The sequence below is a fragment of the Triticum aestivum genome, chromosome 3B, assembly GCF_018294505.1.
Source record: "Triticum aestivum cultivar Chinese Spring chromosome 3B, IWGSC CS RefSeq v2.1, whole genome shotgun sequence".
Lineage (NCBI taxonomy): Eukaryota > Viridiplantae > Streptophyta > Magnoliopsida > Poales > Poaceae > Triticum > Triticum aestivum.
The window spans coordinates 203,953,209-204,025,297 of NC_057801.1; the positions used below are offsets into that span (position 1 = coordinate 203,953,209).

General features: G+C 47.3%; 1 long non-coding RNA gene across 2 annotated transcripts; it reads left to right on the forward strand.

Annotated features, from left to right (window-relative positions):
• The first annotated feature begins 35,086 nt into the window (after positions 1-35,086).
• Positions 35,087-38,207, forward strand: LOC123069369 (uncharacterized). Of its 2 annotated transcripts, XR_006432496.1 has the most exons (3): positions 35,087-35,190; positions 35,290-35,477; positions 35,579-38,207. It is a non-coding gene; the product is annotated as an uncharacterized lncRNA (long non-coding RNA). The 2 variants fall into 2 exon arrangements; XR_006432495.1 differs by having other exon boundaries at positions 35,290-38,207.
• The last annotated feature ends 33,882 nt before the right edge of the window (positions 38,208-72,089 follow it).

The window sequence follows — 72,089 nt, forward strand, 5'->3', positions numbered from 1 at the left end:
GCCTCTCAATCCTTCATCATCCGCTTCTCCCCATTCTTGCTCCCTCTTTCCTTCTGCCATGGCAAGGGGGCGTGGCGACGCTTCATCGATGGCGGCGAGGGTCTCGGCTAGACAATGCATCGCTCCTCCCCAAGAGCTCGTGGCGGCTGAGCCGGCCGTTAGAGGGAGGGGGAGTTGGCGAGGTCGAGGCCGTCATGGCGCTCGAGGGAGAGGAGGACGGGGCGGCAGATCGCCCTCGCCTCCGCCAGCGGCCCCTCCCCCGGTGGAGGGCCACATCGGGGATAACCCTTATGAGTTCTTCATCAGGCTGCACCAGCCGCCGCGCCGTCGTCCTCGCCTCCGGACCCCATTTGCGCGGAAGATGGAGCTGGATCCACCGCAGGTGCTGCGGCTGCATATGAGGGGTTGTGGGAACAGCGGCATATATGGGCCGACGTCGAGTTCCCCGCCCCTCATGTCATGTATCTTCTCCGAGGGCGGAAGACTTTTGCCCGTGTCCATAGCCTAACGGAGGGGATCACTCTCCATTTTAAATTAATGGAGAGTGGTCTCCTCTCCGTCAAGGTCTTTGGGCACTTCGGGACTCGCATAAGGTGCTGCATGGAGAGCTCCTCTGACGATCAAGATTCCCCCTCGAGCGAGAGTGGGGACAGCGGCAACGACGACGAGGGTAGCGGGCAGCAGGATGACGGGTCCGACTAAGCGTCGGGCGCTGCTCCGGGCGACACCGGCGACCCCATCATCCGTTTCGCCGGCTCCTTGAACTTCTCGGGGTCGCCTCCCTGGGCAGCTGGCGTTGGGAGGCTGCCGAAGAGGAAGAGGGCGGGCGGAAAGGCGGTCAAGTCGGAGTAGGCGGGCACCGATGCCTTCGTCGCGTATTGACATCCTACCGCCTCGTCTTCGAGCTCTTCCCCCGGCACCGTCATCACCAGCCAGATTTCGGACGGCCACCGAGATGTTCTCTTGGTGCTTTCTGCCACTCATAGCTCGCCTAGGCGCCCCTTTTGCCCTTTTTCGCTTCCTTGACCTGCCTCCTGATGAGAGGGACAAGAAAGGGATTACGGGCATCTTATCTTTTTTTTAGTCTGTAAGCCTTCGGGTCTTCGTTAAATTTGAAACTTGTAATACCTTGCTCATGTTTTTCATTCCGTATGAACTGTACCCATACGGGATGTTTTTAATGAAAAAGGGATGTTTGCCGGGTTTTTAGTTCGTGGGTGAAACCCTCAACAAGGAGTGAATCCTCGTTACTATTTAAGATAAACATTTTTCGCCTGGGAACAGGCCTTGTCATCCCCCCACTTTGCTCGACCTTTCTCACACCCTTGGCGGAGGTAGGGATTAAGTGGGCTTAGGCTCCTCGTTCCATTTCCTTGCTGCCGCGTCTACAACCAAATTCGGACCCACAAGATAATCCTTGGGTACGGAAAAAGGGGAGCACGGTAGCCTAGAAATAAAACATGATTTCACATATCCCAGTCCATAGAGAAATGCATGATAGAGGATAAAAGACTTATCTGGATCTACAGCCCCTGGCAACCTTGGCTTGCCGTGGGTGGATCCTTGCACTTGCAGCCCCCGGCAACTTTGGTTTGCCGGGGTCGGGACGCCGGTCTGTTCCCGTTCTTCCAAACAGCTCGAGAAAAGTGCTTATGTGCCCTGCGAACCAAAGAGGACAGAAAAGAACAGAGAGACGCGCACTCGACCTCTAAGCTAGGGGTTAACCGGCGCCAAGCACTATCAACCCTAACCAAGGAAGAGACTCGACCTAGCATGCATGTTATAACTTAGGTGCCTTTGTTTATTTATGCTCAGGGTCTGCGCGTGGCTTTGTACAAAGGGTTACATGCCTTGCCGGCAAGGCTTGTACAAAAGGTGGCTTGCCGGGTGGCCCGGCAGCTGCGCCTTATGGGTAAAACTTGCAAAGATTCTCGATGTTCTAGGAGTTACTTACTGGAATGGCATCTTCGGTCTCCAGGCGGACTACGTCGGGCGTGGTGACTCATGTTACCCAATAAGGGCCTTCCCACTTTGGTGGCAACCTGTTGGAATTCTTGGCCAACTGAACATGCTGAAGAACAAGGTCGCCTTCCTCAAAGCTCCGGGCATTAACCTTGCGGCTATCGTAGCGGCGCCAGGCTTGCTGGTACCGTGCTGCTCTCACAGCCGCCCAGAGACGATCTTCCTAAGGAGCGTTGCATCATATTGCCGCAATCGCTCTTGCTCATGCTCATCATAAGAGAGCACTCGAGGTGACCCGTATATGAGTTCCGTGGGGAGAACTGCTTCTGCCCCGTAGATGAGGGCAAAGGTTGTCTGGCTAGTGGCTCGATTTGGCGTTGTTCTGATCGACCAAAGAACCGCCGACAACTCGTCAATCCAGCGCCTTCCATTCTTGCGCAGCCTGTCAAATGTCTTCGTTCTTAAGCCTCGCAGAACTTCAGCATTTGCTCTCTCCGTTTGGCGTTGCTCCATGGGTGTGCCACAGAAGCAAAACAGACCTTGCTGCCGAGATCCTCAATGTATTGCATGAAGGCATGGCTTGTGAACTGTGTGCCGTTGTCGGTGATGATCCTGTTGGGTACCCAAAAAAAGCAAACTAGTCCCTTGAAGAACTTGATGGCTGACTGCGCTATCACCTTCCTCACTGCTTTCACCTCTGGCCACTTTGTGAACTTGTCGATTGCAACGTACAAGTACTCAAAGCCCCTGACGACACGAGGGAAAGGGCCCAATATGTCGAGCCCCCAGGCCGAGAAGGGCCAGGAGAGAGGGATGGTTTGAAGGTCTTGAGCTGGTTGATGAAGCTTCTTTCAATGGAACTGGCACACTTCACACTTGGTTACTAGTGCCGTCACATCCTGGAGGGCGGTGGGCCAGAAGAAACCTTGCCGGAAAGCCTTGCCGGCAAGGGCCCTCGACCCTAGTGGGAGCCACATATGCCTCCATGTATCTCTGCCAACAACTCTAGTCCTTCCTCCCGGGAGATGCACTTCAATTTCACCCCATTCGGTCTTTTTCTGTACAAGACGTTGTCAACGAATTGGTACAAAGCAGACCGACGGGCTACTCTCTCTGCTTCTTCCTGCTCCTCAGGAAGCTCTCCTTTTTGGAGGAATCGGACAGTGTGTTATGCCCATGTCGGAGCCCGTGGCTCAACGACAAGGACCAAAGGCAACTCTTCTGCCACGGGAGCGGACGTCTCCACGGCTATGGCCTAAGGACCTGCCAAAGTCGGTTGCCCTGCGGCAGGATTGGCATCCACGGCAACATCTTCGCTAGTGGCTCCGGGGATCTCGGTAGGGAAGTACTTGCCGGGTTCTAGCTTCCTCCGCTTGTTCTGCCCGGTTGATGGCTCGATGGATGGTTGAGTTAACCGACGCACAAAAGTACCTGGTTCCACAGGTAGCTTGAGGGCAACGCGCTTTGATAGGTAGTCGGCGATGTCGTTTTCCGTCCAAGGGACGTGCTCCGCTCGTATACCGTCAAAGCACTCCTCCAGTTGCTCACTTCATCCACATAGGCTTCCATCAACGGGCTTTGCTAATCTTTGTTGATCTGCCTGACAACAAGTTCGAATCACCCCTGACGATGAGCTTTTTGACTCCGAGGTCCACGGCGATCCTGAGACCCGCAAGCAAACCCTTGTACTCAGCGGTGTTGTTAGTTGACATCTCCCGTGGAAAGTGCATTTGGATGACATACTTGAGGTGCTCTCCGGTGGGTGCGACAAGCAGCACACCAGCACCGGCACCTTGCAGCGAAAAAGCCCCATCAAAGTACATGATCCAGCTGCGGCTCATTTCCTTGTCGGGGAGAGTGGTCTCCTATACCTCTTCGTCGGGTGTCGAGGTCCATTCTGCAACAAACTCTGCCAAGACTCTGCTCTGAATCGTCAAGGTGCTTTCGAACTTTAAACCAAAACTCGACAGCTCCAGGGCCCATTCCACGATCCTTCCCGTTGCATCTGGGTTATGCAGTATCCGCTGCAATAGGAGGCGGGTGACTACGGTGATCTCGTGCGCTTGGAAGTAATGACGCAGCTTCCTCGAGGCCATAAGAAGGCTGAAGAGAAATTTTTGCACACCTGAGTACCTCGACCTAGCCCCCTGCAAGAGGGAGTTGACGAAGTAAACTGGGTGCTGCACCATTTTCTTCTTCTGCGCCAATTCACCCGGTCGCGCGGGCCCTGTCACACTGGCGTCAGCCTCTGCCGGGGACACAGTCTTGCCGGGACCGAGCCCTGCCAGGGAGGGTTCCGGCTCGCCATCCGTTGACTCTGCTGCTACCGCTGCCTCTTCGTCGACCTCTCTCTGTGCCACTAGTGCGGAGCTAGCCACCTGATTTGTTGCCGCTAGGTACAGCAGCAACGGTTCTTGTGGTTTGGGCGCAACCAGCACTGGGGTAGAGGAGAGGTACTTCTTCAAATCCTGCAGCGCTGCCTCGGCCTCCGGGGTCCACTCCATTGGGCCCATCTTTTTCAAGATCTTGAAAAAAGGAAGGGCACGCTCCACGGACTTGGAGATGAATCTGCTCATGGCGGCAACGCAGCTAGTGAGCCGACGCACGCCTTTGATCCGTATAGGCACCTCAATCTGCTCGATGGCCTTGATCTTGTCTGGATTTGCCTCAAATCCCGCGCTGCGACACAAAGAACCCGAGAAGCTTGCCGGACGGGACACCGAAGACACACTTCTCAGGGTTCAACTTGAGGTTGATCTTGCGCAGGTTCGCAAATGTTTCCTCCAGATCTAGCACAAGTGTTCCTTTGTCCTTGGTTTTGACCACTATGTCATCCATATAAGCTTCCATATTTCTTTATAGCTGGGGCTCAAAACCAATTTGGACTGCTCTTGCAAAGGTTGACCCAGCACTCTTCAACCCGAAAGGCATCCGTAAAAAGCAATAAGTACCACATGGGGTGATGAATGATGTCTTCTCCTCATCCTCTTTTGTCATGAAGATCTGGTGGTATCTTGAGTAGGCGTCGAGGTATGATAATAGGTCACACCCAGCCATGGAGTCAACAATCTGGTCGGTTCTCGGTAATGGGAAGGGATCCTTTGGACAAGCTTTATTGATGTCTGTGTAATCAATACACAGCCTCCACTTCCCATTTGCCTTGCGCACCACTACCGGGTTGGCCAACCATGTCGGATGGAGCACTCCCCTTACCAAACCCGCCGCCTCTAGTTTTCTGAGCTCCTCCGTGATGAACTTCTGCCTCTCAAGATCTTGCTTCCTGACCTTCTGCTTGACGGGCCGTGCATGAGGACAGACAACAAGATGGTGCTCAATCACTTCCCTGGGAACACCGGGGATGTCAGAGGCTTGCCATGCAAACACATCGACATTTGCCCACAGGAAAGTGACGAGCTCGCTTTCCTATTTGCTATAGAGGGTGGAGCTTATGGTAAAAGCTCCCCCAGTTTTGTCCTCCTTGACGGGCACCTTCTTGGTCTCTTGTGGTGCAGCTCTGGACTTCTTGCTCTTGCCGGTGGAGCTCTCTGGCACGTCCTCAACGGGAGCGCAATACCCCGAAGAGGTGCGCTTGCCAGAGTGGGTGCGAGGGGTCTCGCACATCTTTTTCCCTCCCGGGCTCCATCGGCAGGAGCAGGTGCCTTGGCGGCAGCTGCTGCAACTGCTTCCTGATAGAGTTGATCGGTGCAAATCAATGCGTATTTCTTGTCGGAGGGGGACGGTGATGATGTTCATCGGCCCCGGCATCTTCAGCATGTTGTAGGCGTAATGTGAAGCCTCCATGAACTTGGCTAGTGCCGGGCGGCCGAGGATCCCGTTGTAGGGCAAGGGGATCTCGGCTATATCAAAGACAATCCTCTCCGTCCTATAGTTCAGCTCGCCTCCAAACGTCACAGGCAGCATGACCTTTCCCTTCGGCTGGCTCCTCCCCGGATTGACCCCTTGGAACGTGCCCATCTCCTCGAGGTCTCCATCAGGGATCTGCAGCCTCTTGATCACAACAGGCGAGATCAAGTTCAGACCAGCCCCGTCGTCAACCAGCATGTGTAACACCCCAAAAAAAATTAACCATGTTTTGAATTATTAAAACTTTGCCAGGAGTTTAAAAATTTTGCTCTCTCGATTTCTTTTGATTTCAGAACCCCTTTTCTTTAATATTGTGGAGTTTTTACCCCAAGTGGAAACTTTCCAAAAATATTATTGGACTTCTATACTCTTTCAGTAAAACAATTCTTAATCAGTGGTTTTATTTGCATAATTGTTTTTCCTGAGCTTTATTCTTTTAAAATGATTTTTCATAAGTTTTGGAGCCGCTTTTGCACTACAATCATTTGATAAATGCATATAAAATTTTCACCAAAATTTGGGGATGACATATGATGTCCCTAAATCACTTTTATGCAAAAATATTCCTTAGTCATTTGGAGATTTTGAGTTTTTCCACAAGTTTTTAAATGTGGTCCAGTTGCACCTTTGCACTACAACCTATTTAAATACTTCTTTAAAACTTCCACCAAAATTAGGGGATGTCAGTAGGAGTATATTATTCATCTTTATGCAAAAACTCATTGGTGTTCTTTGAAAAAATTTGAGTGAATCAACCTCATTTTCATTCTGGTCCAACTTGATGATTTCTACTGCAACCATATTTTAACTTGCTCCTGTACCCATGATTCTTTTTCCTACTTGTAGTCCTTCCTACAAAACCCTTAAGTCCAGGAGCATGAACCATTGGAATATTTTTGGTCCTTGAAATGACAGCCTTTAGTTTCTGCCCAAAATTGGTTTTCTCATATAATTGCACTAACAAGTTTCTTTATTCGACAAACTAACCTGGCCACCATCACCTACACCTAAAGAGACACCGATCTGGAGATTTTGGCCACTCCAAGAACTGCCTGGATGCCTCTAGCATTTTGTCAAACACCTTGTGTGCATGGCCAGTTGTGGCATGATTTTTAGTTAGCATTGCAAGCTTCGTTCCCTGACCTAACCCCCATCCTTTAACCTTCTTGCTAACCCTAACCTAGTACTGTTAATTGCCAGCCTCGCTCAAGCACTCTAGGCCACCCTGGCATTCTGTCGAACACATAGCGTGCGTGCTCTGGGCGTGCCCAGAGCGCATGTTTTGCACGCGCACGCAACAGAGCCGCCGCGTTCGCTCGCCCGCGCCCCTGGCCTTTGCTCGCCTACAAAGCCACCCCCGGCCTCAGCCGCTCACCAGAACAGGCCAGCCGTCCCTGGGCCGCACAGCGCCGCCGTCAGGTCAGCCACGTCGGCTAGCGGCCAGCCACAGTGGGCTTCTGCCCTGGACGGCGCCGCCCGAGCCACCCCAGCGCGCCAGCTGCCCTCTGCGACAGCGCGATCCTATTCGCAAGCCCGTCCTCTAGCTCGCGTCGCCGCCACATCGCCCTGTAGCACAGAATGGCGGTTCGCCGTCGTTCTTATCTCTGGTTGCCTCGGGACCGACCTAACCGTGCTATAAAAGGGACCCCCGAGCACGTTCAAACCTCAAGCAGCCTCATGCCATCCCCTCGAAGCCCCCACAGCCAGCAGAAGGCGACAGGAGGCCGTCTTCCTCGTCTCCGGCCGGATCGGCCGCCGCTGCCTTCCGGTCCGCTTCGTCGCAACCAGGCCTTTCCCCATCCATCCAGCACCGCAAAACCCCTCCCCTTGACCATTCGGATCCGCCCAGCCGCTCAAACACGATCGGAGGCCACCATAGCTCAAACCCCCCAATTCATCCCGAAGCTACCTCTGCCGCGGAGCTCGCCGCCGGTGACTCCCTCTGTCCCCACCTGCCTAGCGACCACCGGGAGGACCGTCCTGGACCCACGGATCCATCCCTGCCCTCCGGAGCCCGCGGGGAGCCGCCAATCGAGGGGACGATCGCCGGAGTTCCGCCCCCGTTGGACAGAGGAAGAGGAGGGAGAAGGAACTGGTCAAACCTGACCAGTGGGCCCCCCTGGACCCACTGTCAGTGACCCACGCACCGTCCCTGCTGGAGTAAGTGAAGACATAAACTCGAAATACGCCTTCGACATGGTTAGTTTCGAAACGTTTTTCTTTTTTCTGTTTTATTTTAAAAACAGAATTTGACCAAAACTTTGACTGGCTATAACTTTTTAGATATAACTCCAAATGAATTGATTATTTTTCCTACCTCTCTCAAACATTGTCTAGTTTATTTTCAAATTTATTTAAAAATTTCTTAGACAACTTTTTTGTACTGTTTTTGAAAATATGTATTAATTCAAAAAATTTAAATAGGTTATTTGGAGGGGAGATTTTTAACTTTCAAAAGTTTGGAGTGCACCTCACCCCTCCACAACTTGAAGGCAAGCATTCTGAACCCTGGCATAATATTGTCATGTGTTGTTTGATACGATTGCAACACCTCGCGTCTCGGAGTTTTTCCTTATATTTTTGTGATTATATGTTCAAACTCATGAGTGCATATTGATGAGTCCTGCTGTTGGAGTTTGATATGCTTGGGATAGTAGTCACCATCACATGACTCTCATGCATACCGGAAGGAAACCGGGAAAGCCTCTGTCTTGGGTAGACACGAGCTTGTCTCCGGTCATTGAGACGATTGTGTCCAGCACAGCATAGTGAGACATGATGAGTGGTGGTTATGTCTGTTGGTTGAAAACATATTTGTTATGCTAATCGTGCAGGTAACACCTAAACCTCCTGAGTCGACCGTAGATCGAGTCTTGTTCCAGTAACCCCCATACTTGTTTCGTACTACCACTTGTCCCTGCCGTAGGTAGGGTACGGTTCAGTAAGTTGTCAACCCCTTTCTAGCACACACCGTACAGAGAGGCCATGGTGGAAGATACCGGCTGCATCCGGTAGGCATGCCACCTGGTCCGGGGGCATGGGTGTTTCGGTTGTAGCCGAAGGGGGTAGCTCCCCAAGTTTGCGCGCAGTATAAATTTTGTGATCCCATGATAATCGAGGTTGTAGCCTCCCCACTTAGAGTTTTTCTTAACGAGTGTCGTGGGTGATTCCAGACACCGATGAGTCAAGCTGGTGTGTGCGGTTGGGTGTGTTTTCAACTAAAAGACCATAAGCGGAATTAGTCCGGATGGACTAACGGAATCCGTTACTCGTGGGTAAAGAGTACACCCTCTGCATAGCTTATATCTATTCGAGTAGCCGTGTCCATGGTTAAGGACTACAGTCTGGGTTGGGCCAAGTGTTGGTCTTAGTGTTAGTCTTCGGAGGAAAAACAACTAAGTCAGAACATTGATTATGACCGGTGACATATGATGATTATGATTATTATTATTGTGGACTAACTATTTTCATTACTTGATTTATTGAGTATCCCTGGGACGGTTCTACCTCCTGGATGTTCACTGTGATTATTCTGTTATAAGCCCTTTATGTGGTGTCGCATAGACGCCCGACTGTGGCATGCTTGTTATTTATTTACCATATAAGCCCTTTCTGTGGTGTCGCACAGACGCCCGACTGTGGCATGTTTGTTATTTGTTTACCATGTAAGCCCTTTATGTGGTGTCGCTGAGACGCCCGAATGTGGCATGCTTGTTATGTATTTACTTTATAAGCCCTTTATGTGGCGTCGCACAGATGCCCGACTACGGCACGTTTGTTCCTTATTTCACTTATGAGCCCTTTCTGTGGTGTCGCTCAGACGCCGAACTGAGGCATTCTATTTCTACTCTCTAATTGCATTATTCATGTGTTACGTGAATAACTTATTTGCGTGCACCATGGATTTCATTTCTGTGACTGACGTTGCGATCATAGAATATTTCAGAGCATGATTATCGTTTGTTATATTATACCTGTGTTCAAAATGTTTGCGATTACATTCAAAGTACTCACTGGCTTGTCCCTGGGTATTGTCTTGGCGAGATTTCTTTCTTGGAGAGGAGCATTGCGATGACAGCCCCGGAACCTAATCAATGGTGATAGCAGCCTCGCGAAGATAGGAGTTATCCAGGTCAGTTGTTCCTGTGGGAAACGGAGTTCCACAGACGCTGATGACCACAAACCGCTTCCGCCATCAACCACTAGAAACCATTTGTTGTACTCACAGGCTAGAATGGTCTTGTACTACATATTTTGTATTCTGCTTGGAATTTCTATATCAAGTTGGTGCCTCATCAGCTAACAGTAATCCTGGGGCTGGTGAGCACAAGGGCCATTTTCTGGAAATTAATATCCCGAAAATCCGGTCCTGGCAGACTTGGTATCAGAGCCAGGCTGACCATTGGCTAATCCTATCTTAGCCAGGTCGAAAAACCTAGGTTAACCAAACCACCAGACCATAACCTAACCCCGGCCAAGCTTCTCGCGTAAGATTGCCCCACAGTGACCCGACACCTTTTGGCAATCGGTGCCCAACCTAACAGCCTAGCCTGTCGATCACGCGCCAGTGACCGACACCTAAATTGTCTCATTCGCAAGCGTGCGAAGGAAGACTCCGCCCTCTGTTTCTATAAAAAGGGCACGCTAACCTCAACACAGCACAACACAGCCCCTTCCCCAAACCGAGCCATAATGCACGGCCCCGTCGTGCACAATGAAACCACAGCAAACAACCTTGGAGGGTTTTTGACTGTGCTAGCAAACCTCACCCACCGTGCCTTTGCATTAGAGGAGCCCCCAGAATATGTTGTGTACCAAGGACCCATGAGCGGAGAGAGCCGTCAATTCTGGGCCACTTTACACATCTATGGTAGGGGTCTATCGCCAGAATGCCCCTACAGGTTCACCGGAAGGACAACTTCCTTTGAGACCCAAGCCATCCAACTAGCTGCTCGAGAGGCTATAGTTCAACTCCGGCACTTGTCGCCCACAGTTAACTGTCGCTCATTCTACTACTACCCCAGCCGTGACGGGTATGGTAGGCCACCCCAGGTTGTCAACGGAGATCACGAGACGGATCCTGCATTGTTGCATCTGGTGTGCTATGTAGGTGCACTAGAGGAACTGTTCGATCAAATCACCCTTGATCTGATCGCAGCTCGTGGAGAACTAGTTCGCTGAGCCCCTGCAAGAGGAGAAGATGAGCCCGATGCTGACAACCCAGTCGTGTTGTTCAGACACCCGATCGAGTCCTTGAGGACTGCTCCGGCCATCGACCAAAATACTTTGGTGTCCCAGAAGTGCTTCATCGCCTTTTGGGAACACGCTCCAGCGGGATTGTGGCCAACAATCCCCGGGAAGGTCATCATCGCTACCCCGACCCGGCAGCCCCTCAACCCCCTCCCGCTAACCCCGACGGTGAAACCCATGGAGAAGCCTCGACGTCCACAAGGCAAGCTCATTTAGATATAAACGAGGTAGACTAAGTCACTCGAGTAGTATCGAGTCTCAGTATGCCCACGCCCTGTAATTATGTAACCTTGCATCAACTTGAATAATCGCAGCCTGCTTGTGTGCCTTTGTTTTAAATAGTAGCCTTGCATTAGATATGTGAGCATGCGGTTGCATTTTTTTCGGGCACAGCTACCAAAACCACACCGACGACTCCCACAGTAATACGTCACTTTTACGAGATATGTGTAGTTGTGGCATTGACCCCGACCCCATGGAGCAGACTCGATAGACTAGTTACCTTTCACCATGGTAAATAACCTAGCCCCAATGCTATATAAAAGGCCACCCTGTGATCTTACCAGGTACCCCTCACCTTGAGCGCCACTCGCACAACCATTTCCATTGCCATGCCGAGCCCTAGTATCTATCTAAGGACTCTAGATGCAACTCCAGGTAGCTTTGTTAAAATCTTGTGGGACCTTACTTGCAGTACCATGAGTGCTATCCATCCACCCTAGTACGAGTTGCTCAAATCGAGGATCACCCCATCCACCTCGAAGTATTGGCCGGTGGTGCACGTCCCTCCCGCAAACCCAAACCAGGACCCCACGGAAGCTTCCTTCGTGGGGAAATCTATGCCGACTCCTCATATGGCCATAGAAGCTGCTGCGTATGAGGCGCTTACACGCCTTCGATTCGCGGTACCCTATGCCAGCGAACGGGGGTATTATTATTTCCCGAGTCATGCAGCACCCGGAGAAGTAGCATCTTTTCTCGGTGGACGAATCGAGAGAGACCCAGTACTGGCCAATCTTGCCCAGTATGTCATCGCGCAAGAGCGTTTGACCCAGCGAGTAATGGGCTATCTCCAGAGCCTCGCTGATTTGAATCCTCAGATCACCATCGGCAGACCACTGAGGCCCAACTAGGAAAGGCACATTCATCAACTGGTCAATCCACTCCCCCCGATAGAAGAAGAGTGTGCCCCGATTCCAGAGACTTTTTCTCAGGATCCTGTCCAATTACCATTATCATTGTAGATGTCATTGTGGTGTTTATTGTCCCTACAGTTATTTTGTGTTGCAACTTGTGTGGTATCCTAAATTTGTGCGATGAATTAAATCTTTAGTTTCAACCAATGTGAGTGATTTTTTTGGTAAAATTTTATTAACTGTTTTCATTCTCAGTAAATCCTGAAGTGAGATTTTTCTCGGAGATGTCGCAGCATGCCTTCTTCTTCACGACATAGATTTTTATTTCATGCAGCACCATAGCAGCAGACTCACGACCCCAACCATGCTACCAAGTGCAAATTCATGTGCACATTTTTGCACCAAGCTAATCACCTCCCTAACACCCCACAGTCTCAGAGGGAGAGATTTGTGAGTAATTACTCGGGTACAAGTTACCTCCGGCACCCTGACAGTAGTTAGCACCTAACACCGCACCTAATCATCGTGATCACCGCCACTGCAGGGAGCTAACACTTGAGCGGCCGCATCACGACGATCATCGAGGATCATCACACACAGGAGCACGGAGAACCCCAGCAATGCCGCCAACCCCCCGCACATCAGGATCACGTACCAGTCCGGCATCACCTCCGCCATTAGAGCCTCGTCTCGAGCTCCTGCAAACAGAAATGAAGAAGAAGGGAGGAAGCGTAGAGCGAGGTCAGATGGAGGAAGAAGAAGGAGCACCGCGGTCGTTTTATAGCTCGAGATCGGTGTATGGTGGGCGAAGTCCACCAGCGCCGCTCGTCGCTCGATCGCCAGTGTTCGGAGGCGAATCCGCGAGCAGTGCCGACAGCGCACTGGCTCGCGAGGTGAGTGCACACTGCGCCGGCAGCTAGCATGCCGCGCACTACCGCAGTACGGCCTAGATGCCCTACGAGCTAGACGTCGCCAGTGGAGAAAGCGCGGGAAAGCGCGCGGGAGGGAGGAAGAAGAGAGAACCAGAGGTAGAGGAAGAGACCGACAGTGGGCCCCGGGTCTACCTTTCAGCCACAGAGAGCCCTATGCTCTCGGGTACGACCAGTGTATTTTCAGTAATTTAGAAGTTTATTCTAAATTTACTGTAACCAATCGTAGAAAGTGCCCGTAAATTTTTCCACGCATCGCCAGTATGCCACACTGTAGTTTTGCACCAATTATTGCCCACTCACTGTAGCTACGTTTTAATTTCAGGAGTAGGATGGTTGTTTTTGTGATAGTAGGAGTAAACTTTTTTCAAAACAACCCCTTTTCTTAAGGGGGGGGGGGTAGTGTTGTAACACCCCAAAAAAATTAACCATGTTTTGAATTATTAAAACTTTGCCAGGAGTTTAAAAATTTTGCTTTCTGGATTTTCTTTTGATTTCAGAACCCCTTTTCTTTAATATTGTGGAGTTTTTATCCCAAGTGGAAACTGTCCAAAAATATTATTGGACTTCTATACTGTGTCAATAAAACAATTCTTAATCAGTGGTTTTATTTGCATAATTGTTTTTCCTGAGCTTTATTCTTTTAAAATGATTTTTCATAAGTTTTGGAGCCTCTTTTGCACTGCAACCATTTGATAAATTCATCTAAAATTTTCACCAAAAATTGGGGATGACATATGATGTCCCTAAATCACTTTTATGCAAAAATATTCCTTAGTCATTTGGAGATTTTGAGTTTTGCCACAAGTTTTTAAATCTGGTCCAGTTGCACTTTTGCACTACAACCTATTTAAATACTTCTTTAAAACTTCCATCAAAATTAGGGGATGTCAGTAGAAGTATATTATTCATCTTTGTGCAAAAACTCATTGGTGTTCTTTGAAAAATTTTGAGTGAATCAACCTCATTTTCATTCTGGTCCAACTTGATGATTTGTACTGCAACCATATTTTAACTTGCTCCTATACCCATGATTCTTTTTCCTACTTGTAGTCCTTCCTACAAAACCCTTAAGTCCAGGAGCATGAATCCATTGGAATATTTTTGATCCATGAAATGACAGCCTTTAGTTTCTGCCCAAAATTGGTTTTCTCATATAATTGCACTAACAAGTTTTTTTGTTCGACAAACTAACCTAGTCACCATCACCTACACCTAAAGAGACACTGATATGGATATTTTGTCTAGTCCAAGAACTGCCTGGATGCCTCTAGCATTTTGTGAAACACCTTGTGTGCATGGCCAGTTGTGGCATGATTTTTAGTTAGCATTGCAAGCTTGGTTCCCTTACCTAACCCCCATGTCCTTTAAGCTTCTTGCTAACCCTAACCTAGTACTGTTAATTGCCAGCCTCGCTCAAGCACTCTAGGCCACCCTGGCATTCCGTCGAACACATAGCGTGCGTGCTCCGGGCACGCCCAGAGCGCATGTTTTGCACGGTGCGCACGCAACCGAGCCGCCGGGTTTGCTCGCCCGCGCCCTGGCCTTTGCTCGCCTGCAAAGCCACCCCCGGCCTCAACCGCTCACCAGAACAGGCCATCCGTCCCAGGGCCGCACAGTGCTGCCGTCAGGTCGGCCACGGCGGCTAGCGGACGGCCACAGTGGGCTTCTACCCCGGACGGCGCCGCCCGAGCCACCCCAGCGCGCCAGCTGCCCTCTGCAATCGCGTGATCCTATCCGCAAGCCCGTCCTCTAGCTCGCGTCGCCGCCACGTTTCCCTACAGCACAGAATGGCGGTTCGCCGTCGTTCTTATCCCCGACTGCCTCGGGACCGACCTAACCGCGCTATAAAAGGGACCCCCGAGCACGTTCAAACCTCAGGCAGCCTCATGCCATCCCCTCGAAGCCCCCACAGCCAGCAAAAGGCAACAGGAGGCCGTCTTCCTTGTCTCCTGCCGGATCGACCGCTGCTGCCCTCCGGTCCGTTTCGTCGCAAACAGGCCTTTCCCCGTCCATCCAGCACCGCAAACCCCTTCCCCTTGACCTTGCGGAGCAGCCCAGCCGCTCAAACACGATCGGAGGCCACCATAGCTCAAACCCCTCAATTCATCCCGAAGCTACCTCCGCTGTGGAGCTCGCCGCCGGTGACTCCCTCCGTCCCCACCTGCCTAGCGACCACCAGGAGGACCGCCCTGGACCCGCGGATCCATCCCTATCCTCCAGAACCCGGGAGGATCCGCCAATCGCCGGCGACGATCGCCGGAGTTCTGCCCCTGCTCGGACAGAGGAAGAGGAGGGAGAAGGGACTGGTTAAACCTGACCAGTGGGCCCCCCTGGACCCACTGTCAGTGACCCACGCGCCGTCCCCGCTGGAGTAAGTGAAGACGTAAACTCGGAATACGCCTTTGACGTGGTTAGTTTCGAAACGTTTTTCTTTTTTTCTTTTTTATTTTAAAAACAGAATTTGACCAAAACTTTAACGGGCTATAACTTTTTAGATATAACTCCAAATGAATTGATTCTTTTTCCTACCTCTCTCAAACATTGTCTTGTTTATTTTCAGATTTATTTGAAAAAAATTTAGACAACTTTTTTGTACTGTTTTTGAAACTATTTATTAATTCAAAAAATTTAAATAGGATATTTGGAGGGAGATTTTTAACTTTCAAATGTTTGGAGTGCACCACACCCCTCCACAACTTGAAGGCAAGCATTCTGAACCCTGGCATAATATTTTCGTGTGTTGTTTGATATGATTGCAACACCTCGCGTCTCGGAGTTTTTCGTTATTTTTTTTGTGATGATATGTTCAAACTCATGAGTGCATATTGATGATTCCTGCTGTTGGAGTTTGATATGCTTGGGATAGTAGTCACCATCACATGCCTCTCATGCATACCGGAAGGAAACCGGGAAAGCCTCTGTCTTTGGTAGACACGAGCTTGTCTACGGTCATTAAGACGATTGTGTCCGGCATGGCATAGTCAGACATGATGAGTGGTGGTTATGTCTGTTGGTTGAAAACATATTTGTTATGCTAATCGTGCAGGTAACACCTAAACCTCCTGAGTCGACCGTAGATCAAGTCTTGTTCCAGTAACCCCCATACTTGTTTCGTACTACCACTTGTCCCTGCGGTAGGTAGGGTACGGTTCAGTAAGTTGTCAACCCCTTTCTAGCACACACCATACAGAGAGGCCATGGTGGAAGATACCGGCTGCATCCGGTAGGCATGCCACCTGGTCCGGGGGCATGGGTGTTTCGGTTGTAGCCGAAGGGGGTATCTCCCCCAGTGTGCGCACGGTATAAATTTTGTGATCCCATGCTAATTGAGGTTGTAGCATCCCCACTTAGAGCTTTGCTTAACGAGTGTCGTGGGTGATTCCATACACCGATGAGTCAAGCTGGTGTGTGCGGTTGGGTGTGTTTTCACCTAAAAGACCGTAAGCGGAATTAGTCCGGATGGACTAACGGAATGTGTTACTCGTGGGTAAAGAGTACACCCTCTGCAGAGATTATATCTATTCGAGTAGCCGTGTCCATGGTTAAGGACTACAGTCTGGGTTGGGTCAAGTGTCGGTCTTAGTGTCGGTCTTCGGAGGAAAAACAACTAAGTCAGAACATTGATTATGACCGGTGACATATGATGATTATGATTATTATTATTGTGTACTAACTATTTTCATTACTTGATTTATTGAGTATCCCTGGGACGGTTCTACCTCTTGGATATTCACTGTGACTATTCTGTTTATAAGCCCCTTTATGTGGTGTCGCATAGACGCCCGACTGTGGCATGCTTGTTATTTATTTACATATAAGCCCTTTCTATGGTGTCGCCCAGACGCCTCGACTGTGGCATGTTTGTTTTTGTTTACCATGTAAGCCCTTTATGTGGTGTCGCTGAGACACCCGACTGTGGCATGCTTGTTATGTTTTACTTTTAAGCCTTATTGGCGTCGTAAGACGCCCGACTACGGCACGTTTGTTGCTTATTTCACTTATGAGCCCTTCCTGTGGTGTCGCTCAGACGCCCGACTGAGGCATTCTATTTCTACTCTCTAATTTCATTATTCATGTGTTAAGTGAATAACTTGTTTGCGTGCACCATGGATTTCATTTCTGTGACTGATGTTGCGATCATAGAATATTTCAGAGCATGACTATCGTTTGTTATATTATACCTGTGTTCAAAATGTTTGCGAGTACATTCAAAGTACTCACTGGCTTGTCCCTGGCTATTGTCTTGGCCAGATTTCTTGCTTGGAGAGGAGCGTTGCGATGACAGCCTCGGAACCTAATCAATGGTGATAGCAGCCTCGTGAAGATAGGAGTTATCAAGGTCAGCTGTTCCTGTGGGAAATGGAGTTCCACATACGCTGATGACCACAAACCGCTTCCGCCATCAACCACTAGAAACCATTTGTTGTACTCAGAGGCCAGAATGGTCTTGTACTACATATTTTGTATTTTTCTTGGAATTTCTGTATCAAGTTGGTGCCTCGTCAGCTAACAGTAATCCTGGGGCTGGTGAGCACAAGGGCCATTTTCTGGAAATTAATATCCCGAAAATCCGGTCCTGACAGCATCTTCGTCACCTTGATGTTGCAGATTGATGGTGAAACCAACAACGGCAAGCACCCGACCGTAGTAGTGCGGTCAGGATGGTCCTCGGTGTCGAAGATGATAGGCGTGCTGGACCACTTCAACGGCTTTCGTGCATCGAACGACGGCTCCACCGCTGTGACCTCACGCGCCCACTGCTTGAGCTGGCAGTGAGATGCATGCAGTGCTGCATCACCATCGACGCACATGGCTTCTATGGCTTTCTGAAACTCGTGGTCGCCGGACTCATCATCCTCGTCGTGATCATCGTCTTCCTGCTTCTTATCGCGGCCCCGGGCGGGCCTCTCTTGCTGATTGTCCTTGCCGCGACGGCCTCCTTGGCCGCCACGCTTCTTGCCGGATCCCTTGGCACCCTCTTGGCCCTTCTCCTTGTCCCACCGCTCATACTCGGCTTTCTGCTTCTCAGCGAGCAGCTCTACTTGTCGGCAGTTCTGGCGGTCATGGCCCTTGGTGCGGTGGATCTTGCAATACTGCTTGTCGGAGCCCCCTGGCTTATCGGTAGCCGCCAAGGCCCGGCAAGCAGCACACTCGACAACCTCCATGCAGGCGTCACTTGCCTTGGGTTTCTTGGTGGCGCCGATATCGTCGGACCCCTCAACGGCAAGCATGGTCTTGCCCTTGATCTTTCTGTTACGGTGCCGGCCTTTCTTCGCCGAGGTGGAGTATCATCCGTGGAGTCAGTTTCTGCGCCGGCGTCTTCGCCGGGGTACTTCTTTCCTTCTTCAGTGCGAGTGCACCGATCGGCCAGAACATAGAGTTCGGCCACATCCCTGACCTTGTTCATCGCCAGCTCTTCACGCATCTTACGATTGCGCACATTCTGATGGAATGCACTGATCATGGCGCCAGGATGGACGTCGGGGATGTTGTACTACACTCGACTGAACCTTTGGATGTACTTACACAAGTTTTCTCCTTCTTTCTGGGGGATAATGTGCAAGTCGCTTGCCTGGCCATGAGCTTGGTGGCCTCCAGTAAAGGCGCCAACAAACTCATGACACATATCCGCCCAAGAAGAAATGGAGTCTACCGGCAAGTGCATCAACCATGACATAACATTGGGCTTGAGTGCCAACGGGAAGTAATTGGCAAGCACCTTGTCGTCGCAGGCCCCAGCAGCTTGCATCGCGATGGTGTAGATGCTGAGGAACTCCGACGGATGATTCTTGCCATTGTACTTCTCGCCAACGTCGGGCTTGAACATGCGGTGGGAGGGCCACTGGAACTGTCGCAGCTCACGGGTGAAGGCCGGACAACACACCTTGTAAGGTAGGCCACCGTAGCCTCCTAGTGCTGGGTGGTCCGTAGTGGGCCCTGCCCGCCTGTCCGACTAGTGGCACGCGTCGCGCCGGTGCTCGATGGTGGTTCAAGCGTCCTCATGAGCTCGCTCCCGAAGAACTTGGCGTTGGTCGCGGTGGGTTCGCGGGTCGGATGATGCTATGGAGATATCATCATGAGAGTCGTCGCGATGGACCGACACCCGCGGTGGCCGGGATGGAGGACGGGAGTGCACCGTGGCCGCATCGCATCCGGCCCGACCTCCGCTGGCATGCGGTGGCTCGATGGAGTGAAGGCCTATGGGTCCTGCCGGCCGCAACTCATTGTTGTTAGCAATGTCGATGAGGCTACGGACGGTGGCCATCCATTCGTCAAGCTTCTTCGCAGCGAGAGGAAAGTCGAGGAGCAGCTGCACGTGTGCTAGGGCTTCTGCTGGCGTGGGCGGTGGCAAAAGCTGTGTGGGCCGGGACGCGCCTCGACTTCTAACCATGTTAGAAGGAGCCCCATCACATCCCTGCAGATGTTTGCCACCTCCGGCAGCACCATGGCGCGCATGCTGGCCCTCCTCATCCTATGAAGGGCGCATGGGACTCTTCCCAGGGCGGCGCCCAGGGTCACCAGCAGGGCGGCGCTGCTCATCGTGCACGACCGGAGAAGAGCACACCGTTGGTGCCGGTGTTGGTGTCTTGGAGGTCGCCGCGCCGCCGTCTGGCGGCATGACGGTGCCCCTGGAGGGCCCCGCGCCGCCTGCGGGGGGGCCAACTCTGTCTCTAGAGTCCACGACGCGTGGCTCATCGCCTGGCATACGAAATACATCGCTCACCAGGCCTGGACTGCCAGGGTGATGTGGATGTTCGCGGTCCGCGCCACGGGTTCTCTCCGCGGCTGGCCCGCTACTGGCCCGCACCAGTACTAGCAGTCCGGTCCCGGACGAACCGACTGTCGTGGTCGTCTTCTTCTTAGGAGCCATGGCGATGAAGAACTGCTAGGCCAACTACTAGACCAGATTCTCACAATTGCGCCCATTACCTGGCGCGCCAAAGATGTCGGTGGGGGACGACACCTATGGGATCACAAGAATCCTACTACGGTTGCGGGGTGTGGGGTTGTGAGAAGAGCATGATTAGTAACCAGCACAAGGATGATTTACCCAGGTTCGGGCCACAAGGATGTGTAAAACCCTAGTCCTGCTTTGGTGGATGTATTGAGTGTTCTTGAGCTCTTGAACTAGCTGTGGTGGCTGCATGGTTCGAAAGAGCCGAATCCCTTTCCAGTACGCCATGGGCCTCCTTTTATAGTCGAAAGGGGCTGCCATAGTGGCACACGGGAGGTGGAAAGATCTATAGTGCTACGAGCTTATCGCTCGTATTATAGGACAAGACGCATTTAATGTGTAGCTTAGGTGTCCCCTCGCTTTATCGGGGATGGGGGCAAGGTCCATCCCGTCCGTCGCCTCTCCTCCTCGCTTTGACACGTGCCCTGGCCAGCGATGCATGCGGCGCCATGTAGGCAGGCAAGCAGCTGAGGTGGCGCGGTGGTGGAGCCTCCATGAAGATATGCATGCCGCCACGCAGGTGTGTGCTAAGTTGTCCTGGAAGCTGCATGTTGCCACGCAGGTGCCTGCCCATCTGGTTGGGCTAGCAGCTGCATGTGAACGGCGGTGGAGATTTGGTTGGTGTGGACGTGGCAGTGGCCCCACTGACGCCCTTGGCAAGGGTCTTGCCGGGTGGCCCGGCAAGGGTCTTTCCGTGGCGCGCTGTCGTCCCCAGCAAGGATCTTGCCAGGGGTCTTGTGGGTTTCCTCGGCAAGGATCTTGTCGAGGATTGTTGCCTTCTAATCCTCATCTATATTCAATATTCTTTGTCTTCACAAAGATCTGCATGCCACAATGGAGGCGCCTCCCGAGCCCTGGCCCAAAATAGTTGATGGTGTTCGAGACCGTGGGTTCGAGGGTGGCTCACTCCGCTGGTGTGAGCGAGCCGCCCCGACAAGTGCCTTGCCGGGGCTGCTGAGGTTGCCCCAGCAAGGGTCTTGCCTGGGAAACCTGCTTCAGCCATCTGCACTTTGTGGCCTCGGTCCTTGATGTTGCTTTGTTTGTCTTGTGCCCTCGGCTTCTCTCCAGCTCGCCTCCTTTGCCCTGCTATGTGCGGCCATGGCGCGTGGCTCCGACTGTCCGTGCACAAGTAAAGGGGTCAAAAGCAGAGCCCCTAATTTTTTACACCGACAAACTTGCATTTGCTTCCAATCATCATGCCGACGGTCGACGTGGATATAAAGCTGAATCATTTGTTTCGAAACGAATTTTCAGGCACCTGATTTTTATTTGATGGGTAGCATAAGCACCTGCCGTTCGAATTCCCAGTTCTCCAATTTTTTTGAAACAAGTGCATGCACTTATTATCACGATGAAAAATCAATATCCCTGATGCATCCCAGTTATTAGTCTGTACTTGCAGAATGATCTCGTTTATTGAGCACGTATATTGTTTTTTCAGGTCGAGCAAGTTTCAACTGGGCTGTAGACTGCCCAGGCTTGGTTTTGTCTTTAACAGGCCCAACCCATGACGACAACGGGGCACAAAGATCCAACAGGTATCTACTGGCCTCTGGCCCGCCAACGTTAGTTATATTTTGTCCTACAATATCCGCGGGCAGTTTTTCTACTGAATCAAACACACAACGCAGTTCTATTTTCCTCTTGAAATGCATGTCCTACATCCGTTTTCTAATCTCTACCTATAGTTTTACTAGTTCATATACACGTATCATTATATTGAAAACACATAAAATTCCCTTTTCATATTTACATCCTTATTTTTGTTGTTTTTTCCCACCCAACGCTGATTTTTTTACCACTGGTTTTCCCTTAAACCAACTCAATTGTCCCACGTCTTATTTGCTTACCAAAACAAAATGATTTTTTTGGCAAATCAATAAGTTCTTAAAAAAATATTTATCATTTCGCGATTACAACAGTTCGGACTCCACCGAAATATGCAAAATAAGGTTAAACTTTTTGACTATGGTCCTGGGCAGAAAATGGGCTGTAATAAATTACTTAAGAATTAGCAAATGGGCTGCAAATTATAAAAAAAATACCAAATGGGCTTTATGTTGTCTGCCACAAATTTGGAGGCTGACTTGTGGGCCTACTAAGTTCATGCGTACACAAGGTTTCTCAAAAAAGAAACTTAGTCAACAATCGACTCTACCAGCGTCAGACCGTTAGATGTCAATCTAACGGCAATCGTGCTTCTTCAGTCTCTGATCTTCCTGCCCCAGTCGTCCAAACCAGTGCCGTTGGAACCGCCTGCTCCTGCCTACTGTGGTCGGCTGTGCTGTCGGGCAGGCCTCACGGCCCCATCATACTCGCATCCCTGGCATGTCTATCCCTCTACTCACCCACACCTCCTGTTATTTTCCGGTGACAGTAGCCGAACCAGTCAACCCTCATACTCTCCACCGCGTGGGCAGTCCCTGCCGTGTCTTCCCGGCTCCATGTCATTCCCTTCGTAGGCCTCGCCGTCGTCCACCGCCCTGATGCTCTTGGCGCGGCGTGGTCAACTTCATTAACGAACGACATCCATCGGAAGTGGACTGTACGTGGAGAGGCTGACAGCTGGGTCCACGGCTGCACACAAGGAAATGCCTCCTTATTACGCGCAAAATAATGGTTCCTCCACCTGACATCTGGGACCCACCGGAAGGGCCTCTGTATTTTGTGAAAAAAAAAGTTCCCTCCGCTGACAGGTCGGACCCACCAACTATATCTTCGCACGCAAGGACGTGCCTTCTTATTGCGCATAAAAAATGAATACCCCCCTGCCAGCTGGGACCCACCATAGTGGGAGGCTGACTTGTGGGCCTACTAAGTTGACGGGGATGGAGGGCTTTGTCAACTAAGTCAATATATGAATGAATCTAGCTCCAGTGACCATACGATGTTCGTCCAACGGTCATAGTGCTTCGTCAACCTCTAGTCTTCTTGCTCCAGCCGCCCAAAGCAGCGTCGGTCGTGCCGCATGCTCCTGCCTCCTGTGGCCGGCTGTGCTGCTGCGGAGGCCTCACTGCCCCCATACTACTCCCACCCTGGCCAGGCCATCTCTCCACTCACCCACTCCCCCTGTTATTCAACGGCAACGGCAGTCTCACACTGCAGCCGAACCAGTGAACCCTCGTACTCCTCTCCGCATGGGCATCCACTGCCACGTCTTCCCCGGCTCCGCATCGTCCCCTTCCTAGGCCTCGCCGTCATCCACCACCATGGTGCTCTCGGCGCGGCGTGGTCAATGTGGTCAACGACCGACTTCCATCAGAAGAGTACTGTACGTGGAGAGGCTGACAGCTGGTTCCACGACAGCCGCAAGGAAGTGCCTCCTTATTACGCGCAAAATAATGATTCCTGCACCTGACAGCAGGGACCCACCGGACAGGCCACCGTATTTCACGAAAAAAATCGTTTCCCCCCTGACTGCTGGGACCCACCGGACAGGCCATCGTATTTCGCAAAAAAAACGTTCCACCCGCTATTAGCTCGGTCCCATCGGAAGTGTCGTCTTATTACGCACAAAAAATGAATACTCCCCCTGCTAGCTGGGACCCACCTTGGTGGGAGGCTGACTTGTGGGCCTACTAAGTTGACGGGGACGGAGGGCTTTGTCAACTTAGTCAATATGAACGATTCTAGCTCAAGTGACCGTACGATGTCCATCCAACGGCTGTAATGCTTCTTCAACCTCTGGTCTTCTTGCTCCAGCCTCCCAAAGCAGCGCCGGTCGTGTCGCATGCTCCTGCCTCCCGTGGCCGGTTGTGATGCCGCGGAGGCCTCATCGCCCCTACTACTCCCACCACTAGTCAGGCCATCCCTCTACTCACCCACACCCCCTGTTATTCTACGACGATGGCAGCCTCACACCGCAGCCGAACCAGTGAACCCTCATACTCCTCTACGCGTGGGCTACCACTGCCGCGTCTTCCCCGGCTCCGTGCCGTCCCCTTCCTAGGCCTCGCCGTCATCCACCGCCCTGGTGCTCTTGGTGCGGTGTGGTCAACGTGGTCAAGGAACGACTTCCATCAGACGTGGACTGTACGTGGAGAGGCTGACAGCTGGGTCCACGGCCGCAGCAAGGTAGTGCCTCCTTATTACGCGCAAAATAATGATTCCTCCACCTGACAGCAGGGACCCACCAGACAGGCCACTGTATTTCGCGAAAAAACGTTTCCCCCCAGACTGCTGGGACCCACCAGCTACATCTTCGCACGCATGGAAATGCGCCCGGGAAAAAAAACGATTCGCCCCCTGACTGCTGGGACCCACCAGCTACATCTTCGCACGCAAGGAAGTGCCTGATAGTCAGAACCCACCTGGTCGAAGCGTATGTAGCATTGTCATTCTGGTCGCGAACATGTACGTACATACTGGTGGATGTAGAGGCGTGCACGTGTCGTAGTTGAGGCGCGCACGTAGCATGTACACGTACGTACAGCGGCCATTGTGCAAGAAAGAAAATACGGCCACGTATGTGTACATACGGGCGGGTTCTCAAACACCTACTCGTGCATACGTACGGCTAGGGCTCGTGTACATGGCTGGGTCGGAATGGAGAAACAGCGTCGTCGTCGTGTTCATGGGGAGCCAACCGGCTGGGTCAGAACATAATGCATCGTCGTGTTCATCGGGAGGGCTTGAATGGAACAAGCGATGGAAACGAGGCCTGGTGTACCACAGAACGAAGGAAACAGCCCTGTGTTCGACTGGCCACGTTCAAAACGGGATCCTGTTCATCGGGAGGGGTCTGGCGTACCGCAAAACAGAGGAAACGGACTTGTGTTGGACCTCCTACGGTCGAAACGGGGTCCTGTTGATCGGGAGGGGTGTGGCGTACCGCAAAATGGACGAAACAGACTTGTGTTGGAGCGCTACGGTCGAAACGGTGGTCCTATTCATCGGGAGGGGTGTGGCATACCGCAAAACGGGACTCCACGAGATACTGTTCATCTCCACCGTCGACCTCCTCCAGCCTCCACGGGTAACTGTTCATCCACCGTCAACCTCCTCCATCCTCCACGGGCTCCTGTTCATCCAGCCTCCACCGCACGCTACTCCACCGGCTACTGTTCAACCACCCCTCCACGGGCTCCTATTCAACCACCCCTCCACGGGCTACTGTTCATCCACCCCTCCACTGTCTATTGTTCATCCAGGCCTCCACGGGGTCGTCCTGTTCATCCAGCCCTCCACGGGGTCCTGTTCATCCAGCCCCAACCGGCTCGATCGATCGGGGTCCTGTTCATCCAGAGGCAACACCACGGGGTCCTGTTCATCCACCCCCACCGCTCACTGTTCATCCAAACCCCCCCCCCCCCCCCCGCAACGCTCAATTTTCATCCATAGGCAGCATCGATCAGCTTCAGTTAGCAGTGGTAGTGAAGGAATCGCTCGATCACTCGGGTTCAGTAACGCGTAGCCTGCAGTGCAATCGCTCGGGTTCCGTTAGAGCCCAATGCCTCGCTCGGCTTCAATTAGAGCCAACGCCTCGCACACACGTGTGTACGTGTACAAGAGAAAAGTGCATCGCTCGGCCCCCGACCAGCCACCGTAACCGGGAACTCGCCAAAATTTTCCTCTCCCTCGCTTCTACCACGGTTTTTTCCGTCATGGACGGCCGAAAGAATGTCATCGCTCGGCCCGCCCAGGATGAAAAGCCCATTTTTCGTCATGAGATTTTGTCATAGAAGTAGGAGCCCACCACATCTATGATGATACCAGGTTTTGTCACAATTATCGTCATAGAAGTGTCATAAGTATGATAGAAAAAAATTTCATTCGGCCCAAAATGTCACGGATGTGTCTTTTTTTGGTAGTGATTCTCATCTATTCAGTACATGGTATGTTGTAATGATATCCACCTTGCTATGTGCTCGAAATGCAGTTGTGCCCCAATCACGAGTTCATCATGTGATTGGGATATAATTGCATCTTAGGCGCTACAAGTTGGTATCTGAGCCTTACCGACCATAGGAGCCCCCTTGATTGATCGAACCACTGCCGTTGTTGAGTCTAGAAGAAAACTATTTTGAGTCCTAGTTATATATATCTGAGAGTAGGAATTCTTTTTATTCCTTACCCCCTTCGTCGATCTGGTGAAAAATCATGACGTAGGTGTTTTGTTTTCATTACTCTCCTTTTTCACTACTTTTTTTTAGGATCACACGGGTATTGTGGAATCGGTCCGATATCATTGTGACGGGAATTCTGTCTTGGTGCCTCCTAACATTTAGGGGTTGTGGCAGTGTCCAGGGGAGTTGAGCTCCAAGGTGTTTTTGTCACAGTGCTTATCGTTTCAGTTCTGGAATACCATAGGACACCAACATCAAAAACGCTTCTATACTCTTTGTGGTGAGAGTAGTTTTGCGCCACCCAGTATTAGGGAGAGCAATCAAATGTATTGCCACAGCTAGTATATCAGATGTTTTCAAAGGTCTGAGGTACACGATTTCCATGGTTTTCTTGGTTATGTGTTGACGGATGGATACAGTTGGAGTGTAGGATTTGTTAGTTGTGTGAGATATTTGTGCCTCCCTGTAACCCCAACACCAGATTGCATAACCAGAAAGTTTTGGGAGTTCATAGGTGGGAATTCAAGTAGTTACTTAGGATATCTTTCCGACAAATGCATGATGTGAGATTGGGGTTCGACGTCTAGTGGTCCGCCTATCCACGGTTGGTTTTACAGTGGTCTCGTTGTGTCTTAAAGAGTCCTTGGCTATGTTGACTCGGGGATGCTTTGTATGTCATGTGCACTGCCTTGTACATGATGGTGTTGTATGATCGAGCCCGTGTGGGCCCCACCACAAAAATTTCGGACGAAATCTCTATCATATGTTTATTTCTGGCTTATTCTGCAAGCCCGATCCTTTGTTTTGTTTTGAGTTATGGTACTCGAGTTGCTTTGAAGTCAAGTGTTGATTCCATGCCTTTTTCTAAGCGGTGTTCTCATATTTCTATGGGAGTACTAATCCTTCATGATCATCGAGATTGTCATGCCAATTCTTTTCCAACCGGTGCGTTTCTCTTCAATATGATCCTATCTTTTCCCCATTGCAAGATCAATTCTCAATTCTTCTCAACGATGTCATCTCATCCATCCGACGTTGCCTTTGTTTTTTCCCACCATCCCACCCTTTTATTCAAGGACTCGGATTTCTTGATCAAGTATTCATTTTATTGATGTGAAGTCTTTTCATTCTTTTCCTTTAATGTTCTTATCTGGTGATTTCTCGTGAAGATGCTCAGGAGTTTCAAGTTCATCATTCTTCACTCTCATATTCTTTTCCGGTGGACTAAATTCAAGTTGTCGGTGTTGATCATATCCCCTTCCTCGTTTCAAATTCTTTCTCATACTGGTGCACCTCTTAGTCATTCACCTCTTGCTATTCATTTGTTCTGGAGTGTTGAAGATATCTCAGAAGATTCGCGTTTCCATTCTCAATATGTTCAAGCTATTTCGAGGATGTTATCTCACTCAAGCCATTTAATTCAACTGGTGCAATCTCTCTTTGAAAGTTATTCAACAGTGTTCTCTTTTGAGTGGGCCCATAAACCACAGGTCTTTCCCAAGGTCTTACCCGACTCTTCTCATTCTTCCCGGAGTCATCCTCAATTATTTTCAAGGTGTGACGTAAGAATGATGTTTCATCAGCCAGTTGACTTCTCCAAGGTTGCTTTCAAATTCTGTTCATCTTCCACTCAACCTTTCTACCCTTCATTGTTCCGGAGTGTCTCAACAATTTGGTGGTGTTCCTCGTCATTATTTTCAGCATTCAATACCGAAGAAGAGTTTTCCTCTAAATCTTGTTTGTTCTCTTGAAGATTCATGGTTCTAGCATGATGCCATCCTCTCAAACTGTTCCGATCATCAATAATTCTTTTCATACCCATCCGGAGCATTTCAGGAGTTGTTTTCATTTCTTGGTCATCTAAAGGCCATCATTTTAGAAGATTTATTCGTTCTCAACATTCAGCCCTCATTCCCCAATTCTACCGGTGCATCGTTCAAATATCCTCTAATCAGTTCATGATCTCTTTGTTCTCTCATATTTGAATTCCCTCAAGTATCTTCGTTTGTTTTCTAATTCTTACGGTGATTCGTTCTCTTTTCTTCATTCGTTTTCAATTCTGACAGTGGTTCGTTCAAGATTCCTCTACCTTTGTTTTGTGTCAAGTCATTCATTCTTTCCAAATCCTACCGGTGGTTTGTTCAAGACCTTCCCAAGTTTGCACTATATCTCTCTTAATCTATTCAAGAAGAATAAGCGGCATGCCAAATTCGTTGATTGTCATCAATTTAAGTTGATGAAGTATAAGCATGACATAACGCTTATTCTTGTTTCTTCAAGATAATTTAATTCCTTCTACCAGAGTTCGTTCGTGATATCAATTTCAAATCATTACAAGGCTTCTACTGGAGTTCTTTTTGCATTTCCTTTCGTTTGATCAATCTTTGATTACCGGAGTTCTCACGAAGGCTCAACATGGTGGTTCATCAAGGGTTCCTTTCATTCTTCAATTGTTCTTCAAGGTTTCTCTTGAAGTTAAGATCCACTGAGCTATACTCTAAAATAAACATGGTGCTCAACACATGTTTTTTTAGGAGTTTAAGCAGTCTTCATCTTGCATCCGAAGTGCAATTCTTTCTACATTACCTTTTGAGGTGGTGGTATGTCATTTTAGACAATTTCCTTCATGTTTCATGATTCACAAGTTGTCAGGAATGAGATATTTAAACCCATCACTTTCTTCCTTGGAGTTATCTTGGTATAGATTTCACCTAAAGCCTTCCCTAAGAAATGTTGCTAATTGTGGTGCCTATCAATAAGCCAAGTTTCCTCCTATTCTCTCAGTAAAAGGATTTTTCATCTCCTTGTTGATCTAGATCCAGTTAACTATTTCCATTAGTGGCCGGTTGTCACCTCATAATTTTGAGATGTTTTCCCTAAGCCCACAACAAGCTTGTGCTTTTCGTTGTTGATTTCCCAACAACTCCGTTCAATCCTTCTTTTTAAGGAGGCTCTTTCAAATTCAATTGTGGTAGGAGTTGTTGTTCTCTTCTCCGTTCTCTTAATTCCACTCTTTCATTTGTCCCGAAGGCATTGTGAGGTTGCTCTCTCCATCCCATCATCTCGTTTTGCCAAGATCATGTTCTTTTCTTTTCCTTGCTTATCCATTTAACAAGAGTGTTGTGTCCTATATTTAAGTTCTTTTCAACTTATCAAGTTTTCCTTCTCTTTTCTACCGAAGTGGTGTCCAAATTCTGTCATTCTTGTTCATTGGCTATCTCATGATATCAGTGTGGCTTCATATTCTTTTTGGTTGTTAAGCTCTTTTCATGTATTACAACCTACAAGGTTCTCGTAATGTTCCTTGTTCCCCTTTTCTAATAGAGTGTTTGCAACCTCGTCCATCTCTGTTGTATTCTTTCCTCGAAGTTTTTCAACCTCTCAAGGTTCGTGGTTTCACTCGTTTGTCGAAGAAGCAACTTAGTTTTACCTCTTCTCTTCCTCTTCCGGTTGTCATCCTAGATCTCGGGGCGAGATCTCTTTTAAGTGGAGGACTGTTGTGAGGACCCGAGACCGAAGCTCGAGATGCCTTCCATGTTTTGCGTGTCAGATGTGTTATTTATTTGTTTGTTGTATTTCATCATGTCATCATGATCATTGCATCCGCATGCTTTCATAAAACTTGCATCCGCTCATAGTTGCCACTTCTTTCTTGTCTCTATTGACCTCCTCTCAGATCAACCGGAATGCTCTCTTCCCTCTCTTCTTTGATCCCATCAAACCCTCTTGTCTCCATGGCCTTTTGTCAAACCCCTCGCATGCGTCCGAAAGCTGTCCCGACCCCGACCCGAGCAGTCGTGACCGATTGGTCCGGATCATCTCCAAACATCCCTAAAATATCTTTAGTTCTTTGTTTGACTCTCCTGGCCTATTTATCTCGGACCATCCGATTACGATTGGAGGGACCACATGACCCTAAGGCTAGCCAACTTGCTATATATAGACCCTAGTCCATTTTTAGACCAAACCCTAACTCTTAGGATGTCCCATCGACCAAATCCCCATGCCGCCGCCACCTTCTCCACCTTCCTTATTTTCCTCACCGGGCCAACCACTAGCCAGATCCATTCCAGCCCGCAGCTCCCCTTCTCCACCCTCGGATGAGGGTCCAAGGGATCTCCTTGCGCCAGCTAGGGCCTTCTCGCAGCTTCCCTCGCTCTAGATCGGGCTCCCGATCTCACGAGCACCTCGCCGCATCACGCCGGCCGACCGCCGCCGACCCGAGGCCAGGCGCCCTGCGCCCGCGACCCTCGCCCGAGCCGGCGACCTCCAACAGCTCCTCCCCGTCGTCCTTGCGGTGCCTCCAGGACCCACCAGAGCCCCGACTCACCAGCAACCATGACCCTTCCCGAGAACGCCTCCTGCTCGAGCCTCACAAGAGAAAGCGAGCCGCCGCTAGATCCCTTTGTCCTCAACTCCAGCAAGCCCCATAGGAGTCCAAGCCATTGCCATGCCTGCGACCATCTGCCTCATCTGTTCCTGCGTCCTCTTGGTCTGCATCGAGCCGTTGACATCAAGAGGAGATGCCCCTGCACCGATCCGTCCCCGACCTCTACCTCGTCGCCCACGCCGCCGCCTTGCTCCGCCCTCACCGTTGTACCACCTGTGAACAGCACCAGCAGGTCATCCTCGACGCACCTGCACCCTTCCCCTGTCTCTTCTTCACTGAAGCTTCCGCTGTTTCACCCGACCCTCTCTCTCGCTGCTCTCTATTACAGCGCCCGGATCCGCACCTCCTTTCATTCCCTGCACCACTGCGTCACCATAGCAGAAGCTCCATCCACCACCAGCGCCATCATAGTACCGCGCCCCTACTTCCCCTTCGGGCCCTGCTTCAGGTCGAGCAGCACTCGCTACCGCGCGTTGACCAGGTCGATCGCACCCGCGTGCACGAAGTGCTGCAACCGGCCTGCTTCCGCCTAGGCCCAGCATCGCCTGCTCCCAAGGCTAGGGTGAGGATCCCCCGGTCTTTCCTTTCATGGGCGTCATGTTCCAGATGCATCCCAATGACGTTTTTTCAGATCTGCGATTTTAGCATTATGCAGAGATTACAGTTTTGCAGAAAAACCCTTGCGCTTCATGCATTTAATATCTCTCAAACCATGCATCGGTTTAAAATGATCTGTATATGTAAAATGACTAGAATTTCATGTAGATTAATAATATGCAACTTTAATCCTTGTTTAAAATGTGTTAAATTGTTGTTTACTTCAATTTGCATAAATAGCATGTTAAAGTGATTTATTTCATGACTAATTAACCGTAACTCCAAATTAAATAAACTTTATATGTAATTGGGTTGAAAAATGTATAGATTAACATGGTGGCATTACTTTGCATGTTTAACAACTCTAAAATATGATTTAGGGCAGAACATTACCAAATTCAAAATATGCAAATGAGGATTTTCTGGAATTGTTGTTTGTTGTTCCGGCCTCATTTAAACTTGCCTAGATAGGTAGTTTTATTATGCTCACTCTCTTGCCATGTTTAATCACATTTAATATTGTCGAGTAGCATAAAGGAGAATGAACTAAGTAATTGAATGTGGTGTTTCGTCAATATGCAACTCATTGCATATTGAGCTCCCCTTAATTTGTAGTATTTGATTGTTGTATTTGCCATGGCTCATGAAACCGGACATGCATCATACTTGATTGTGCGTCATGCCATGATTATGCTTGTTGGTTTACCATGTTGTTTGGTTCTTTCGGGTTGTGCTCCTTCATGATAGTTCCGGTTATGTTCACATGTGAGGATCCGTTCGACTATGTTGGTTCGTCTACTTCATGGATTCGGTCTTCTTCCTAGCGGGATTTCAGGAAAGATGATCATTATCCTGGATACCACTACTATCTTTGCTTTGCTAGTTGTCTCGATGCTACGCTATGTCGCACTACCTACCACTTGTGTATCAAGCCTCCCAATATGCCATGAAACAGCCTCTAACCTTTTCACCCTCCCAGCAAACCGCTGTTTGGCTGCGTTACCGCTTTGCTCAGCCCTCTTATAGCGTTGCTAGTTGCAGGTGCAGTTGCAGGTTGTTCCATGTTGGGACATGGATATCATGGGATATCACAATATCTCTTATTTAATTAATGCATATATATACTTGGTAAAGGGTGGAAAGCTCGGCCTTTTGCCCAGTGTTTTATTCCACTCTTGCCGCCCTGGTTTCTGTCATACCGCTGTTATGTTCCTTGATTTTGCGTTCCTAACACGGTCGGGGTCTATGGGCCCCCTTAATAGTTATCTTTGAATAAAACTCTTCCAGCAAGGCCCAACATTGGTTTTATCATTTTCCTAACAACAATTAAAACTTGCATCGGGACTTTTCGGATCTCAAGGACTTAATTAACAACCTGGGACAGTGCTCCTCGTGAGTGTTGGTCCAAACCTGTCAACCGCCAGTGACCGCCTGGAGAAACTTTGGATTTGGCCTACCTGAAGTTTGGACAATCCGATCGTGGCCTAGGACGAGATACGCGTGGGTACTATCAGGGTGTCGGCACGTCGGGAGGTCTTGCTAGTTTTGTTCTACCATTGTCGAAATGTCTTGTGAACCGGGATTCTGAGCTTGATCGGGTTGTTTCGGGAGGAGGATTTTCCTCCATTGATCGTGAGAGTTTGTGATGGACTAAGTTGGGACACCGCTGCAGGGTTTGATCTTCCAAAATTCGTGCCCGCGGTTATGTGGCAAATGGGAATTTTTAATATCCGGTTGCAGAGAACTTGACACCGGATCTAAATTGAAATACACCAACCATGTCTGTAACCGTGACTGTCTCTTTTCGAGTGAGTTCGAGAAGAGAACACGGTGGGGTTATGTTTGACACGTATGTACTTCAGGATCACTTCTTGATCATGACTAGATTGCGACCGTTATGCGTAGTTTCTATTCTTACTCTTGTATTCGTAAGTTAGCCACCATATAATGCTTAGTGATGCTGCAACCTCACCACTTGTCCATTCCATACCCATTAAGCTTTGCTAGTCTTGATACCCATGGTAATGGGATTGTTGAGTCCTCGTGGCTCACAGATTACTACAACAATAGGTGTAGGTATAGGTAAAGTGAAGCTTTGACGTGAGAGTGATGATTGCTTGCTTGGAGTTCTTCTGCTTCTTCTTCTTCTTCTTCGATCAAGGGATAGGTTCCAGGTCGGGGAGCTTGGGATTAGCAGGATGGATGTAGTTCTTCTTTTTCGTTTGATTTCATCCATAGTCGGATCCTGCTCTTCTGTATGATGATTGCTATGTATTGATGAATTGTTGTATTCATGTTGTAGCTTGTGGCGAGTGTAAACCTTTATCTTGTATTCTCATCTATTCAGTACATGTTATGTTGTAATGATATCCACCTTGATATGCACTCGAAATGCGGTTGTTCCCCAATCATGAGTTCATCACGTGATTGGGATAGAATCACATCTTGGGTGCTACAGGACCGACCAACCTTACATGACCACGTTCATCACGTAGATGATTTGCACGAATAGAACACAGAGAGTTGTGGGCGATCATAGTCATACTGCTTACCACCAACGTCTTATTTTGATTCGGCGGTATTGTTGGATGAAGCAGCCCAGACCAACGTTACATGACCATGTTCATGAGACCGGTTCCACCGACAGACATGCAACTAGTTTTGCATAAAGGTGGCTAGCGGGTGTCTATTTCTCCAATTTTAGTTGAATCGAATTTGACTGCGGTCGGTCCTTGTTAAAGGTTAAAACAACAAACTTGATAAATCACTGTTGTGGTTTTGATGCGTAGGTAAGAACGATTCATACTAGAAGCCCGTAGCAGCCACGTAAAACTTGCAACAACAAAGTAGAGGACGTCTAACTTGATTTTGTAGGGCATGTTGTGATGTGATATGGTCAAGATATGATGTGATATACGTTATTATATTAGATGATCATGTTTTGTAAAAGTTATCGCCAACTGGCAGGAGCCTTATGGTTGTCTCTTTATTGTATGAAACTACTAAAGTGGCCCGCTCGATGCGCGGGCTAGATCTTTAGAAAGTTTAATAATGAGAGTATGTTATTTGTATTAAAAATTTGGGACCAAATATGATGACATTTGAAATATAATAGTTTTGCGAACATAGTTCTATACCTATTATTCATTTATCATTTACATGCCTAGTATGCATGCCGTAGTAAATGTATTTTCATGATGAATTCCGTTGGGCAATTCATGTTCTGTATATTTTCTCTAGCATTTTCACTTTAAACATGGATTTATTTGCACGCAACAAAGCAAATATTGGTTATTTTTGTCAGTTGTTCGTTAGTGGCGGTTATAAATATGATTTTACCTTCATACACATCCTTGATGGTTTTCTCGGTAAGGGAATTTCCCTTCCATACTTTAGGAAATATTGGTCACGAACGTTCTCATCAAAATCTTCAGGTGTGCGTTGCTCGAAGCCATGGGTTTTCTTGATGCGACCGCACAGATGGATCTTATAAAAAAATATTAAAAGTCTCCTAGCGTTTCATAAAATGGTAGTTCGATATGCATAATCTAAATATAAATGATTAGTACCGGATAGACATATTTTTTATGATCGTGTACTATAATTCTTTTTCCATGCATTTGTTTAGAATATTACGAGAAAAATTTATGCCATTATAGTGCGTGTATACTGTAAGTAATTTTATTTTATGCGTACGTATGAGTGCATGCGTCTGCAGTGTGTTAGAAAATACGTATACTGTATGTTAATTGAATTTGCATTTTGTGTTGTTTCTACATAAAGGAAACTTTTTCTGGTGGATTTATTTGTTGGGCTTTAGCCCAACAGATTCACATAGACGACGTACACAACCTTCAAGTCTTCGTCTCTCGCACAGTCGCACTCTTGGCTCAAAAAAAAAAAACTTCTTGCGCACTCACACCCTTGCCGTTTCTAATACTCAAAAAAAAAAAAGGCTTGCTGTTTCTTGATCCCCTTTTCATTTCCTTCTTTCCTCTCGCTCCTCCTTCCACCTGATGAGCTCTGGCTGGTAGCGTTGGTAATCTGTGCTGCGGATTCCATTCCAACAGAACCTCAGTTTTCTCTCTTGACTCCCTGCCGCGACCTTGCTCGTACTCACTTGCACGCACACCTGCAGCTCAACTCACTGGCGCGGCCATGGGGTGGCCGTCTATGGTGCCTTGTTTGGCTCCTATACGGCTCGTCGATCTCTCAGACCGGTCAACGGCGACGGAGTGGGCCCAAAGGAGAAGCGGCTCAAGGGAGGAAGCAAGCTCGTCTATCTGGACGACGCCGTTGCCGTCGGCGTCCATCCAGGTGATGTGGGTGCGGATCTTGTCTCCCGCAGACAGGTTGGATCCACCTTGATTGTGAGATGCTGACGGCGTTGTTTTCGATCGCATCGTGGTTGCCCCCGAGCGAGGCAGCCTGGCAGGTTATCTTCATCCTGGACTGGCAGCCTGATTTCGGCAGCTCATTCTTCCACTTGCAGGTCCCCCTTCTCTCTTTTCCTGCCCCTCTCATGTTTTTGTTTCTTATCCTTTTTCTGCATGTGTATGGGTAAACCAATATAATGCGATCAAGATATTGCTTGTTAGGATGTATATCTGTTTATGCCCCCCTGCCCCGTTCATATTCAACAAATTTATTAGTAAGTAATTAGTGTATTCGTGATTAGCCATGTTTTACTATTTAGTACTACCAAAGATAAAGTTTATAGGAAAATAGGTGCGATTGCATCCTACATATGAACTAAAATGATGCGTGGATGTTGTCACTATTGGCTTGTACTATAGAATAATCTTAAAATATCAGATAACACAAAGTGTCGACATTTGGTATTATCCAGCTATTTCCATCAAATGTTGATGCTTGTTTCCAATACTTCTAGGAGTAGTAGATCATATCCATTCTGCCATATAATGCTAGCATAGAAAAGTCAGTTTTTATTTTGAAGGTAGTTTTGTAGTGTACTATTTTTCCATCTACTTATGTTTATCTAAAAGGCTAGTAGCATCTGGAAGTTTGTTTTTTTCCCTACCTTTAGAATATTTTTGTGTAGACTATGTTCTTGACCACATCATCCTTGTTGTTAGTTCATTTGCTATTGAAAAGAAAATAACAGGTATGATCAAGTTAGTAGGCTATTACTGGCAAGTGTTTTCACAAAGTATCTCCTTTTTTCTTATGTCCCTCATGAACTCATTGAACTTTATGTGGAACATTCGATCAACAATATCAGGTTTCTGTGATGTTGTTTGGCCTACTGCCATAAGCATAGATTGAATATCCGGCCAAGCTGTGTTGGACGTGAATGCCACAAATAGGTCTGTGTATCAAGCCCATCGACATCTTGCTATAGCATCTTGGTAGTTTTGTGCTTGTATCTGAGGTTATCTGTGAAGCTGGATGGCAGTAGTATTCTCCTTCCTACCTCGTCAGCCCTTGTATCTCCTCTTTATGTTGCGTCCCGCAAGTCAGCATATAATTCTGCTCTTATGTTTCCTTGATGTTTTTTGATCCAGTCTAGTCTGTACTACATGCAAGGGCATCCACGTTGAACATCCGAAGTTGCTCGTTCATTGAGGTTCTTCTCGCCTTGTATGCATGTCACAACTCCCTTCTCAAGTTGCTCTTTCTTCATACCAGAAAATTGCACCACACCATTCACACTTGCGTGTTGGACTTCCGAAGTTCCAGATTTCCATATCTGTCCTTTTCGATGTCCTGTTTAAGTTTCTGAATTTAGCATCAATTTGAATATTAGTATGTTCTTTTTTCTTACTAATACAACAAACTTAATAGAACTGACATATCTGGTTATTCTGCCCTTGATTTTTTCTATTGTACACTTTGTGTTACTTTTAGTCATGTACACACTTAACAGAATTACCAGGTTCATGGATGTCCAAATTGTATATCTTCATTGAATTTTCTTGCTACTTACCTCGTAGTTTTACCAGCCTATGCTTTCCTATGGCAATTCAACAATGCTGATTTTGCCTCAGTCAATGCACATGATTGACATCTGTAAATGATATGGTTCCCTGTGGTAATTCAAGAATGCTGATTTTGCCTCCGTCTTGATTAAGCCATGTTGCATGGAAATGTGTTTTCATGTTTAAAAAAAAAGCTGATAGGTACAATCAGGAACAAATGCAACATGTTTTTGTGATTTAATATAACACTTGGAAGGAATTGAACACATAGATATCACAACTGATGCACAAAGAAGAAGCAAGCTATAATGTTACTTCCAGTATACCATACTACAGTCGTGCAACATATAAGGGAAGTTTTCAATTATATAATTTTTTCTCCCGCTAGAGTCGGCCTTGTTGGTTAAATTTATGGTCAAAGTTGAAGCACGGGAATAGAGGAAGCACTATATTTTGGAATGGAGGGAGTATTATTGATTGTCTGGATTCAGATCAATATTATAATATTTTTTTCTGTCCATGCTTAAATCAATTATGAACACAAATGTGCCTAACTGGAATTGTTGCATTATATAATTTAGGTGTAACATTTTTGTGATATCACTTATTAAAAGTCCATGATTAGCAACGAATCACCTTGCTGGATTGTATATTTGATTGCTTTTAACTACCTCGGTAGGTTTCTCACATTATTGCAGTATGCTCGACCTTTTATTTTCATCGCTTCTTCCTGCACAATATAGAAAACATGTATTAGAGAAGATGATATTGTAAAATTGGTACGGAGTACTGCTTAAGGTTATGGAGATCTATGATTTTGATTAATTATTCGCCTTACAATTTTTTGTTTGTTGTAGAAGTAAAGGAGATCAACTTCCAAGATCAGTGATTGTGGTGAAAGCTTTAATGTTAAAGTGGATGTTAAGTTTCAATCATCATGATGAAGACACGTATTTGTGAGGGTCTTTTACCCTTCTGCTGCTGTTAGATGATAGTCTATATCAAAACATATATGGGTGAAGAATTGTAATACGAATTAGAAAGCCCCATATTACAATTATTAATATATGGTTTCATATTACGAATACGATTAATATAAATAGACTAATACGAATCTTGTCTTGTGTTGTTTTTTTGAAAGAAAACATGCACTTTATTGATTGGAAATAATGGTTACATCGTCTATAAGAAGACGTACAATATTCTCCATAGGCTCCTCAAACCAATCTCTAGTTACAGAAACTTTCGCTAGCCTAGCAAGTTCATGAGCAACCTTATTAGCTATCCTATTACAATGTTCAAATCTAGTCAACGGAAAATCACATGCCATGAAGTAGCAATCCTCGAAGACTGCCGCCGCAACTCCCGCAGATTGTCCTCCATTTTTCATTGTGTCAATGACTTCCATATTATCAGAGTTAATAATAAGACGATTGCATCCCGTCCTTTGTGCAAGAATTAAACCAAACCTCAGAGCCATCGCTTCTGCTGTTAGTACATCAGCACACCAATCGATCTTCCCATTTCTGCCAACAATGAATTTTCCTTTGTCATCTCTGAGTACAACACCTACCGTGCCCCTGAGCAGATCATGGTCAAAAGAAGCATCAATATTTAATCATATCTCATGCCTAGCTAGATGGAAAAGCAAAGATGAATCGAAGAGTTACTTAAATACTTAATCTAGAGATCTTCTACAAAGAATAGATGGGCCAAGTAATGAAAAAGAAACGGACAATATATATGCATACAGGAGAGCACCTCGGTGGCTGCCGATTGCTTGCCGGAAAAGAACGTGCGTGTCGAACCAAGCTAGCAAAGTAAACCAAGCTACCAAAAAGCTAGCTGATCAGTTCCTCCACCAGCCAGCATGCAAGAACCGCAGGTTGGTCAGATTAGTCGTTAATTCTTTTAGAGGCTAGCACATATGTGGAGAGCCCTCTAAGCAATTCTTCTGCTAGCCTGGAGGCTAGCACATATGTGGAGAGCCCTCTAAGCAATTCTTGTGCTAGCCGTAAAAGCATACGCATAAAGAAAATCAATCCATGCACGAAGACACGAACACACGCTTTGGATCTGCAATGAAGTTGTCTTGCCTTCTAATTTCTTTTGACATGACTCCCCTATTACATTGATAACGAATGAAAGGGTACGTGGGCTGATTTTAAGGATGGCATTGATGGGTAATTTCTTCAACTTTAAAGTTAATCTGACGGTTGTGATATTCAGATGTATAAAATTAAAGGTTAGATGTTTTTAATTATTGTGGTAATTTCTAGACTATTTCTATTTTTCTGGTTAACCCGTCAAACACTTTTTATATATAATAGATGCAAACGCCATGTAATTGCTTTACTTTATCACTATGCGTTGGCAATATTTGTAGAAGCAATAGTTGGCGAGACGACCACAACACTATGATGGAGATCAAGGTGTCAAGCCGGTGACAATGGAGATCATGACGGTGTTTTGGAGATGGAGATCAAAGGCACAAGATGATAATGGCCATATCATGTCACATATTTTGATTGCATGCGATGTTTATGTTTTATGCATCTTATTTTGCTTAGTACGACGGTAGCATTATAAGATGATCCCTTACTAAAATTTCAAGGTATAGGTGTTCTCCTTGAGTATGCACTGTTACGATAGTTCATCGTGCTGAGACACCACGTGATGATCGGGTGTGATAAGCTCTACGTTCACATACAATGGGTGCAAGACAGTTTTGCACATGCGGAATATTCAGGTTAACCTTGACGAGCCTAGCATGTACAGACATGGCCTCGGAACACAGGAGACCGAAAGGTCAAACGTGAATCATATAGTAGATATGATCAACATAGATATGTTCACCATTGAAGACTACTCCATCTCACGTGATGATCGGACATGGTTTATTTGATTTGGATCACGTAATCATATAGATGATTCGAGGGTTGTCTATCTAAGTGGGAGTTCTTAAGTAATATGATTAATTGAACTTAATTTATCATGAACTTAGTCCTGATAGTTTTTGCATATCTATGTTGTAGATCAATGGCCCGTGCTACTGTTCCCTTGAATTTTAATGCGTTCCTAGAGAAAGCTAAGTTGAAACATGATGGTAGTAACTACACGGACTGGGTCCGTAACTTGAGGATTATCCTCATTACTACATAGAAGAATTATGTCCTTGATGCACCGCTAGGTGAAAGGCCTGCTGCAGGAGCAGATGCTGATGTTATGAACTACTCGATAGTTCAGTGTGTGTAAGTGCATCTAGTGCCCCTTAGTGATTTTGGTGTATTGAAGACTTATAGGTTAAGGGACTAATGTGTTTGTGAGTGTACACAAGTCTATAAGTCTATGAGGAGTTTGATATTTACAGAGAAAGTCGACCCCTAAAAATGAATGTCTTCAACTGAAGACTTTGGACTTCTGAAGACTTTGAAAGTGAAGAAATTGGTGTGACCGTGAAGACTATATTCATGCAAGGAATATGAAGCATGAAGACTTTTGTTTTCATAGTTCTTTTTTCTCTTTCTTGAGTCATAGGAAACACCATACTATTAAAGGGGGTCGAGGTAAAACTAAGGAAAAGTTTCCAAGTGATGCTCATCTCAAAATCCTACACCTACCAATCCTTTCGAGTGAAGCCATTGGAAATCTCATACAGTTCAGTCAAATTTCTTCAGTGACAGAGACGAACATCTTCTGGTCTCTGAGGAATTTGTTCCGACTGAGGAGTTAGGAATTCGCTAGTGTGGATTGCCTACAAGTGAGGAACATGATAACCCTAAGGAATTTGATTGCCAAATTTCCGACCGTTGTTGTGCTACGCGCCAGCTGTCCAAAAATATCTACCCACCTAATGGTCATATCATTGAAGGGCATTTATGTCTTATCATGTCGGGCTGCTCCCTAGGCTATAAATAGCCGCCCCCTACAACCACTAGTTGGCTGGCTGCTCCGAGAGAAACTGACACTTGTCATTGAGAGCATCCCATCCTCCGAGGACTTTGAGCGAAAATCATCAAGTGAGGAAAACCCAAACCCAAACACCTATAAACCCAAAGTGATTGAGCATCACTGAAGAGATTGTTTCTGTGTGGAACCGACGCTTGTTACCTTTGAGGACTATGCATCCTCCAGACGGTTAGGCGTCATGGTCTAGAGCATCCAAGAGGAAATTGTGGATCACCGAGGGACCGAGTTTGTGAAGGTTTGGAAGTCACCTGAAGACTTACCACGAGTGATTGGGCTATGTCTGTGTGACCTTAGCTCAAGGAGAATACGGTGAGGACTGTGTATCCGGGACTGTGTGTCCTCAGATTTGAATACCTAGCCGCTCCAACCAGACATACAACTGTCACAGCAGTTGGAACTGGTCTACCAAATCACTATCTTCACCAAGCTAACTGGTTCTATTTCCTCAACACTTTCATTTCCTCATTACTGTGTTGTTGTTCTCTATGACGCCCTCGATTCAATCGTACACTAATCATACACGCAAATGTGTACGATCAAGATCAAGGACTCACGGGAAGATATCACAACACAACTCTAGACACAAATTAAAATAATACAAGCTTTATATTACAAGCCAGGGGCCTCGAGGGCTCGAATACATCAGCTTGAATACAAACAGTCAGCGGAAGCAACAATATCTGAGTACAGACATGAGTTAAACAAGTTTGCCTTAAGAAGGCTAGCACAAAAGCATCTACGATCGAAAAGGCAAGGCCTCCTTCCTGGGAGCCTCCTAACTACTCTTGGTCGTCGGCGTCCGTCACGTGGTAGTAGGCACCCTCGGGGTAGCAGCAGTCGTCAAAGGTGTCATCTGGCTCCTGGACTCCGTCATCTGGTTGCGTCATCCGAGAAGAATGGAAAAGGGGAAAAAGAGGGAGCAAAGCAACCGTGAGTACTCATCCAAAGTACTCGCAAGCAAGGATCTACACTACAGATGCAACATTATCAAAGGAAGGCTATATATGTGGACTGGGCTGTAGAAATGCCAGAATAGAGAGAAGGCCTAGTCCTATCGAAGACTAGCATCTTCTGGAAACCACCATCTTGCAGCAAACAAGAGGGAGTAGAGTAGCATAAAGTAAAGTGGTAGTAGTGTTATCAACCTCGACCAGAGATCCCTTCTCGACTCCCTGCGAGAAAGAAATCCCAGAGCCGTACTATCCAATTATCAGCACAATCCAATTCTCATCACCATCCAGTTCTCATCACAAGTATCCAGTTCTAGTTGTATCGATCGGGATACAACTCCAAGTGTCCATTACCGTAGGACAGGCTATGCATAGATTAGTTCTTCCCTGGAGGGGTGCACCAACTTACCCACCACGCTCGATTAACTCCGGCCGGACACACTTTCCTGGGTCATGCCCGGCCTCGTCCAAACAATACGTCGCAACCCGACCTAGGCTTAATAGAGAGGCCAGCACGCCGGACTAAACCTATGCCCCCAGGGGTCATGGGCCATCTCCTCGGGAACTCTTGCACGTTGCGAACGTGGCCGGTGAGCAGACCTAGCTACCTCCTTAAAAAGGTAGGTGCTTACCAGTCCAACCCGGCGCGCGGACGTCTATTAAGCTTCGGCTGATGCATACGACGCAAAATGCCCATACTATGCCCACGTGATGGTTAGTGCTATCAGGCCAGAGGCCCCTTGGATCAAATATCCAAATCGTAGTGGATTAGGAACGCGCGGTAACAAGCAGAGACTCACGAAATATGTGACCCCGTTGCCCCGTCTCAAGGACTTGCGGCAAGGGCTATGAATGCCCGGCCACGCCTCGTAATTATCTCACGGGCACCCTCCAGGTCAACCCGTCTCCACATCACTCGCAATTAAGCACGCGCGGGTACCCCTCAGGGTCGACCCGTCTTTCCAAGTAACAGCGGTAAAAGGCCAAGTAACCGTGTGTCCAAACATCAAGGGGAAAACCCGAGGAATCACCCCCGGTGAATTCCACTAGATGTAATCATCAAGGTGAACGTAAGAGGAATCACCCCCGAGGTTCACACTTGAGGGGTTGCACGACAGAATCGTATCGGAAGTGGTTAAGGAGGAAATCACCCTCTATGACCACGGCCGAATAACTACACTACAGGTTTAACATCAGGAGTGCTAATGAGGTCTCACCCTCGGCACTCGATAGTAACCCAGTAGTGTCGAGAAACTAAGGGGAAAGTGATGTGCGGTGTCGGGGCTTGGTCTTCGATCCCGTTGATCGGGTCTTCTGATTATCCAGCGGGGCAGTCGGGACAAGGCGGGGGTCACTGATGGATCACTAACCAACCTATACTAAGCAGTTTAGGATAAGCAGGTAAGGTACAACAGTAGATACAAAAGCAGGCTATGCATCAAAATAGGAGCAAACAATAACAGTAGCAAAATCTAATGCAAGCATGAGAGAAAGGAATGGGCGATATCGGGATGATCAAAGGGGGGGGGGCTTGCCTGGTTGCTCTGGCAAGGAGGAGTCATCGTCGACGTAGTAGATCACAGGGGCATCAGCATCGTCAACGGGGTCTACCAAAAAGAAGAGGGGGGGAGAGACAGTAAATACATAGCAAGCAAGTGCATACTAGGACAACAGGCAGAGCTAGACGAGTTCTAACGTGGTGCAACACGATACCGGCGAGGGCGGAAGTCAACCGGGAATGTTTTCCCGGTTCCGGACCTGTGTCAGACAGATGACCGGAGGGGGAAAGTTCCATGTTCAGCATACTAGGGGCATGTGACGGATGAACGGACCACGTATTCGGATTCATTGAATTTTTCTGAGCAACTTTCATATAGAAAACATTTTCATCGGAGTTACGGTTTATTTTCTATGAATTTTTAAAGTTTTATTAATATTCGGAAATTATTTAAATTAACAGAAAAGGAATATGACGTCAGCATGACGCCATGCTGACATCAGCAAGTCAACATACCGGTTGACTGGTCAAAGCTGACCAATGGGGCCATTGGGACCCACATGTCAGCCTCTGCTGGCTTAATAGTGGATTAACTAAACTAACAGGGTTAATTAGGGGCGTGGGCCCTGGGCGTCAGCGAGTGTTTTAGGTTAACTAATCATTTTTATTTATAAAGCGTTATTAGACTAATATAACAGAGGGGGGCCCACATGTCAGTGCCTCGGGGCTGCCCCGTTAGCACGGTTGACTGGTCAAACCAGTCAACGGGGTCAGCGGGTCCACTGGGGGCCACCAGTCAGTGGCACGGGGCGGTGCCACGTGGGTGCCAGCTCGGCATCGGCCGGAGACGCGCCGGAGCTAACTCCGGCGACCATTTCGACGGCCGATCGAATGGGAGGGCGGCGGGATTCGTCCACATCGGGTCGTTTCGCGCGCGCGAGGGTGCGTTCGAACGGGCGAACGACGCTGCGTCGAACAGTGGCAGAGGCACGGCCGGACTTGGCCGGAAACGGTGCCGGCGACGAGGTTTGCGGCGGCGGTCCTTGGGTGTGAACAGAACGCAGCTCCTGGGGTGTTTTGACAGAGCTAGGTGGCTGGGCGGTTTCCTGGGCGCGCCAGAAGCATGCCGGTCAAGACGGAAGGGCTCGGGCGGCTGCGCCTCGAGCTACACGCCGGCAATGGCAGACGGCAGCGCGTGGCGTCGGTGTCGGGTAGCTACGGGCAGCAGCTCGCAAACAGAGGGGGAAGAGGAGAGGGAGAGACGCTCACGTAGGGGCTCACAAAGGCCGGTGCTCAGTTTAGTAGCAGAAGCAGTCGGGGGAGGTCGACGGAGTTCCGCGGCGGCCGGAGAAGAGGACGAAGGGGATCCGGTGCTGCAGCGCCTCCGAGCCCCAGCTGAGGCCACCGCTCGAAGTAGTCGACCCCGGCGGAGCTCGTGGACGTGCAGCCTAAGCTCGGGGTCGACGGTGGCCGCAGTGACGACGGGGGACGGCGGCGATGGCGCTCGGGTGAGGCGGGCGAGCGAGACAGAGAGGGGGAGGAGCGCGTGGATCTGGGAGGCAAGGAGGCAAGTGGGGAGGGGAGACGGGGAAGCCCGAGGCGTCGGGGGATCTTATCCCCTCGTCGATGACGCCGGTGAGCTGGTCCGGTGGCGACCGCGACCGAGCGGTCGGTCGAGCAGTAGAAGACGACCGAGGGTGGGGGTTGGGCTGCTGGGCAGATCCCCAGGGCAGCGAGGAGGAGGGGGCTGTGGGCCGTCCGGCTGGCCGAGGTGGGCCGAGGCCCAAGGGGAGGCCAGGGCTCTCCCACCCCTTCTTCTTTCCTTTGCCTTTTTCTTTTAGTTTTTCTTATCTGGAAATCAAAAGCTACTGCTTTGCAATTATTCCGAGCACCAAATGTCTCTTGTAAAATGTGCCACATGCCACAATAAATAATGTGCAATATTGTGAATTTGCACAAAATTGTTTTGAGCATTTGGAAATGATTACACACTTTTAGGAATAGAAAAGGCCAATTTAATTGTTGCTGGACCACTCAAATAATTTCCAGGAGCATTTTTGGAATCGAACAGAGGTAGGTTTCATCATGACAAATACTTAGGGAATATTTGCCACATTGTGAACTATTTTTCTGGCTCATTTGAAGATGCAAATAATTGACTTGCAATTTGAATTGAATTGGACTTGATTTTTGGACAACTGGCATTTTGGCTTAGGAAAGCATGACGACAAGGCATCATTAGAGGGGATCACTGTAGCAAGATTCTCGGGGCGTTACAAATCTCCTCCACTACAAGAAATCTCGTCCCGAGATTTAAGTGCGGAAGTAAAGAGTAACTTTGGGAGAACTGACCCTTATAGGGTTAATTATCTGGTGAACAATTCAAGGAAAGTGGCAGATGTACCCCTCGAGTTGAAACTTAAGAAAACATCGAGAGCAAACAATGAAGGTACAATAGGAAGTTTCAAGCGAATGGACAAACAATCGATACCTGAATAGAGTGTGAGAAGGGGGTCCAGAGCATCGGGAATAGATCATCCCTCTGATGGTGGCTCATGACATGATACGAAGCCAATTGCAAGAATATCTCGGAACCAAAGATATACATAAGAGTCAGGTTCCGATCCTGTGGAACTGTGGGTTATGGGCCCACCATGTGGGTTAACAGCAGGAAGGCACTAATCAATTTGCATGATCATGATAGCAATGCAGGTCAGAGTATAGCCTGTCAGTTACGTTGGCAACAACGCTGGTACCAAGGGCGAGGGACGAAGAGAACCATTTTCCTGCTCGTTGAACGAGGCGGACCCATAGGCAAAGTTCTCGTCCATCGGTGGTTACCGGAATGTCAACAGCAATAACAACAAGGTCTTACAAACAAATTTTACACTGAGGTGTTTTCCTAAGCAGGGAACTATTACTGCTTAGATCTCATAAACCACAAGAAAGTTTAAATAAAACAATGGAAAAGAAAAGGTGATCATTAGATTAATCAGAACATTGGAAAGGAAAATGTGTTTACACAGAAGAATTGGGAGTATATCCTTCCCAAGGGGAAGCGGAGCAGGATATACAAGATATGACAACAAGTTCAAAAGCATTTAGATAAAGGGGGCAAGGGAAGAATCATGATATTACCCATACAACGGTGTTTGGATAATAGATCAAGAAACATTCGGCAATGTGCTTCCAATGTTCTTGTTGATATTCGGAATACCTCAGTCATGCTTCGAGGTAGCATTAACATGGTGCTACAAGTAGGGGTTGTAGTTGAAAATCACAAGAAATACCCAAGGAACAGTTGCGGGATTAGCAAGGAGTCCAAGGTATAACCAAGACATGATCAAACATGCGTTGGAAAGAAGACAAAGGGGTTGTCGATGATAACTCAAATCATCGAAGGTCAAGGATGGTATTCCTCACCATGAATTCAATTGTCATTTCAGTGGAAGTCAAAATGTTGATGCTGATCACGACGCATTTGTCGAAAGGCTCTATGAAGATGACATCGAGGAGCGATGCCATCAAGCAACAGGAAGGATGAAGCGAAAGGTTATTGAAACCACGAGTACGACACAAACTCGATAGCAAGCTTGTTGTTCATGGCAAAATGGTATAATGAGGAAGATCGACATAAGCAATTTGAATTGAATTGGACTTGATTTTTGGACAAGTGGCATTTTGGCTTAGGAAAGCATGACGACAAGGCATCATTAGAGGGGATCACTGTAGCAAGATTCTCGGGGCATTACATTCTCGATCCTTACTGTTTGAAGACTTTGACTAAAGACTTTCTTAGTTTCCTTACTTCAATTTCTTCAGTCAGTTTGTTTTCAGCCTGCTTATCCTGTGTTTACGCTTTCTGTACTCATTGTTTGTTTTCATTTCATCATGATGACTATGCTATCGCTCAGTTATGCTTACATCTGAGTACTTATTCTGCTGCTAGTTGTTCGTGACTCAGGAATTTCCTCACTGTGAAATTCTTCACTGACGAATTTGTAAAAATTGCCTATTCAACCCCCTATAGTCGATATAACGCACTTTTAATTGGTATCAGAGCAAGGTACTCCCTTATTCTGTGTGATTTTTGGTTTAACCGCCTGTAGTTTTAGTTATGTCGACCACAGGAATGAATACTGTGTCATGCCCCATCTTTGACGGTCATGATTATCCCAAGTGGAAGGCCATGAAGAACAAGCGCCTCATGGCGATGAACAGCGAGCTGTGGACCGTCACTGAGATTGGTCTTACCGATCTATGCAAGATGGCTAAGGCTGATCATATTCTCAAGTATTACCTACTTAACCTCAGGACGAAGGACATCATCTGCTCCTGTCTGTCCCAAAATCAGTTCAGGAACATTATGAATCTCAGCCATGCGAAGCTTATCTGGGACCGACTCTCTGAGGTCTATGAAGGTCATCGAACTCGTCATGATCCTTGGTTTGAGGATTTCAAGGAATCGCTCAAGACAATGACTTTTGATCCGGAATCATCATCCTCTGCACCATGCCTTATGGAAAAAGGTGCCAAGGTAACTGAATGCTACCTATCTGAGTCTAGTTATGATGAATCTAGTGACGAATTTGGACCCAGCTATACCAAACTTGCTTCCCTTGCCACTAAACAACAAAGAGCTTTGGAAAAAGTTCGAAACATGCGTAATGAGAGCGATGATATGTTGGGTGAAGAAATGGATCGCGCTCAAACCTTGACTAATAGTCTTCAGAGACTTCAGTACAAGTTTGATAACCTTCATAGTCATCATAACACTCTCTTATCTGATCATGAGAAGCTTTCTTATGAATTTCTTCAAAGAAAGCAAGATCTTGAGAAGCTAAGGGAGAGTTATGAAGATCTTCAGAAGGAACATGATTCATTGCTTGCTGAACAGATCAGTGCTGCTCAGGAGGAATTCATTCCACCATGTTTGAAATGCATTGAACGTGAATCTACTAATTCTTCACCTTAAAGTTCAAATCTTCTTTTGCTGCAAATTCTTCAACTATCTTTGCTATCACTAATTCCTCATCTGAGGATACTGCTAGTATCACTGACAATGCAGGGCTGAAGGAATTGTATGTGACAGGCATGTACAAAATCCTCAAAGGGCATCAAGATCTTTGTGATGTGCTTAAAAAGCAGATCCTCAACAAGAACCCTAGGAAAGAGGGTATTTCCTTTGAGAGGAAACTCAATGCTGATGGAACATACTGGAAGCCTGAGCAGTATCCCAAAACCTCATGGGTTGCTGCAAAGGGACCTCCAGTAGATCCATCTACTTTATCTGGCTTTACATGTGAATCTTCATATTCTTCTAATGAGTCATTTGACTCCAACTATAAACTGTTCAAAAATAAGAATGGTGAAGTATTTGCTAGATATGTTGGCACTAACTACAGAAATGGTCCCCCTATGAAGAAAATCTGGGTTCCCAAAAGGTGCCTTGAAAGTCTTCAGGTGAATGTCATCCTGACACCACATGTGAAGAATAGGAACCCCAAATCAAATTGTTCATATGGATCCAAGTCCTCATATGGACCACATTCCTCATGTGGATCAAATTCCCCACATGGATCGAAGTCCTCATCTGAACATCATCGTGCTAACACCTCTGTTTCGCAAGAAAGATCTAAGGGCTATGAATATGTGCATTATCTTCAAATCATTATGTTCATAAGTCCTTGAAGAGTTCTCTGCTTATTCATATGCTTACTCTAACCCCTCTTATGTGAAACGAAGTGGATTGGCGTCTATGCCACCTTTCTCTTATGGAGCTCATGGAATGATGAACTCTTTGCCACCCCTCCAGATGTGGGTGGTGAAGAAAAAGAACTAATCTCTTATGCAGGGTCAGGTCTCTAGACGAACTTAAACGTCTGAAGAATTTGCTGGAGACCTGAATATTCTTGAAAGGATGCAAGCTAATCATGAAGAAATGAATTTACATTTCTCACGTCCTCATACTGCTATCTGTTCTACTGCTTGATGAAATTGATCTGATGAATTTGATTTCATATTCTTCACTGATGAAGTATATGAGTTTGTAAGTTGCACTAATTCATCTGAAGGATGATCTTCCCAAAGCCACTGAGTGGGTCCTCGACAGTGGATGTACAAATCACATGACTCGTGACAAGAACTTATTGATGGACACTACTTTAGCTCCATCGCATCTGAAGCATATCACCTACGTTGATAAAGGGAAAAGCAAGGTACTGGGTTTAGTTAAGGTTGCAATCTCAAAGGGTCGACACATGGATAAAGTCATGCTTGTCGAGTCCTCAGGATTCAACCTCATGTCTATCTCAATTCTTTGTGATCTTGATATGGTTGTGGCAAGTATCGTTGTGTTGTGATCATGGAAGCTGACCATTCGAAAGTCATCGAAGGCTTTAGGAAAGGAGATCTATATATTGTTGATTTCTCTACAGGATGACAACCTGCTACATGTCTACTTGCAAAAGCTTCAGAAGGCTGGCTATGACATCGATGACTTGATCATGCTGGCATGAGGAACTTGCACATGCTCGTGAAGAAGAATCATGTCATTGGCATCGAGGATGTCAAATTCCTCAAGGATCACCTGTGCGGAGCTTGTGAAGCTGGAAAGATGACCAAGGCCAAGCATCCCTCAAAGATGATCATGACTACCACTCGTCCATTTGAAATACTTCACATGGATATCTTTGGCCCTAACCATTATTCCTCATTCACCAATGAGGCATCTTTATATGGCTTCGTTATTGTTGATGACTATTCTCGTTATACATGGGTGCATATCGACACTTACAAACGTGAAGTGCAGGAAGTCTTCAAACGATTTTCCTCAAGGGCTTCAACCAACTTTGGTGTGAAGATCAAGCACATCAGAAGTGACAATGGGACTGAGTTCAAGAATACTGGCCTTGATGACTATCTTGATGAACTTGGTATTACTCATGAGTTATCTGCTCCTTATACTCCTCAGCAGAATGGCATCATGGAGCGCAAGAATAGGACTCTTGTTGAGATGGCTTGCACTATGCTTGATGAATACAAGACGCCTCGTTACTTCTGGATTGAGGCAATTGATACTGCGTGCCACATCATCAACAGGGTATATCTTGAAAAATTCTTCAAAAAGACCTCATATGAACTCCTCACTGACAAGAAACCCAATGTGAGTTATTTCAAAGTCTTCGGTGCTAAATGTTGGATTAGAGATCCTCATCACAATTCTAAATTTGCACCGGAAGCACATGAAGGTTTTTATGCTTGGTTACGGAAAGGACTCGCACACCTACAAAGTCTTCAACTCCTTTCACCACAAGGTTGTTGAAACTGTAGATGTGTGGTTCGCTGAAACTAATGGTTTGCAAAGAGAGCACCTACCTCATGTGCTAGATGAAAAGTCACCTGAGGAAGCCATCAAGTTCAAGGCTACTGAGGATATCTTTCCTTCCAAAGAATCTGCTGAAGAAGTCATTCCAGAACGTGAAGAACATCATGCTGGTGCACCTGAGGAAAATGGCTCTGAAGAAAATGCTGGGCCAACTCAAAGTCGTCAACCCGCTCATCCTCGCGTTGCAAACAAAGTACAGATCGTGAAAATCATCAGCGACATCAACGCACCAGGACCTTGTCGGTGTCAAAACCGGCGGATCACGGGTAGGGGGTCCCGAACTGTGCGTCTAAGGCTAATGGTAACAGGAGGCGGGGGACACAATGTTTACCCAGGTTCGGGCCCTCTCTATGGAGGTAATACCCTACTTCCTGCTTGATTAATCTTGATGATATGAGTATTACAAGAGTTGATCTACCACGAGATCGTAGAGGCTAACCCTAGAACCTAGCCTATGATTATGATTGTTGTTGTCCTACGGACTAAGCCCTCTGGTTTATATAGACACCGGAGGGGGCTAGGGTTACACAGAGTCGGTTATAGAGAAGGAAATCTACATATCCGAATTGCCAAGCTTGCCTTCCACGCATAGGAGAGTCCCACCCGGACACGGGACGAAGTCTTCAATCTTGTATCTTCATAGTCCAACGGTCCGGCATAAGTACATAGTCCGGCTGTCCGAGGACCCCCTAATCCAGGACTCCCTCTGTAGCCCCTGAACCAGACTTTAATGACGATGAGTCCAGCGCGCAGATTGTCTTCGTCATTGCAAGGCGGGTTCCTTCTCCGAATACTCCAAGGTAGATTTGGAACACATGAATCATGTCCGGCTCTGCTAAACAAAATCCACGCACCACCATAGAGATCACTGTTGGAAATATGCCCTAGAGGCAATAATAAAAGTATTATTATATTTCCTTGTTCATGATAATTGCGTTTAATTCATGCTATAACTGTATTATCTGGAAATCGTAATACACGTGTGAATACATAGACCACAATATGTCCCTAGTGAGACTCTAGTTGACTAGCTCGTTGTGATCAACAGATAGTCATGGTTTCCTGGCTATGGACATTGGATGTCGTTGATAACGGGATCACATCATTAGGAGAATGATGTGATGGACAAGACCCAATCCTAAGCCTAGCACAAAGATCGTGTAGTTCGTATGCTAAAGCTTTTCTAATGTCAAGTATCTTTTCTTTAGACCATGAGATTGTGCAACTCCCGGATACCGTAGGAATGCTTTGGGTGTACCAAATGTCACAACGTAACTGGGTGGCTATAAAGGTGCATTACAGGTATCTCCGAAAGTATCTGTTGGGTTGGCACGAATCGAGACTGGGATTTGTCACTTCGTGTAAACGGAGAGGTATCTCTGGGCCCACTCGGTAGGACATCATCATAATGTGCACAATGTGACCAAGGGGTTGATCATGGGATGATGTGTTACGAAACGAGTAAAGAGACTTGCCGGTAACGAGATTGAACAAGGTATTAGGATACCGACGATCGAATCTCGGGCAAGTATCATACCGCTAGACAAAGGGAATTGTATACGGGATTGATTGAGTCCTTGACATCGTGGTTCATCCGATGAGATCATCGTGGAACATGTGGGAGCCAACATGGGTATCCAGATCCCGCTGTTGGTTATTGACCGGAGAACGTCTCGGTCATGTCTGCATGTCTCCCGAACCCGTAGGGTCTACACACTTAAGGTTCGATGACGCTAGGGTTATAAAGGAATTTTGTATGTGGTTACCGAATGTTGTTCGGAGTCCCGGATGAGATCCCGGACGTCACGAGGAGTTCCGGAATGGTCCGGAGGTAAAGATTTATATATGGGAAGTCCTGTTTTGGTCACCGGAAGAGTTTCGGGGTTTATCGGTAACGTACCGGGACCACCGGGAGGGTCCCGGGGGTCCAGCAAGTGGGGCCACCAACCCCGAAGGCTTGCATGGGCCAAGAATGATGAGGGACCAGCCCCTTAGTGGGCTGGTGCGCCTCCCACAAGGGCCCATGGCGCCTAAGAGGTGGAAAGGGGGCAAACCCTAAGGGGATATGGGCCTTAGGGCCCATATTGGTGCGCCTCCCTCTCCTCCCCCCTCTTGGCCACCACCTCTTGGCCATCTAGGGCTGCCGCCACCCCCTAGGGGTGGGAACCCTAGAGGGGGCGCAGCCCCTCCCCTTCCCTATATATATTGAGGCATTGGGCTGCCCAGACAACATGCGATTCGATCTCTCGTTGGTGCAGCCCTGCGTCTCTTCTTCCTCCTCTTCTGTGGTGCTTGGCGAAGCCCTGCAGGATAGCCACGCTCCTCCACCACCACCACGCCGTTGTGCTGCTGCTGGATGGAGTCTTCCTCAACCTCTCCCTCTCTCCTTGCTGGATCAAGGCATGGGAGACGTCACCTGGCTGTACGTGTGTTGAACGCGGAGGTGCCGTCCGTTTGGCACTTGGTCATCGGTGATTTGGATCACGACGAGTACGACTCCATCAACCCCGTTCACTTGAACGCTTCCGCTTAGCAATCTACAAGGGTATGTAGATGCACTCTCCTTCCCCTCGTTGCTGGTCTCTCCATAGATAGATCTTGGTGATACGTAGGAAAATTTTGAATTTCTGCTACGTTCCCCAACAGTGGTATCAGAGCTTGGTTTATGCGTAGATTCTTTGCACAAGTAGAACACAAAGTAGTTGTGGGCGTTGATTTTGTTCAATATGCTTACCGTTACTAGTCCAATCTTGTTTCGACGGTATTGTGGGATGAAGCGGCCCGGACCGACCTTACACGTACTCTTACGTGAGACAGGTTCCACCGATTGACATGCACTTGGTGCATAAGGTGGCTAGCGGGTGCCAGTCTCTCCCACTTTAGTCGGAACGGATTCGATGAAAAGGGTCCTTATGAAGGGTAAATAGCAATTGACATATCACGTTGAGGTTTTGCGTAGGTAAGAAACGTTCTTGCTAGAAACCCATAGCAGCCACGTAAAACATGCAAACAACAATTAGAGGACGTCTAACTTGTTTTTGCAGGGTATGCTATGTGATGTGATATGGCCAAGAAGAATGTGATGAATGATATGTGATGTATGAGATTGATCATGTTCTTGTAATAGGATTCACGACTTGCATGTCGATAAGTATGACAACCGGCAGGAGCCATAGGAGTTGTCTTAATTTATTGTATGACCTGCGTGTCATTAAACAACACCATGTAATTACTTTACTTTATTGCTAACCGGTAGCCATAGTAGTAGAAGTAATAAGTTGGCGAGACGAGTTCATGGAGACACGATGATGGAGATCATGGTGTCATGCCGGTGACGATGATGATCATGGAGCCCCGAAGATGGAGATCAGAAGGAGCAAAATGATATTGGACATATCATGTCACTATTTGATTGCATGTGGTGTTTATCATGTTTATGCATCTTGTTTACTTAGAACGACGGTAGTAAATAAGATGATCCCTTACAACAATTTCAAGAAGTGTTCTCCCCTAACTGTGCACCGTTGCTACAGTTCGTCGCTTCTAAGCACCACGTGATGATCGGGTGTGATGGATTCTTACGTTCACATAAAACGGGTGTAAGACAGATTTACACATGCGAAAACACTTATGGTTAACTTGATGAGCCTAGCATGTACAGACATGGCCTCGGAACACGGAGACCGAAAGGTCGAGCATGAGTCGTATAGTAGATACGATCAACATGAAGATGTTCACCGATGATGACTAGTCCGTCTCACATGATGATCGGACACGGCCTAGTTGACTCGGATCATGTAATCACTTAGATGACCAGAGGGATGTCTATCTGAGTGGGAGTTCATAAGATGAACTTAATTATCCTGAACATAGTCAAAAGATCTTTGCAAATTATGTCGTAAGCTCGCGCTTTAGTTCCACTGTTTAGATATGTTCCTAGAGAAAATATAGTTGAAAGTTGGCAGTAGCGATTATGCGGACAGTAGAAAGCTTATGTCCTTAATGCACCGCTCAGTGTGCTGAACCCCAAACGTCGTTTGTGGATGTTGCGAACATCAGACATACAAGTTTTGATAACTACATGATAGTTCAGTTAAACGGTTTAGAGTAGAGGCACCAAAGACGTTTTCGAAACGTCGCGGAACATATGAGATGTTTCGAGGGCTGAAATTGAGATTTCAGGCTCGTGCCCACGTCAAGAGGTATGAGAGCTCCGACGATTTTCTTAGCCTGCAAACTAAGGGAGAAAAGCTCAATCGTTGAGCTTGTGCTCAGATTGTCTGAGTGCAACAATCACTTGAATCGAGTGGGAGTTGATCTTCCAGATGAGATAGTGATGTTTCTCCAAAGTCATTGCCACCAAGCTGCTAGAGCTTCGTGATGAACTATAACATATCAGGGATAGGTATGATGATCCTTGAGGTATTCACGATGTTTGACACCGCGAAAGTAGAAATCAAGAAGAAGCATCAATTGTTGATGGTTGGTGAAACCACTAGTTTCAAGAAGGGCAAAGGCAAGAAGGGATACTTCTTGAAACGGCAAATCAGCTGCTGCTCCAGTGAAGAAACCCAAGGTTGAACCCAAACCCGAGACTAAATGCTTCTGTGATAAGGGGAATAGTCACTAGAGCGGAATTACCCTAGATACTTGGTAGATGAGAAGGCTGGCAAGGTCGATAGAAGTATATTGGACATACATTATGTTAATGTGTACTTTACTAGTACTCCTAGTAGCACCAGGGTGTTAGATACCGGTTCGGTTGCTAAGTGTTAGTAACTCGAAATAAAAGCTACGGAATAAACGGAGACTAGCTAAAGGTGAGCTGACGATATGTGTTGGAAGTGTTTCCAAGGTTGATGTGATCAAGCATCGCATGCTCCCTCTACCATCGAGATTTGGTGTTTGCGTTGAGCATAGACATGATTGGATTATGTCTATCGCAATATTGTTATTCATTAAAGAAGAATAATGGTTACTCTATTTATTTGAATAATACCTTCAATGGTCTTGCACCTAAAGGAATGGCTTATTGAATCTCGATAGTAGTGATACACATTTTCATGCCAAAAGATATAAGATAGTAATGATAGTACCACTTACTTGTGGCACTGCCATGTAAGTCATATTGGTATAAAACACATGAAGAAGCTCCATGTTGATGGATCTTTGGACTCACTCGTTTTTTGAAAAGTTTGAGACATGCGAACCATGTCTATTGGTGTATACGCATGAAGAAACTCCATGCAGATGGATCGTTTGGACTCACTTGATTTTGAATCACTTGAGATATGCAAATCATACCACATGGGCAAGATGACTAAAAAGCCTCATTTTCAGTAAGATGGAACACGATAGCAACTTGTTGGAAGTAACACATTTTGATGTGTGCAATCCAATGAGTGCTGAGGGATGCAGTGAATATCGTTATGTTCTTACTTCACAGATGATTAGAGTAGATGTAGAGTATATTTACTTGATGAAACACAAGTCTGAATTATTGAATGGTTCAAGTAATTTCAGAGTGAAGTTCAAGATCATCGTGACAAGAGGATGAAATGTCTATGATATGATCATAGAGATGAGTATCTGAGTTACGAGCTTTGGCACGCAATTAAGACATTATGGAAATTGTTTCACAATTAATACCGCCTGGAACACCATAACTTGATGGTGTGTCCGAACATCATAGTTGCACCCTATTGGATATGGTGCGTACCATGATGTCTCTTATCGAATTACCACTATCGTTTATGGGTTAGGCATTAGAGACAACCACACTCACTTTAATGGGGCACCACGTAATTCCGTTGAGAAGACACCGTTTGAACTGTGGTTTGGAGAAACCTAAGTTGTCGTTTCTTAAAGGTTTGGGGCTGCGACACTTATGTGAAAAAGTTTCAGGTTGATAAGCTCGAACCCAAAGCGGATAAAATACATCTTCATAGGACACCCAAAACAGTTGGGTATACCTCCTAATTCAGATCCGAAAGCAATAGGGATTGTTTCTTGAATCGGGTCCTTTCTCGAGGAAAAGTTTGTCTCGAAAAGTTGAGTGGGAGGATGGTGGAGACTTGATATGGTTATTGAACCATTACTACAACTAGTGTGTAGAAGGGCACAGGAAGTTGTTCCCGTGGCACCTGCACCAATTGAAGTGGAAGCTTATGATAGTGATCATGAAGCTTCGGATCAAGTCACTACCGAACCTCGTAGGACGACAAGGACGCGTACTACTTCGGAGTGGTACGGTGATCCTGTCTTGAAGGTCATGTTGCTAGACAACAATGAACCTACAAGCTATGGAGAAGCGATGGTGGGCCCAAATTCCGACAAATGGTTAGAAGCCATGAAATCCGAGATAGGATCCATGTATCATAACAAAGCATGGACTTTGGTGGACTTGCCCAATGATCGGCAAGCCATTGAGATAAATGGATCTTTAAGAAGAAGACGGACGTGGACGGTAATATCACCATCTATGAAGCTCGACTTGTGGCGAAGAGTTTTTCACAAGTTCAAGGAGTTGACTACGATGAGATTTTCTCATCCGTAGCAATGCTTAAGTCCGTCGGATTCATGTTAGCATTAGCTGCATTTATGAAATCTGGCAGATGGATGTCGAAACGAGTTTCTTGACCAGTTTTCGTAAGGAAAGGTTGTATGTGATACAATCAGAAAAGGTTTTGTCGATCATAAGGATGCTAAAAGGTATGCTAGCTCCAGCGATCCTTCTAAGGACAGGAGTAAGCATCTCGGAGTTGGAATGTACGCTTTGATAAGATGATCAAAGTTTTTGGGTTTATACAAAGTTTATGAGAAACTTGTATTTCCAAAGAAGTGAGTGGAACACTATAGAATTTCTGATGAGTATATGTTGTTGACATATTGTTGATCAGAAATGATGTAGAATTTCTGAAAAGCATATAGGGTTATTTGAAAAGTGTTTTTCAATGGAAAACCTGGATTAGGCTACTTGAACAATAAGCATCAAGATCTATAAGATAGATCAAAATGCTTAATGGTACTTTCAAATGAGCACGTACCTTGACATGATCTTGAAGGTGTTCAAGATGGATCAGTCAAAGAAGGAGTTCTTGCCTGAGTTGTAAGGTATGAAGTTAAGACTTAAAGCTCGACCACAGCAGAAAAGAGAGAAAGGACGAAGGTCGTCCCCTATGTTTCAGACGTAGGCTCTAAAGGATGCTATGCTGTGTACCGCACCGGGAGTGTGCCTTGCCATGAGTCAGTCAAGGGGTACAAGAATGATCCAAGAATGGATCAATGGATAACGGTCAAAATTATCCTTAGAGGAATAAGGATGTGTTTCTCGATTATGGAGGTGATAAAGAGTTCGGCGTAAAGGGTTACGTCGATACAAGCTTTAACACCTATCCGAGTGACTCTGAGTAGCAAACCGGATACGTATAGTGGAGCAACCATTTGGAATAGCTCCAAGTGGAGCGTGGAAGCAGTGTTTACAATATGACCTAGAGATTTGCGAAGTACATACGGATCTGAATGTTGCAGACCCGTTGACTAAAACCTCTCTCACAAGCAAAACATGATCAAAACCCCAGAACTCATTGAGTCTTAATCACATGATGATGTGAACTAGTTTAATGACACTAGTAAACTCTTTGGATGTTGGTCCAATGGTCATGTGACCTGTGAGTGTTAATCACATGGCGATGTGAACTAGATTATTGACTCTAGTGCAAGTGGGAGACTGTTGGAAATATGCCCTAGAGGCAATAATAAAAGTATTATTATATTTCCTTGTTCATGATAATTGTGTTTTATTCATGCTATAACTGTATTATTCGGAAATCGTAATACACGTGTGAATACATAGACCACAATATGTCCCTAGTGAGCCTCTAGTTGACTAGCTCGTTGTGATCAACATATAGTCATGGTTTCCTGGCTATGGACATTGGATGTCGTTGATAACGGGATCACATCATTAGGAGAATGATGTGATGGACAAGACCCAATCCTAATCCTAGCACAAAGATCGTGTAGTTCGTATGCTAAAGCTTTTCTAATGTCAAGTATCTTTTCCTTAGACCATGAAATTGTGCAACTCCCGGATACCGTAGGAATGCTTTGGGTGTACCAAACGTCACAACGTAACTGGGTGGCTATAAAGGTGCATTACAGGTATCTCCGAAAGTATCTGTTGGGTTGGCACGAATCGAGACTGGGATTTGTCACTCCGTGTAAATGGAGAGGTATCTCTGGGCCCACTCGGTAGGACATCATCATAATGTGCACAATGTGACCAAGGGGTTGATCACGGGATGATGTGTTACGAAACGAGTAAAGAGACTTGCCGGTAACGAGATTGAACAAGGTATTAGGATACCGACGATCGAATCTCGGGCAAGTATCATACCGCTAGACAAAGGGAATTGTATACGGGATTGATTGAGTCCTTGACATCGTGGTTCATCCGATGAGATCATCGTGGAACATGTGGGAGCCAACATGGGTATCCAGATCCCGCTGTTGGTTATTGACCGGAGAACGTCTCGGTCATGTCTGCATGTCTCCCGAACCCGTAGGGTCTACACACTTAAGGTTCGATGACGCTAGGGTTATAAAGGAATTTTTTATGTGGTTACTGAATGTTGTTTGGAGTCCCGGATGAGATCCCGGACATCACGAGGAGTTCCGGAATGGTCCGGAGGTAAAGATTTATATATGGGAAGTCCTGTTTTGGTCACCGGAAGAGTTTCGGGGTTTATCGGTAACGTACCGGGACCACCGGGAGGGTCCCGGGGGTCCACCAAGTGGGGCCACCAACCCCGGAGGCTTGCATGGGCCAAGAGTGGTGAGGGACCAGCCCCTTAGTGGGCTGGTGCGCCTCCCACAAGGGCCCATGGCGCCTAAGAGGTGGAAAGGGGGCAAACCCTAAGGGGATATGGGCCTTAGGGCCCATATTGGTGCGCCTCCCTCTCCTCCCCCCTCTTGGCCACCACCTCTTGGCCATCTAGGGCTGCCGCCACCCCCTAGGGGTGGGAACCCTAGAGGGGGCGCAGCCCCTCCCCTTCCCTATATATATTGAGGCATTGGGCTGCCCAGACAACATGCGATTCGATCTCTCGTTGGTGCAGCCCTGCGTCTCTTCCTCCTCCTCTTCTGTGGTGCTTGGCGAAGCCCTGCAGGATAGCCACGCTCCTCCACCACCACCACGCCGTTGTGCTGTTGCTGGATGGAGTCTTCCTCAACCTCTTCCTCTCTCCTTGCTGGATCAAGGCATGGGAGACGTCACCGGGCTGTACGTGTGTTGAACGCGGAGGTGCCATCCGTTCGGCACTTGGTCATCGGTGATTTAGATCACGACGAGTACGACTCCATCAACCTCGTTCACTTGAACGCTTCCGCTTAGCGATCTACAAGGGTATGTAGATGCACTCTCCTTCCCCTCGTTGCTGGTCTCTCCATAGATAGATCTTGGTGATACGTAGGAAAATTTTGAATTTCTGCTACGTTCCCCAACAAGAACAATATTCCACAAATCTAATCTGCTGACAACCTTTCATAGCGTGACATCACGCCGCGGCCCGGTCATTATACAAACCATTTTTCTCAACCTGCTACTGCACGTCTCGCGTGGCGGTTTTATTGGCACGTCTTGTCGAAGCAGAGATCGTGTTCCCCTTATCACGGGATTCTCATTAATACGGGCGCGGGTAACACAACCGTGTCGTTAGTATGAGTCCTCGGTTTAGGCAAGTTCCAAACGGCCATGGGGAGGATGCTTGATATTCACCCTCTTTATAAAGAGGTCAAGACCAGTCCTTTTCTTTCCACGACTGATCCTTTCCTTCCCCTACCTCGAGTTCCAACACCCAAGGTTCAGTCTAAGCGCTCCGGACCTTCAACCATGTCCGGATCCAACCTTCAAGGCCGGTGTATGGCCTCTTCCGTCACAGAGGAGGACATCAAGAAGCTTAGGGAGGCTAGGTATCTGACCGCCGAAATCCCTCACAGGCTACCTGCTCAAGGGCAGGTTATCCCCACTCCTGAACCCAACGAGAGTGTCGTATTCATCTCCCACTTCCTCCGAGGGCTAGGCTTTAGTCTTGATACCTTCATTAGAGGGCTCATGTTCTATTATGGGCTAGATTTTCATGATCTAGCTCCAGATTCCTTCCTTCACATCTCGTCGTTTATCGTCGTGTGTGAGGCCTTCCTCCGCATTATCCCACACTTCGGCTTACGGCTCAAGACCTTCAATGTGAAGCTGAAGATGATCGACGGGCGACACGCAGAGTGCGGAGGCGCTATAATAAGCAAAGGTGGGACGCCTTATGGCCAAAGGGTTCCTTCCCGGAGGTGTCCGACTATGCCAACGGGAGTGGTTTTACATCGCAGCACCCTGAGGTACAAAGTGGGCAACCGCCCCAGCCTTCTGCTCTGCCCCTCTGCCACAACTGGCATCATGGGTCAACAAGGGGCTGGACTAGGGACCAGTTAATGACGTGCTGACATTGCAAAGCCGCATCCGAGATCTCCTCAAGAGGGATATCAATCTCGTCAAAGTAATTCAAGTAATGTTAGTTCGTCGGGTCCTGCCATTCCAACGTTGATCTCTCCGTATATGGGAGTTCAACCCAGAAGGACCGCGAACTATTCAACACTTCTTTGGCGTGACGCTCGAAGGGATGTATCGATTATTCTTCGGATCACGAGTAAAGTGTCCGGACACAACAGAGGATGCGGGGCTCAACTTCAACCATCCAGATACCCAAGTAAGTCACTCCACGACCGAACATGTTGTCAATATATTTGTCACAACATTATTCTGAAAAATCACCCTTGGCCAGGATTGGATAAGAAAGGCGGAGAGGATCAGGTGTTCGGCCCCTCTTCCCGAGGGCTCACCGGATCCTGTACTAACCAGGATGCTGGCTCGCGCACCTTATCAAGTGCCATCGCGGGAGAACGAGGGAAGGAATAGGGAAGCCAAAAGCGGGCTTCATGCTGGAGGTACATTACGCATTATAACCGGGGGAATTAGTGCCCCCGAGTTTGAGGATGATCGGGGAGGAGAATCTAGAATCCCCTCTCCCCACGGGAAGAAAAGGACCGCCCCTGAAGACTTGGAAACGGAGGTTTCCAAACGAGGGAAGAAACCTTCCCCAGGGGGCCCTGCCCCGACGGCACCCTTATCGCACAGCACCCACAAGGGGGCCAACCTTCAATCGAGCTATAAGTGAACAAAGGCACTTTGGTAAGCATGCCCTGCTCTTTTCCTGAGAATAACAACCGAGACATATGTTTCGATGTCCGGCTCATAGCCGTTCTCAACAATGTTCGTCCTCGGGGGATCTTCTTCTGGAGATGATGGAGAGCGAAACGCCTCCCCCTGCTTGCCCGCCTCATGAGGCCAACAACCCTGAGGTGTCGTCCCGGAGGATTTCTCTTGATCCGCAAAGGCCAGAGGGTAATTCTTGGGCCGCCCAAAGTTCGGAGTTCTCGGCTCCTAAGGAGACCAACAGGAAAAGCCTGGGATTGTCCGGTGTACAACCGGACACATTGATGGGTCTTCTGGAGCAAGAGGCTATCTCAGAGGCACATCGTACCTTAATGGGTATGGTGGTTGAGAGGATTTCATCCGCAAAAAGAGGGTTGCATGAAGCTTTTACGAGCCTACTAGAGGCTTTGAGGTACGCAAAGTGATATATATATATATTTGACTGTACCACACACGCAAGGTGTGCTTTGTATAGATAGTATCCCCTGAGACTCTGGTTGCCATCCAGACAAGGCGAGCAGAGGATCATAGTCTCAGGTAATGATAGCGCTGCTTTCGTGCGCAGGCGGCTACAGATCCGGCGGCTGACCGGACTGCTGAATATGCCGAATTGAGGCGGCAACTTGATGTGGCAGATGCGGACATCACGCTTGTGAACAAGCGGCTTGACGAGGCACAAGGTATGTATCTTCGGGTGGTCAGCAAATATTAAGAAGAGCATGATGCTAGTATTTATAGTATGCTTTGACTACAGATGGAGCTGCCGCCGTGGAGACCCTTTGGGCAGAACTTGCCCGAGCCAAGGAGCAAACAAAGAGAAGTGATGCGGCCGCCCTGAAGGCAGCCGAAGAATTAAAAGCCGAATAGGCTGCTCATCGCCAAAGTGAGGACAAAATAGCCAACATGGCTATTGAGCTAGAAAATGCCACTAGCCGATATGAGCTTCTCGAAAGGGAAAACCAAACGAAAACAACTGACCTAGAGAAGGCCTTGCAAGCAGCAAAGGAACCTTGCTCTGAAATCAGAGCGGCGCGGAAGGAGCTTCGGCAAGCCGGTGATATCGTGGTTGGGAGGCCCTTTTTATTGCGAACGAAGCTCGCCGATCCGAAATATGCCCCTCTTGATCAATTATGGAGTTCTGGAGACGCATACTTGGATTTAGAAAAGAGTGCTACTGATGCGACGGAGTATTTCAAAGATCGAAAAGACCATGAGGTGGAAAGATTGTTCTGGTCGCAGTTCAGTGCTCCAAAGCGTCCGCTGCTGTTGAATGAGCAAATGGCCGAGTGGGTTGAGCTCCATAGGTTATCCGAGCTTGCCATGAAGGCTGTTGTGGATCATCTGTGGCCGAACGAGCCGAGCCAGGGTAGTTATTTTGGTTTGGTGCAACGATTTCTTTGTGTTGTGCCGCATATCGACGCTGTCAAGAGGTCGACGTGCATATAGGGTGCGCGGATGGCTCTCGCCCATGTTAGGACATATTGGGCGAAGATGGAGGCCACCGATATTGCAACCAGGGGTCCGCCCGCGGGTCAGGACTCACCCGAGCACTATTTTGAAGAAGTCCTAGAAGGTGCCCGTTTAATAGAGGCTCAGTGCTTAAAGAATACCATGTTCCAGTGACATGTATCTTGATTATAAAAACAATGCTTTTGATAATAAAGGCTATATCTATACTTTTGCCCGTAAAGTATTGTAGTGCCTCCTGTGCGGCCGTTTATGTATGTATGTATATAACCTGAAAGTTTGCAGTCGTCGGCTTCAGCCCCCACGCATATAATGTGGGGGTGTTCGGCAAAAGCGCGTAATCGCACTTGATCCAATGTCTTGGTCCATTAAGGAGGTGATAGCGCGGCGAACAAGGCAATCAGACTATATAGCTTTAACACTTTCACTTAGTCATAGGAGTTTGATGGTGGGGCTACTATATAGCCCCTGGTATGTTTGCGCTCATCCGAATACGGTGTGTGTTCATACGTGACCGGGAAACCGGTCCTTCGTTAATGTAGAGGAATCATGAAGATTCCACTGGGTCATCGAGTGGTTGACCAGTGTCTCGCTTTATCATGACAGTCAGTTTTCGACTTTCTCTACTGAGGTGCTCATCCAGATGAACCAGGGCACAATCGCAGTAGTTCTCCCGGTGCCACCTTAGCTGATAGAGCGGAATGTAAGTTAGCAAAACACGGGAGCCGGGAAAACCCAACGATTGACCAAAGACATGATTCGGACCTGATGCATATAAGGCCAAACTCGCGATGCCGAACACTCCCGAAGGTATTCAGACTTTACAACATATACTGGGATGAGTACCGCCCTCGATAATGATCCCTGAATTTCCAGGTACGTGCATAACTTCGGCATGACGAAAGAGCGGCTGTGGTAAGGGCATAAATCCCCAAAACACCTTTGATGCTGCCCTTGTAACATCCATTTTAGATCGGCGAATAAAGTTTGCCAATAACGTCGGTATTCCTCTTGGTCGTTTTAAGTACCAAGAGGATGTGAGCCAACAAGAGACAATAAAAAAGGTTTACACAGGGTCTTAATCTAAAAAGAAACCTTGGGATGGGTCCCTGCTGCACGTCTGCGCCTTTGTCTCCATTGTGCCGTATCCTGGAAGGGTATAGCACGATAGTCATTTGTAAAAAGAAAGAAAAACTAAGGTGAAATAATCTTTTCTGACCGTACGTAACATTGGTTAAACTTAATGAACCGTGAAAATTCAATTTCTTGAGTATAAATAGGATCCGGCCAAACTATGGATTCTTTTCGTGCGGGCAGCCCCTAGCACCACATATGGGGGCATAGCCATTAATCAAGCTTAGGTTTATCTGGGCTGCTACAACTAGTGGTGCACCGAAAACGTCTAGCCGTGTCTGTGGTCTCGACGACCTATTAATTACTTTGGTTGGAGAGGCCGGTTAGTGGTTCGGTTGCTAGAGCCACCACATATTCTTCCGCACATAGGGGACGCTTTGTATTTCCGCTAATTGTGATGACGCCGTGTGGACCCGACATCTTAAGTTTAAGATAAGCATAATGCGGAACTGCATTGAAACGAGCGAAGGTCATTCTTCCGAGTAGTGCATGGTCGCCGCTTCAGAAAGGAGCGATGTCGAAGATTAGTTCTTCGCTTCGGAAGTTGTCGGGAGAACCGAATACAACCTCTAATGTTAGAGAGCCCGTGTAGCAGGCCTCTACGCAAGATGGGGATAGACCCGTCAAAAATTTATGTCCCCCAGTGTTCGACTGGTGACGTTCGTCCTCGTCTTCACTTGGTGGCTCCCTCCCCTTGTGTTCGGCGTTTAGCTTGCCGGCCTGCTTGAACACCCGACATTCTCTATTGGTGTGATTCGCAGGTTTCTCAGAGGTGCCATGAATCTGACATGATCCGTCTAGAATTTTGTTTAGGCTGGACGGTCCATCTATGCTGCCATTAAATGGCTTTTTCCGTTGACCGGGTCAAGAGCCCCTGAATTCGGTGTTTACCGATGTGTTGTCTAGGTTGTCTTCATTATTTTGACGCTTGTTTTTATTGCGTCGTGGCTTCCCATTGCCATCCCTAATTTCGGATGTTCATGGGTCGCTGGTGCCGCTGCGGGCCAACCAACTGTCCTCGCCTGCGCAAAAGAGGGTCATAAGAGTTGTTAGGGATGCCATTGTCCTCGGCTTTTCCTGGCCGAGGTGTCTGGCGAGCCATTCGTCCCGGACACTGTGTTTGAAAGATGTTAAGGCTTCGGCATCCGGACAGTCGACGATTTGGTTCTTCTTGGTGAGAAATCTGTTCCAAAGTTTGCGGGCTAACTCTCCGGGTTGTTGAATAATGTGACTCAAATCGTCTGCATCCGGAGGTCCGACATATGTCCCTTGAAAATTAGCCCTAAAAGCGTCCTCGAGTTCCTCCCAACTTCCAATTGAATTTTTGGGGGAGCTTTTCAACCAGTGCCGAGCTGGTCCTTTCAACTTGAGGGGCAGGTATTTGATGGCGTGGAGATCATCTCCGCGAGCCATATGGTTGTGAAGAATAAAGTCCTCAATCCAGACTACAGGGTCTGTAGTTTCCTCGTATGCCTCGATGTTTACGGGTTTAAATCCCTCTGGAAATTCCTGATCCAGCACATCATCGGTGAAGCACAGAGGGTGTGCGGCACCCCTGTATTTGGATGTGTTGTGGTGTGGGTCCGACGACTGTAGTGTTCGGTGTTGATTCTTAGCTGGTAGCTGGTAAGTATAGACAGTTTGGTGGTCGTGATCATGCATAGGAACACGTTTCCTAGATCCATAGATGGGCCTGGCCATACCAACTCTTTTCTCTAGGTGCTCATGTAGATCGTGTGCTGACTTGTGTGCGGCGTCATTAGACACTCTGCTCGGCCACGGGGTGGCCGGTCCGGCAGATCGGCCGTATTGTTTTTCGGCAGGATGGGCTCTATAGCCTCGTCGTCAAATTCGGGTAGCAGCTTGCGCTTTGGGTAGCTCTTTGTGTGGCGATCACCACCGTATTTTTTGTCAGTGTCGAGCACTTTGTTCCATATGTGGTTGAGCATATCCTGCGTGGCCTTAAGCCTTTGCTTCTGCTTCTTCAGGCTCCTCGCGGTGGCGATAAGCCTTTTGTGGAGGTTCTCTTGTTCCAAGTGCTTTCCCGGGATGATGCATGCATCGTCGTCTGGACTATTCTCCTCTCGAGAGACAGGTTTATAAGTTCTGTCTCCGGCATCACTGTGATCGGACAGCGGCCCCAGACTATGTTCGCTGTCCCCTGGCTCATCCTGCTCCATCGCTGGGTCTACGGGGTCGTCGTTATATTTAGTGTCTTCCAGGGTTTTATTCTTTCCTATGCTGGTATCGTTGTTTTTGCTATGGTGGGCTTTAGAGCGGCGCCCAGGGGGCGGTGGTTCCTATTTTTCTTCGGCATCATCGTCGTCCATACCATCGATGTCTTCGGAGTCAAAATCCATCATGTCGGTTGAGTTGTTCGTCATCCGCTTAACACTCAAGCCGGACATAGTTCGGCCAAGAGTCTCCTAACAGGGAGAGAGATTTTAAGGAGTTTAGATCGCCCAAGGGCGAGTGCTGAAAGGTGTCCACGGAGCTAAACTCCATGGTCGGTGCCCAGTCAGATCCGATGGGCACGGATGCACGCAGTTCGGAGCCTATGGCCGGAAACGAGTCCGAGGGTCCGATGACACAGATCTCATTGGAGGCAAAGTCCGTGTTCGGCTCTATTGCAGATGAGTGTGCGGCCTCCGTGGCGGGGTCTATCCATCCGTCCTCGGATGTCACGATCTGCTCTGGATTTAAGGCCAGAGCAGCTGCAGGTGCGATCCCCTGAAGAACGTCCGATGGCAGCTCTAGGTCAAGCTCATCACGACTGTAGGGCGCACCTGTGACGGGCTCGAATCCGTCGAAGATCAAGTCTCCGCGGATGTCGGCAGTGTAATTCAGGCTTCCGAACCTGACCTGATGGCCAGGGGCATAGCCATCAATCTGCTCCAGATGGCCAAGTGAGTTGGCCCATAGTGCGAAGCCGCCGAATGCGAAGACCTGTCCGGGGAGGAAAACCTCACCCTGGATTGCACCGTTGTGGATGCTTGAAGGAGCCATCAAGCCTTATCGTGACGACACAGTGGAACTCTCAATGAAAGCACTAATGTCAGTGTCAAAACCGGCGGATCTCGGGTAGGGGGTCCCGAACTGTGCGTCTAAGGCTAGTGGTAACAGGAGGCGGGGGACACAATGGTTACCCAGGTTCGGGCCCTCTCTATGGAGGTAATACCCTACTTCCTGCTTGATTGATCTTGATGATATGAGTATTACAACAGTTGATCTACCAAAAGATCGTAGAGGCTAACCCTAGAAGTTAGCCTATGATTATGATTGTTGTTGTCCTACGGACTAAGTCCTTTAGTTTATATAGACACTGGAGGGGGCTAGGGTTACACAGAGTCGGTTACAGAGAAGGAAATCTACATATCCAAATTGCCAAGCTTGCCTTCCACACAAAGGAGAGTCCCACCCGGACACGGGACGAAGTCTTCAATCTTGTATCTTCATAGTCCAACAGTCAGGCATAAGTACATAGTCCGGCTGTCAGAGGACCCCCTAATCCAGGACTCCCTCGGTCCTCTCACACGCTCAAAGGCTTCACATTTGTCTAACTTTTGTGGGCACTTTTCTTTTGTCTCTATCACAGAGCCCACCAAAGTAGATGAGGCATTTTTGGAGCCTAAGTGGATTCAAGCGATGCAAGAGGAATTACATCAGTTCAAGCTCAACAATGTCTGGGAACTTGTCAAGCGACCAGACCCTCGCAACCACAATATCATCGGCACCAAATGGATCTACCACAAAAATAAAAATGAAAATGACCTTGTGTTGAGGAATAAGGAATGGCTTGTAGCTCAAGACTACACACATGTTGAAGGAATTGATTTTGATGAAACTTTTGCACCTATTGCTAGACTTGAGGCTATTCGCATATTGTTTGCTTACGCTAACCATCATAATAATATCAAATGGATGTGAAAAGTGCATTCCTCAATGGTAAGCTTGAGGAAGAAGTATATGTTGCTCAACCCCCGGGTTTTGAAGATCCAAAGTGTTGGGGATATAACTATTGGTATGACCCGCCCAGGAGGGGCCGGGTTATACTTACGGCGACTCTTAATATGAAGCCCATTAAGATGTTAATGATAGCGGTTAACAGCCAAGGGCCCAAGGCCCAAAGGCGACTTAGGGCCCGTAGGTATAAACCGCCATATATGTAAGACTTGTACTATAAGGCCTGTAAAGTAGTCACTGAGCCAGACACGTTTTCTATGAGCCAGCCGGGACTCTATGAGCCGCTGGGCGTCGACCTATGTATTGTAGTGACCAGACCTCAAACAGTCTGATCTCTATGCATCAGTGTCATCCCTAGATCAGTAATGCTGACACGCACAGTACTCGAAGGATTTATAACAGAGTAGCAATCACACACTTATTACATCGAATGTCTCAAAATAGAACTTATTACAATAAATATGGCTCAAGGCCATCTAATAACGATAACAACGGGAGGCTTGGTAGATAAGCGAGTCCATCAACTCCAACGACATCACTCAGTATAAGACCACGAACTAAGGCACCTTACTCGTCGTCTGAAAAGTCTGCAACATGAACGTTGCAGCCCGAAAACGGGTCAGCACATGGAATATGCTGGCAATGCAACACATAGAGAGTAATGAACAGAACAATGCTATACTACATACATATTTGGCAGGTGGAAAGCTCTATGGTTACAGTTTTGCGAAAAGCCAATTTTTCCCTACTTCAAAGGAACAAATTTTATTTAACTATCATGGTGGTTGTTAAACATTGAGAAGGTTCACCCAACTCAATCCTAATTAAGCATCATTATTAAAACCAACAAAATTAAATTAAGTAACATGATGAGATTCACATGATAATCCAAGTACTAGATACTCAAGATGTCCATAACCGGGGACACGGCTAACCATCATTAGTTTATACACTCTGCAGAGGTTTGCGCACTTTTCCCCACAAGACTCGATCTCCTTCGTTGGATTTCTCACACTTCAGGGTGTTTGAGAAACAGATGACAGAGACACGGTCTTTCAGAAGCATTAGCACCTTATGTTGGGTAGACAGTACCACCTACATCCCCTACATCTGCCAGTCTACCTCTGTAAGAGTTCACACGACTTAATCAACTATGCTAGAGCCCATAATAGCTTGTGGCTGCACACGGAAGTTTCTAGCATGAATAATCTCATGATCCCTTTCAGCCTGGGTGGAGGTCCATAAGAAAAACAGGAAATCACTGGGTTAAGCAGGTGCCTCAATCCACCCAGATGTGAATTTAAGTTGCCACCTTAAGTAAACCATTAAATTAACAATCTCACATCTGTCATGGATACACTCACCCAATCCACGTCTACTAGCATAGCATAGCAATATAAGAAAACGTAGAAGTAACTCCCAAAGGTTTGGTAATAAAACAGGTAATAGGTACTACCTCATCTACTTCCCAAAACCCACATATTAATAAGATCCTAATCATGCAATTGTTTGAGGATTGATGTAATGCAATAAAACTAGGTAGTAAAGGGGTATGATCAAAGTGTTACTTGCCTTGCTGATGATCCGTGAAACCTAAAGATTCGAAGTAGCAAGCAGCGCACTTTGGATACTCTATCGCAAACAAACAAGCATACAATAAGCACTCATCTAATGCATAGGTAAAACTCCAATAAGAGATCTAACCAGAAAGTTCAACTTAAGAACTCCGGTTTGCAAAAAGAATCAAATCAAACGAAGCAATGAAAATCAAACGGCGAAAGAAACAAGCTTCGTTTACTAATCTATACCTAAGTCAAACTTTAGAGTAGCAAAAACTTGTTTGAGTTGGTTAAAAAGAAAGAGGGTTTCGAGATGAAACTCTAGGCGCTTGAATCGCCTGATACCGATAAACGAACGAAAAGTTATACTAGAACGAAAATCGGATCAGAAATCGCGATCAGAAATAATCACGGAAAATCCGAGAAAAAAAACCGGACGAACAGACTAACGGACGAACATTCGCTAGCTGCAGCTAAAAGACGAAAACAATTCATTAAAACAAACGAACGAACAGGCGTTTGCTAAATAAATAAACCAGAAAAAAAATAAAAACCGATCTAATAAAAAAACAACCGTGGTTTTATATAAAAAACCGGGCGGTTAACTGGCGAATACCGGCGGCGGATCTGGTGGCTACCTCCGGCGGTGGCAGACTCCGATGAGGGCGGCGGTGGTCGGCGGCAACGGCGGGAGGCGGCGACGGCAGCAGCGGCGGCGACGGCAGCAGCGGGCAGCGGCGGCGCGCGGCGCGGGCGACGGCGGCGGCTGGGGCGGGGCTAGGGTTTGGGGGAGTGGGTGGGCTGGGGTGGGCTCGGTGGCGCACTATTTAAAGTGGCCGGACGGGCGGAGTCCTGGCTGAATACGGCCCGAGGTCGATTCGCGTTTAAAAAAAAATTCACGCAGAAAAACAAATAAAAGAGATACTAAACGGACTCCAAAAATCCTGAAATAAATTTTCCCCGTCGTCTAAAATCTAGCCGGACAAGATGAACATTTATTTGGGGTCTAAATGCAATTTTGTAAATCGCGTATTTTTTCCTAATTCAAATAAAATAGCGATAAAACTCCGAAATAAAATCTTATTTGCTTTTAACATTAAATCCTCAATATTTCTATATTTTGGGAAAGTCATTTTATTCCCTCTCTCATATTTTTATAATAGAAATAATTGAAGATAAAATAATTAAAATCAAATGATCCTATTTTCAAAATTTGAGAAAACTCAAATATGAAAACAACGAAATCCCCAACTCTCTGCGCGGGTCCTTGAGTTGCGTAGAATTTCTAGGATCTTGACAAAATGCAATAAAATATGATATGCAATGATGATCTAATGTATAACATTCCAAATTGAAAATTTGGAATGTTACAAACCTACCCCCCTTAAGATGAATCTCACCCTCGAGATTCGGGTTGGCTAGAAAATAGGTGAGGGTGGTCCTTCAGTAGATCTTCCTCTCGTTCCCAGGTGGCTTCATCCTCGGTATGGTGGCTCCACTGAACTTTGCAAAACATGATAACCTTGCTGCGCGTGACTCGGCTGGCATACTCGAGAATCTTGACTGGTTTCTCCTCATAAGTCAAATCACTATCCAACTGAATCGCCTCTAATGGCACTGTATCTCTCAGCGGTATATTAGCCATCTTTGCGTGGCACTTCTTCAACTGGGAAATGTGAAACACATCATGAACTCCTGACAATCCTTCGGGCAATTCCAACTTGTAAGCAACTTCTCCCATACGCTCCAAAACTTTGTATGGTCCCACAAAACGCGGCACTAACTTTCCCTTAACTCCAAAACGCT